The following is a 70,371-nucleotide window of genomic DNA, read 5'->3' as shown; positions in this document are numbered from 1 at the left end:
TTCCAGGAGTCTTAGCTTGGAGGGGGGGGCTCGCCTGTGTTCAGCGCTGTTGCTACTCCTCTGGGTCCCTCACAGGTTGGGGATGAGCCTGACACATCAGAGAGCCTTGTCGCCTGTGGTGCAGGAGACCCTGGAGTGGTGGCGTCCCTCCAGGGATCCCAGGCTCTGAAAGGGGTCCCTGAGCCCGGGGCCTGCTGGGAGCCTTTGTACTTCTGTGGGATCATCTCAACCTCCCAAACTTTAACCCTGCCCCGCAGGTGTAACAAGAAGTGTATCCTGAGCCGCTTGGTAAAGCGTAAGGCCTGGTCCCGGTTAGCACAGAGCTCGGTGGCTTTCCTTAGGGGCATCGAAGGCTGTCGTGGGTCTCCCTGGTTCAGCAGAATTCTCATTCGAAAGATGTCCGTCACTTTGTGGGACCTTCGGCTGTCTGATCTTTGTGAAGATGAGGACCTAGAATAAAGAAACTGGGGAAGTCTTAGGGATGTACTCGGTGTACGAGTGCAGGGGCGGGGCCTGGGTTTCTGCGCCCTGTGGTGGGTCCAGTCCGGCCCCGTAGGCAGGGCAGCCGGCTGGTCGTCCTCAGTCAAGTGAACTGCCAGGCCTTCGACCTGGTCGGGGGAGGGGAGCCTCCATTCTCTTACCCTCACTTTTGGGTGTTTCCATTTTGTATTTGCTATCCCAGCAGCGGCTGTACAACAAGTGTTTTCCTTCCTTTTTATCCCCTTTTTCTTAAATCTCGGTTTCCCTTTGAAACCCACATGGAATAGGCCTCTTTCCAGCAGTAAACAGGCATCTGGCTTTCTCGTCCAGGCGTCTTCCCCACTCAGCACGTTGAATTCCTGACGCCAGACCTTCCAGCCCAGATCCCACCCTCATCTCACGGGAGAAGGCTGTGTTTCTGTTGGTTGTAAGGTTCGGCCTCGGTGCACCGTCCCTGATGATGAAAGACCTGACTTGCCTTTTGACCTTTCGTGGGTTTCACTGAGGTGCACCTCCCAGGGGTGGGGGGTGGGGGGGCAGTCCGAGCCTGGGCCTTTGTCCAAAGGGGTGTCTTCCCAAGGAAGGCGCGAGCGGCCCTTGGTGGTCTGTTGCTTCCCACCAGAGGCGTTCTGCTTTGGGGAGAAAAGATTCTCCTTCCTTCCTCCTGGGTTCTTGGCTGGTCTTCATAGTCAAGTGGACAGAAGACAGTCGCCGGGGAAAGGAGCCCCATAAAGATATGAGCCAAGGGCAAGCCCAGCAGTGGAGGCTTCTGTGCCATCCTGAGGGGAGGCGTGGGGCGGGGCGGGGGCAGCTAGGGGTGGAGGTTTGGTCATTAGGTTCTCTCAGGCAGCGCAGGGAGAGGTCTTGTTTTCAGGCCAGGTTAGTGGGAGGATTGCTGGATCTCGGTTGCCTTCAGCTCAGAGTAAACCCACGTGCCCATGGGGCACCTGGTGGGGTGGCATGTCCTCCCTTGCACGTGTTTGTTCTAATCTGACCCTCACAGCTACTCTGGGATGCAGGTCACGTGATCCCTCTCCTCCAGAAAGGGGCCTGCTTATCCCCAGGGAGGTTCTAGAACCTTCTGCCACCTGCAAAGCCACCACTGCCATGGCTGGGCAGTCTCCAGGGTCAGCAAGAGTGGGGGAGCACAGCACGGCCCCCTCTTCCCTGCGCGGCCTTTGTTTACCTGTTCCACAGCGACTGCGTCATGTCAGGTGATGGTCGGGTGATCAGTTCAGTGGCAGGAAGTTCTGACTTAAGCGTATGGACTAACAGAAAGGAAAGGTGGAGGTTGGCTCTCACAGCAGGCTCTGCCGAGGGAGCCCAGGGCCAGCGCGGGGGACAGGGTGCTGGCCTCGGCGCGGACACCACTGCTCCCAGCTCAGCTCCGCGGAGGGCTGTGCCTGCCGCCCGGAGGAGGGCTGTGGTCAGTGAGTCCTTGCAGTAGCTGGCTCCTTCAGGAGACAGATGTCACACTTCTTACATTCTTGCTTCAGAAGAAATACTGCGGGAAGGGGATCGAAGCGACACGAGTCAGAGGTTACTGCCACCAAGTCCAGACCTCACACATCCAGACTCACTGTCTGCGAGGCCACTGGGACAGGGCGGGCACCGCAGCTGGAGGAGCCCGCAGGAGAGCCGGCCACAGGATCTCCCCTCCCCACCCTTCAAAAAGCCGGCCACAGAAGTCACTTGCTTTTTAAAAAACTTTTTTTTTTAAATAACAGGACACAGATGATTTGTATAAGCTGATGCCTGGTCTTCCCTTTGATTGCATAATTGAGATTCTGCTTATCAATTTTTCAGGAAGCCATCTAATTATACAGATTAAAATTCAAAGGGAGCAAAAAGGCTGATTATGCCTCACCCAGGGAATCGGAGGAGGGTGTGAGCTCTCGCTCAGACGGTGATGCCGTCGGTCCTCACCTCTGAGGCACTTCACAAATAGGAGCTAACCAACCCTCTCACCCTCTGCGGGGCCGCGCCTGGGCTCTGGCTCCACCACCGCGTCCGTCCGGGGCCCAAGCTCTGGGCAGGCTGAGTGCCCCCGGGGCACACCGGGGTCCTATCCTCTGTGATGTCCATCCCCCCCCTTTGCATGATTGACCTTCCATAAGCGCAGCAAAGCAAAGCAATTTAAAAGATACGTCCACAGAGTCGTCGTCCACCCAGGTCTTCCGCTGCGTTAGGGCTGCCTTCCTTCATCTCACTATCCCAGCTCGGCCGTTCCCGGCGTGAGGGCTCCCGGTTTGGGAAGAGTTTGGATATCTCTTGGATTAATGTTGCATTAATTATTTATGGGATCAGAAATTGTGCCTTTGCCTAGCTCTTTAAAGAAAACACCACATAATTATTGCCATAAATCTTTGGGGTGCTTTTTCGGTCTCGTTGCTGGGAAATTAGCCATTAACCACCGTGGGCCATAAGCCGCCTGCCTCTCCGCAGTCACACCTGCGTGCTGACCTGGGATAGAGGAGCTCCGCGTTTTGCATAACTGATGACTGAACACGACAGTCCCCACTATTGACCCTGGGCCTCGCTTTTGTCTCCTGTCGCTCCTTGGCTGGGTAGCTGGGACACCTTTTTCTCTGTGTGGTTATTGTCCAACTACGGCTGCAGCAGTGAGTTCAGAGCTGGGACACTGGGGTGCAGGTAACAGTGTGCTCTCGGCTGGTCCGTGGATGAGCAGGAAGTGAGGGTTGGAGCCTCCCAGAGCGAGAGGCCACGGACTCCCTCCTCATCCTCGGTGGCAGGTGGGTTCCCTTCGGAGGCCCCCACACCCCCAGCCCTTCTGCCTGGACGCTGCCCTTGTGGATGGCTCGGTGGCTCCCTCCACATGCAGAGAAGGCTGGGAGACGGCACTGTGCCCGCTGGTGAGGAGTGTGGGCCTTTCTGTCCCGTTCTCCTGCCGTGGCAGCCAAGGGCTTACGTTGTCCTCGGCAGCAGCTGACCCCTGACCCCTGATGGGAAGGTCCTGTGAACCACCTGGCAGACGGCCTTGAGCCTCTCATGCAGTCGCAGGTGGGTGCCAGCATCTCAGCGCCAGTGAACCTGGGACCTGCTTCCCAGGTGCTCCCGGGGCCTGTGCCGCCCCCTGCGGCTCTGCCCTTGGGGTCACAGATGCACAGGACAGGTCCAAAGGGCTGTCCCTTGGTCTTTGGCATTGAGTACAAATTACTCCGCTTCCCTGAAGTTAAAGCAAGAGACCCGATGCCATCGGCTAGCGCTGTGGGGACAGAGGGCTCTAGTCCTGAGCCTGTTGGGTGCTTCCTGCCACAGGCAGGAGATGGGCCCTGGCCCGGAGCAGCCCTTCTGCCGTGAGGGCGGCGGGCGAGCGCCAGGTGGCAGGTCCCCATAGAGAGGAGCAGCCGTCCTGACTGACCTGTCGCCCCGTGCCCCGGGTGTCCGGAGAGTAAGGCCTCTTTTCTCCTTGTTTCAGGGTTCATAGTGGCGTCATGCCCGCAGCCTCCTGCCAGTCCCCCTAAGTCTTAGAGGACCGCTTGGCCTTTTGAATCAGAGTTGCAAAGTTCGATAAAGAATGGCCCTTGTGGATAAGCACAAAGTCAAGCGCCAGCGATTGGACAGAATTTGTGAAGGTAAGAGCCAGCGTGATTGGCGGTTTTCAACCAAAGTCGCGCAGTCCTGCCCGCGATCGTGACCAGGTCACCTGTCTCACCTCTCACTTGTCGGGAACTGGTTCCCTGGTCAGACTGTGTGCACCGCACCCCCGCACTCCAGCCAAGGCCCCTCGGACCCTAGCACCTCTCACCATCAGGCACCTCTGGCCTTGGCCTTGTGGTCAGCAGGCCTGACCTTTGCATAGAGAGGTTGAGGCCTGGCTTCCGGTTGGGTGGGCCAGGAGGAAGCTGGGGAGGAGGTAGGCCTCAAGGTCCATTTTTTCCACTTACCTCAGATCATTTGCATATGAAAGACACGGTATATTAGGACCATCTTTTTTACTTCCTGAAGTTTCCGGACTTGCTCTGTTTCGAATTAAGATGTTTGCAAGGATGGATTACACATTGATCCTGAGGGAACCAGCGCTGCCCTTGTGGTGTGCGCATCCCTGCATCTCTGAGGATGTCTGGGAGTGCTTTAGTCATGAAAGGAAAACAAACATGATTAAAGTCTAATGGAAACCTGGCGACAGCACTCGGCAGTGTTGCCGAAGCAGCACCCTCTCCTAATTAGGGAGGGGCAGGGAATCGAGAGCAGCCCGTGTGCCGCCCCGGGCACCAGGCCCGCTCAGTGTGGCTCAGCTCAGCATGCTTCCTGGCGACTTCACCGCAGGGCTTGTCACAGGCGATGGTGGGAGCTGCTCCCGCGAGTGCTCCCACCCTGGTTGGCCCGCTCACTCGGACAGGCGTACGTCTCCCACCAGTTGTCCGTGTAGAACTGCCCTGAGTAGACGTGGTCCCAGCCACGGGGGTGGAGGCATCAGAGCCGGGTTCTGCCGAGTGGCGGAGCCCCGAGACCCCAGAATGTAAGAGCACGACTGGGGCTCTGCAGGGTGCGGAGGTTGGGGTTTATGCATTTTTTAAAAAATCAACATTTAAAAATGTTCAAGCTCACAGATGGATAGGCTGGTCCAGTGGACAGTGATGTCCCTTCCACTGTGTATCCCACTGGTAACTCGCTGTCGTTGCTTTCTTCCTGTAGAGACGCAGCTAGAAATACCGTGTGTGAGAGTGGGTGGGCGGGCTTTTCCAGACCCTCGGAGCGGAGCTGTGAGAGCAGCAGTTCGCTCTGAAGGCCCAGGACATGGATCTCTTTTTAGCATCCTTTCCTGCGTAGACACCGCACCACACTCACCCCAGGGAATGGGCCTCGTGCCAACACCCTCTGATACAGAGACTTCCTCCCCACCTGCTGCAGCCGCTCCGGGTGCCTGTGTGAAACCCACCAAGGAACAGCGCGCTTATCCTCCAGGCTCTTTGGTCTCCATAATCTCCCATCATTCCAGGGCCTCTGACCTTTAAAAGCATTGACATCATGCAAACCCTTGGGCCAGTTGGTTTGTACAGCATCTCATCACCGAGGTTCACCTGATTGGGGAGGGATTTTTAAATGCTGTTGACCTTCTGTGGAAAGGAGCTGCCACTTAGGTCTTGTTCCAGTTCCAGAAAGCTCCAGGGACCGGTTCCAAGGTGGGTGTCAGGGATGTCTGTGGCTGGTCCCACATCCGTGAGCCCAGTAGTTGTCTAGGGGTGCGATCAGAGCGGAGAATGGGACTGAAGGGCGCCAGCGAGGGCAACCGCTGACCATCTTCCTGACCCTCCCTCCCAAGCGTGGGTCGCCAGCCTCCTGCCCATTTCTGTAACAGGTTTTGGTCTCACCTGCATCGCGAACATGGTCCTGAGACAGTAGCAGTAACACATTCTGAAATTTCGCCACAGCCCACCCTCAGGTAGACACCCCAGAATTATCTCACTCACTGTAACTTCTAAATTGTGGTCCCAAACATTTGTTTAGTGAGGTACCAGCTGCTGCAGAATGTCTCCGTGGGCTCCTTGTCTGGATAGGCCGATGGAGCATCTGTCCCAGGTGAAGGCACCTTCACCCGTGATGCTGGGGCTCGAGGTCACGCCCAGGGCAGAGTACCACCTGCTCCTCCGGCTGGTCTGGGGCCTCCATCCAAACCAGCTGGAATAGTGGTCTTGCCCGGTGACTTGAAGGCCTGATGTAATTGCTTTAAGCAGCGCTCCTGTTTGCATGTGTATTGTTTGTTCTCTGCTTTATCGTGATGCCTAATACCAAGCCATCCTGGGCGACTTGGAGCAGGGCCTGCAGGCAGACTGCTCAGGACCAGAGGCGGCTCCTTTGGGATGTGTAACCAAGGCCTTGGTTTCCCTCTGGGGGGTTGTTTGCTGGCATGATGGACGGGCTGCGACAGTCAGAGTTTTAATCTGTCACTGCTGTGGCGGCGCAGGTCGGCCTGAGCACCAAAGGGTCTCGGGTTCGATTTCCGTCAAGGGCATGTACCTGAGCTGCAGGTTTGATCCCCATTCTGGGCACATGTGGGAAGCAACCAATTGATGTATCTCTCCCACATCAATCAATCTCAATCTCAATCTCTCTCTCTCTCTCTCTCTCTCTCTCTCTCTCCTTCCCTCCCTCTCTCCCTCTCTCCCTCTCTCCCTCTCTCCCTCTCTCCCTCTCTCCCTCCCTCCCCCCTCCCGAACTCCCCCCCTTCTCTCTCATTCTCTCCCTTCCTTCCACTCTCTCTAAAAACCAATGGGAAAAATATCTTGGGTGAGGATTTTTTTAAAAAGAAACAGTGTTGAAGCTGGCTGTCTATAGGTAGTCCACAATCATTTGTAATAAATATCTCCAAATAGTTCCAAAATGTGGATATTTAAAATGGGATTCATAAATGTTGCTATATATTATAATTATATGTTTGGATCATGCAATTATCCACATTTCCAGTAATTACGTGATTAGTGATGATTACCTTCGCTTTGTAAACATACAACAGTCAGCTAGACAATGTAGATGAACGTGCTGGAACCGAGCCCTTAGTCAGAGATGGAGATCAACAAAGGAAGGAGCGGTCAAGGTGAAGCGTCACCTGCGAGGGAGGGACTGCGGGCCTCGCCTCACCTGGTCACCTGGCCACCGTCCTTGGCTTTAAGGTCAGTTTGGAGGCGCAGGCCCTCGCTTCCTGCAGAAGAGAATCAGGTTGTTTTATTAGTTCTGTTGCTTAGCGTCTGTGAAATGCAGACTCAAGCTTCTCCCCGCTCCTGTCGATGCGCTGTTGGGCTCTGACTGCACTTGGCGGGGTTATTTAAACTCGCCGATTCCACACCGCCCGTGTCCACACCCCCACGTCCACTCTGAGGGCCCGGGAGGGGTGACGTGGTCTTGGTTTTGTGCTGCCGCTGCTGCTCTCGCCCCACCACCCAGCAGGGATCCCCTGTGCCCAGGTTGGCAGCGCCCCGTCCCTGCCTGGGAGTGTCTGGGAGCAAACCTCCCGCTGCCTGGCTGGTCCCCAGCCTCTGTGCTCTCGCTGCACCTCTGAGGGACAGTGTCCGCCTTCTGGCCTCATACATCCCCCCCAGGAGCCAGGTTCCCAGCTCCGGGCCAGGCCTCCTTCATCACAGGAGCCCCGAGGGCAGTGCAGCCGCTATAGACCTGCAGACAGCACAGCACCCCCACAATATGGAGGTCCCTGGGCAGGGGCACATCCCACAGCTCAACCTGATGACCGGTGTTTAGGGTGACTGTGTAGCTAGAACCCCAAGACTGCTGCCGGCCTCTCCCTCTCCCTTTTAGACCCTGGGAGTGAGGCGCAGAGAACTGAGACTCCTGCTTCTGGTCGGCTTCCGCTCTGCTGCGGGTCCCAGATGTGGGTGGACTGTTGCCCACAGAGCCCGGCTCTCGGGTCCCAGAGGGGACTTGGTGGCTCTGGGACCCGAGCTCCCCTACCAGGCCCAGGCAGGGACTGGCTCCGCACCAGCGGGGCTGGGAAGCCGCAGGGAGGGGGCGAAGGGAGCGCCTTCTGCGCATCCATGGCTCCCGGCTGGTGGTCTCTGCACTTCTGTCCCTCCTGCTGTGTGGCTCGCTCCGCCGGAGAGGGGTGCGTGCCAAGAGGTCCTACCGGGGACACTGCAGGGACAGAAGGAACGAACAATTTAAAGGCAGAGCTGTTTTTAAACATAAGTTCCGAGACACTTGGCAGGAACAAACCAGCCGTGTGGACTCGGCGAAAAGCGGGAAGTGGGACTCCCAGACCGTGTGGCCCTCTAACCTCAGCGCCGTCCCCTGGAGCCACCGCCTGTGGGAGGCCGAGTGGGTGGGCGCTGCACCCACGTTCCACGGGCGCGGGGAGGTGCCCGGTTTCTTCCCGCCTTCACTCTCAGCGCCGTGCCTCCTGGCCTCGTGGCCCCAGGCCTGGAGGAGGAGGACCAGGAAGTGGAGGGCTGGCCGCACGACCCCCAAAGGTGGTCTTGGCTGTCCCCTGAGAAGGAGACACCACTCAGCGTCGGGGACGGACAGTGAGCCCAGCCTTCAGGTTCAGGTTCGCCTGTTTCACCATCGGCTCATCTTTTTCTTTTTTTAGAAAAGGAGTGAGGCTCTGACCCCAGACCTGCCCTCCTGCTTTCCATTCTCTCCAGGGGTTTCGTCCTCTGGCCGCTGGCGCGCTCACGGCGGTTCCCTAGGACTGAGCTCCGGAGGGCGGGCGCAGGGTCTCCCCTCCCTGAGCTCCCGGCTCTCCTGGGACCGCAAGACCCACCGCAGGGAACTGAGGGTTGGTTGCTGGAGGTCTTGCTTCTAACCCGAGGTCGCCATTCGGGCGATTGGGGGTGGGCCGCTTTCTCTGGGGCTCGTCTGCTAGCGAGTGTGGGCCGTGTCTGTCTCAGTTTTCGGAAGTGGCTCTGTACGCGATACCGCTTTCTGTAGTGGGCGTCCTGGCAGAAGCAGAAGTGAAGTCTGTAAGACTCGTTCCTTTCAGAAGTTGGCCCGTCGTGCTGGATGTAGTCAACACGAGGTTTTCAGAAAAGCAGTTCTTCCCCAAAACCCTCAGTGCTCACAGGCCTGCTGGTGCTGAACAGCGTGGGTCCGGTCTGGGGGTTTTCACCCAACACGGGGAGACGCGTCATCACCTCGCGGAACTGGGGCCCAGGCCGAGGGAGTTTGGGCGGCTGCCAGGCGGGGACGGGTTGGGATGGGTCCGGAACCCGGGCCTCCCGAAGCTGGTCTGCTGCCCTGGCCCAGCCCCCGCTCCGGGCGGCCCAGAGCCTGTCCTGCTTGGCCTCCGAGCACTGGGGGACACTCTCCGCTGAGACCTGGACTCCGGAGGCTGGGGAGTCACCAGGAGACGTTCTCACTGGTCACATCTCGGAAGGGACCTGTCTGCCCGAGTGGGGGCATGATCGCCACCTGCTGGCGGGTGTGTTTATTACACGAAGAATGGAAACAGCAGGAGCGCTAATACTGAGGCTTAGGCAGCTGCCATCTGTTGGCTGAAGGCTGGGCCTGGCCTGACAGGAGCCCCCGGCACCCCATTTTGAGGGGTTGGAGCAGTTGTCTCTGAGCAGTTACTTTCTGATACTCAAGTAGTTAATTTTATCAGTGACAGAGTCGATGACATTTATGGGTTTTTGACATTTTTAAAAAGTGGCAGAGGTTCTCCTTTCCCAGCGAGGTAACCCCAGTCAGCTCGGAATTCTGGAAGCGAGTGCTGGCTTTGGAGCTGGGCCTGGGTCCCTGGCCCTGAGCTCTGGGCAGGTCCCAGCTCCTCCTCCGTCCCCAGGGTCTCGGGTGTGACGGAATCACAGCTGCCTGTCGTGTCCTTCGGGAACAGAACACCTACAACAGGGCCTGGTACCTGGACATCCAGCAGGTGTTGAAACCTTAGCATTAAATCCCCCCTGGGAAAGGCTTGGTATCAAAGATGCCCCGCCCCTGTGGTCATTCCGAAGAGCTGGGACTGCTCCTGTGTCCCGCCCGCAGCCGGGTGCTCGGCAGTGGAGGGTGGCAGCGGACTCCCCCCTGGGGGCCGACATGCCGCAGAGGTCCGAGCCTGGGGGAGGGAGGAGATGGGGGCTGGCTGCTCGAGGCTCTCGGGGCAGTGTTTCTCAGGCAAAGGCGTGTCCTGACCGATGCACCAGGCTCGTCTCCACGTGGACCCGCCTTGTTCGTGTTCCTTCTGGAAGGGTTACCAGGGAGGCCGCCTGTGCCTGCGGCCTTGGCTCAGGGAGGGAGAAGCCCGGAGGCTGGGCCTGCCCACCTCAGCGCCCCGACGCCCCGCGGTGCCGGGAGGATCTCTGTAACCAGATAGTGCTGTTCCCGTTCGGTTGGGGTTCTGTTACGTTCGCCTGCCTTTTGTGATGTATCTTCTAAGTGAGCACGTCCTGGGCTGTTGGTGAGACGTGTAAACATTGTCTCGAGGATGGCCGGGCCTTTCAGCCGGGCCAGCAGCGGGGTGAGGGCTGCTTCTGGGCCCGGAACCCAGCGTGTCTGTGCCCCCTGCTTCCCTCTCTTCCTGTGGCCCCGGCGGGGGAGGGTGTTGGGAGAGGGTTGGGGTCTCTGTGAGGGTGTTTTCTCAGCTACCTTGAGGCCTTGCTGGCACTTGGGGGGTCAGAAATAGGGGCCACAACGTTCAAATAACAGACTGGGGTCCCCGGGCTGCATCCCCACACAGGACTTGGGCCCATTCCTCAACCGTCGGTCGGTGGTCCCAGAGCCCTGGCTTTGGGGGAATGGTGTTGATAAACAGGACTTGTCCCACAGCTGCATGCACAGTAAACAGCACTGGGAGGCGGGCAGGGCGCTGCCCTCCAACTCTGTCTCCCCTTACCGTGCACCTCCAGTTCCTGGAAATGGGTCTGTCCCCCTCTCTCCCGTCACAGTAAATCTGCAGTGTTTCTCACATCAAAAAAGTTTTTTTGTGTTGTGCTTTTTTTGTGTGGCTCGGCCAGTGTGGCTCAGTGGTTGAACGTTGATCTATGAACCAGGAGGTCACAGTTCCTTTCTGGTCAGGGCATATGCCTGGGTTGCAGGCTCCCTTCCTCTCTGATTTCAATAACAATATTTTTTAAAAAGCGTTCTGGTTTTGCTACATAGTGGCCGAAGTCAGTCCTTGGCCTCTGCCGCAGTCTTCAATGAGACGGTCCAGGGGGCTGTGCTGTGGTTGTTTTCCCGTCCAGGGTGGGAAGGGCTCTGGAACTCATTGGATCCGTCACCAAGGAGGCACCTTGGGGCCAGACTCCGTGTTGGCGAGGCATCGGCTGCAGACTGGCCATTCTCAGGGCGCCTCATGTCCTAGAACTGCAGGAGACTGGGGCCTTTTTATCCTGCCTGCCTGCCCGTTCACATTTAATCTGTTCTTAGCCGTGCGCAATGGATTAACATTTCATTGGGGTAGATTAAGATTGGACCGACATTAAAGCCGTCTTTTCCTACTTTCCTTCTGTCACTTTTAGGGGATCGGAGGCAGGGATGGGGGCAGGCCCCTTTGGGAGGGGGGCGCTCATCCAGAAAGTACCCTGGTGAGGCCGAGGGAGGGGAGCCGGAGCCTCTGTGTGGAGTCATTCCCACTGCGGCTCCGCAGTCTGGGTGTCACATGGGACAGGAGCTTAGGGTTTATTTAGCTCCTAATCCGCTCGCTGAGCAGCAGGGCCATGTGTGCACACAGGCGGGGCTGCAGACGGAGAAGACCTGAACCCCACCCTCAGGAGGCAGGCAGTCGCCGCGCGCTGCCTGCCCTCTCGGGTTCCGAGGATTAATAATTCAGGCTGTCCTTTGCAACAGGACACCCGCCTGGGTGCTTCCGCCAGCTCGAGGGGCTCGGACACAGCCGGTCGGTTTGATGTGTGTCCCTGAAGATTTGTGCAGAGACCCCCCTGCCGGGCCGCCCTCCGCCCATGCCGGTGCCCAGCAGGCCTGTCGGGATCGGGCGGTCGCAGAGCTGGGATGCCGCCGGCTGGTGCGAGAGCCCCTGGGAGGTGGCCGAGGCCCCGGGCCGGAGCGGCTCGCTGACGGACGGGGGCAGAGAGGGGTCCTGGTATGAGGCCGCGCCCGACCTCTGCCGCGAGGCCTTCTACAGCGCGGTGGCTGGCAGGAAGAGCTCGGTGCCCGACTTCACCTTCTACGACAGCCGGCAGGCGGTGATGTCTGCGCGTGGCGCCCTGCTGCCCCGGGACTACTACGGCGACCCGCCCGGAGCCGCTCAGGGGCCTAGGGAGCCGCGCCACCACCGGGATCCCGGGGTTGGCCGCTCGCTGCCCGGCTACGGTGTGCTTGGCAGCAGGGTGACATGGGAGCACGTGCACGGCCGGGGCCCGCCCCCCCCAGGACGCGGCTCCCCTGTACCGGGACCCCGCAGGTAAAATGATGGCGCTGGGCCAGCGAGCGCAGAGCAGGGCCCCCTCGCCCACGCGCTACGCCGGGGAGCTGGCCCACAGCAGGTATGGGGCGGAGGCCGCCTACTCCGCCGGCCAGGGCTACGATGACATCGGCGAGAGGCCTGTGGACCCGGCCCCCGCCAGGCAGGCAGCCCCCACATGCCTGGTCGTGGACCCCACTGGGGCCTCTGCCTCTGAAGGGGGCCCGGGGGCGGCCCCAGGCACCCTAAATCGAGGCTACGGACAGGAGAGCATCTCCTCCACGCTGGCTTATGAGAGCGGTGAGGCCGACCTGCCCTTCCCGGGGCCTGCGGGCCGGAGGAGCGCGCAGCCCGAGTTCCTGGCGCTGCTGCGGGCCGAGGGGGTGGCAGAGGCCACGCTGGGGGCGCTGCTTCAGCAGGGCTTCGACTGCCCGGCCGTGCTGGCCACGCTGGAGGAGGCCGACATCAAGTGCGTCGCCCCCAACCTGGGCCAGGCCCGCGTCCTGAGCCGCCTGGCCAGCAACTGCCGGACCGAGATGCAGCTGCGGAGACAGGGTCCAGGGGGCCCCGCGCCCCGCACACGCTCCAGCAGCTTCAGCCACCGCAGCGAGCTCCACGGGGACCCGTCCTCCCTGGGCGCTGCTGGCCTGCAGCCCCAGCCGGTGGGTCCCCTGCAGGCGGCAGCCCCCCGTGGAGACCCAGCGCGCCGCCCCTCCAGCGCGCCCTCCCAGCACCTCCTGGAGACGGCTACCTACTCTGCTGGGGTGGGTGCCCACACCCCCCACTTCCCCTCCAACTCTGGGTACAGCTCCCCCACCCCCTGTGCCCTGACGGCACGGCTGGGCCCCACGTACCCTCCACAGGCAGGGGTGGCCTTGACGAACCCAGGCCCCAGGACAGCCTACTCCACAGCGTACACGGTGCCCATGGAACTGCTGAAGCGGGAACGGAGCCTGCACGCGGCGCCCCTGCCCAGCCCCCACAGCGGCGCCCAGCTCCTGCGGAAGCCGGGGGTCCCCGGAGAGCCATCCACCCTGTCGCCAGCCAGTCCAAGCCTCCACATGCCTCACTCGCCCTACCAGAAGGTGGCCCGGCGGACGGGGGCCCCCATCATCGTGTCTACCATGCTTGCTCCAGAACCAAGTAATGCCCCCTCCTCCCTCCCAACCCTCCCTCCTAGGGACCCGCAGGGGACAGGAGGGCAGAGGTCGACAGTGGGGCCTGGCATTTTTTGCTCTCAGGCTTAGCTCGAGAGAACGCACACACGCACGCGCACACACATGCACACACATACACACAGAGACACACGCACACACACACACACACACACGGCACCGCAGCCAGCACCCAGCCTGGCGGGTTGACCTGGGGGCCCGCGGGCCCATTGCCTTCCCACCCTGCAGTCGAGCTCAGGTTGATCTGAGGGTTTTCCTTTATGGGCTGAAACGGGGCCGTGTGTCTGGGAGAAACTCAGAAATCATTCGGAACAGACCCAGCTGCCAGCTCCTGTGGGGGGCTCTGGAGAAGGTGGGGTGCTGCCCAGCACCCCATAGACCACACCACTCACTGGCCAGGACTTGCGCCACCATGGGAAACGCACCTCGGAGGCCTGCCCTGGTCGGGCAGAAACCAAGCAAGGGGTGCAGCCCTCAGCTCCCTGTTTGAGAAGCCGAGAGGCTGGCACTGGAGGTGCCATGGGCTTCTGCTTCCGGTGGGGGCTGTGTCCCAGTTGGGAACAGGACCCCCAGTGGTTCTCTTCTCATCCAGATGTGAGCCAACAGTCATTGGGGTGTTTCCCGGGGCATTGTGGGTGAGCTTCCAGGGGGATGCCAGAGTTTTTATTTTAACCCGGATCGTTACCGACAGTTTCCGCTGTAAATCTGTTTTCCTCTCTTGCCTCCCCAACATAATTTTTAAAAATGGAATCCAGTTTAAGTGAGTTAATTTTTTCAGAATAACTAATATGAGGTGAAGACAGTGGCATGAAAATGCGCCTTAGACAGTGGTGGGTCCCAGGAGCCTTCCCGTGACCGTGACCCTGAGATGCTGCGTCAGGCTCCTCTCCCGGGAGTGGCTGCGGGCTTGTTGGCCACTGACCGCTGGGACGCCAGCTGGGGAGGCAGCCTGGCTGGAGTTTCCTGTGTCTCTCACTGCAGATTCTGGTGTTTGTCTCATGTATGGATTTTTTTTTTTAAGTCTAAACAGACAGTTTACTTGCCTTTTGTTAAAAGAATAAATCAATGTGGGGCAGGAGGAAAGTCAGATAATTTTCTGAGGCCCCGCTTCCCCCTCCGGTCACACATTCTTTCTTTGCAACCAACTGATTTGCATGGCGATGACATTTGTTGCTCCAGTAATTTCATCTGATAATGGCTGGGCTTGCAAAGCGGATCTGAAAACATATTCCTTAATTATGTGTTGCTAAGCAACGGGAGGGTTTGGTCATAATCACAGAAAGATTATCTCCTCCTTGACGTCCTGGGAAGGGTTTGCTGCAGAAGGACCCGATTCCTGTTAATTTCTCTGCCTCTGACACACGTCCCTTTGTTTGGGGGTGTTCTTCATTTGAGTTGTTTGGTGTGATGGTTAGCGCACTGTTTGCGGACCAAGGGATATTGATTGTTTCTCCCGCCTGGCAGCAGGCCAGGGGAGTCGGAAGTCGGCCAGGAAATAAATGTCTGTCAGATGGCCTGTCCTGGAGCCCTGGCCGCCAGCCTTCCCTGCCCGGCCTCCCCGGGAGCTGACCTGTGCACGAGGCATTTGCAGGTGTAGGGTCAGCAGCCGGGTGGGGGTTTGTTGGAATCTGTCGCACTCCTGGCGGGTCCCTTTGCCCCGAGAGGACGGCATTTGCACTGAAGAGCAGCACCCAGGCCTCAGGGCCAGACACTGGACCTCACGAGGCAGCCCCACCTCACTCACGCCAGCTGAGCGGACAGGAGGCCCTGAGCGGGACGGGAGGTGGTGATCTTTAAATCTAGACGTGGCTGCCTCAGCCGTTGGGGTCATGGCTGGGGTCACAGCCAGCAGGAGGAATGCTTCATCTCGGTCTCCGTCTGGCTCTCCTTTTCCTTCTCATCTGGAGGGGGAGGGGCAGGGGTGCTGCGGGGGGGGGGGACACCTGTGAGTGCAGGGGTGGGGGCTGGGGTACCACCTGGTTGTATTCTCACACTTTGGATGTTTTCACGTGTTTGTTTGCCCTGAACTTGCTTCTTTCTGGTCAGCTTTCTTGGGAGAAATAACAGGCTCCTGTTTGCTGGTCCAGGACCTGGCGGCGAGGGGGCCGTGTGAGTGACAGCTGGCAGCTCTGCTGTCCTCACATGCTGACCTGGTGACTGGCACAGCACAGAACCTTCCGGCAGCGGCTGTCACCAGCGATGCCCCTCCCCCGATCGCATGGTGTGGCCCCGGGCTGAGGGTTTGCAGGTGCCGGGCCTCCCTGTGACAAGGCGGCAGGCGCAGCATGTAAACAGCAGTGCTGCAGCCATTTTCATGTTTTTGCCCCAAAATACAGCAGAGCACAGGCTGCCACGGGCCCACTCCCTCAGCACCCCCTTCCCTCCCCGCTGCTTCTCTGGGTGCCGCTGGCTTCATGAGGTGCAGCTTGGACCCCATCCAGTCACGGGGCGATGCTGCCTGAGGACCCTGGGGGTGGGCGCCACCTCCCAGGTGTCTTCTTGGAGGGTGACATTGACTTCCAGGTTGGGGCATGCCAGCCCCTGGAACCGGAGGGACCCTCCTCGCTCTGGCAAAGCGTCCTGTCCACATTGCACTCTGGGGCCTGTTTCTGGGGCGCCCGCAGCCCAGCCTTTCCGTCCCGCCTCCGTGACATCACAGGCCTCCGCTTGCTTCTGTGGCCACTGAGCCTGTGGGCCTCAGACGTAGCTCTTTGGTTCCTTGTCCTCAGGGCCTCCCTCGGCTCCTCCTGCGCCTGGCTCCGCAGCTGAGGCCTGGCTGAGGCCGCCCCTGCCCCTCCCGGCCCCCAGGTCCTGCCCACTCCGGGAGCTCACGGGTTGCTCTCATTCTCCCCGGGAGGCCACGGCTGACTCCTGTTCCCCAGGGGGCACGCCCGTCTCCGCCCTCGAGCCCAGAAGAATTTGCACTTGGCTGCTTCCGGGCTGACCTCAGACCTCGGAGCTGATCTTGGCTTTGCCCTTTGCTCTTGGGGCTGGTTCCGTGGGGCTGGCTTTGGGATGGGGGACAGCCCGCCTTCTAAAGCAGGCAGAACGTCTTTAAAAGAGAAAAGCTACCCGTACTGACAGGAGACTCTCAGGTCCCCAAGCCCGTGAGGCAAGAATCCTAAAGCTGCCAAGGGGACCCCAGTGCAAGGGGAAGCGGGGTTCTTGCCGTTGAAGGGACTCTGCCTGGAGAGGTGAGCGCCCGGCCCGCGCGGCCGGTTCTTCCCCGGGAGCTGTGCTGCCAGGAGCCCTGGAAGGAACAGAAGGTCGTGATGGGTCTGCTGTCTTCCTGGGCCTGCGCTGTAGGACTCTCTGGGTTCTAAGAAGTTAGAGGAGAGGACAGGGAGGGGACGTCCGAGCAGCTGTTGTGCCGGGGACAGGCCGCGCCTTGGCTGCCAGCCCCGCCCGGGTCCTGAGGTGCCTTCTTGGTTTCGGGGCCACACGAGAAAGGCCCCAAACGCCTCGAACTCCGCCTGGTCCTCGAGGCCGCGTGGCAGCAGCAGGGTGGTTTGCTTCCTGGCACTGGGCCCAAGCGGCCTCCGGGAGGGGCTTCCTGTGCACTCCTCGGGGCGCCCGGCCTTGGCCCCCTGGTCCTGGGGACGCAGCCCAGGAGGGCTCCGCGCGGGTGGGCAGGCCTGGGCTCGGGTGGCGGCCGCCCCTGCTGGCTGCAGCTGCTTGCTGTGCTTTGGAAGGAAAGGGGGTGTCCTCTTTGGAAGAGTGGGGGTGCCTTAGTCTGTTAGGGGCTCTTCCCTGGCCCTGCTGAACCCAAAAGTTCACCCCCAATCCTCCCAGATTGAGCCAAAGCCCCGCTGGATGTGAGGACCCTCCAAACGCTCACTTTGGGGGTCGGGGTAGGCGAGGCTTGGTGTGGCGTTGGGGGGGTTGACTGTGGGTCCTGGGGTTCCTGTAGTCCCATCAGCCCCAGGAGCCGGGAGCACTTGGCTGGCAGTGGGCAAGCGGTGCCTGCTCCCCCCCCCCCCCACCCCCGCCCGCTCTGGCATCATTCTTTTCTAGTCTATTTCATTTCTCTCAAGCATCCCCCGTGTTGATGCTATGGCACGTTTTTATAATTTGAGAAAAACACAAAAGGAACCCCAGCAGCCAGTACTGGGGTCCCCACGAGGGGGCAGGGCTGGAGCAGAGCGCGTGCACACAGCAGCGGGTCCGACCCGAGTGCCCGGCGCTGGCGAGAGGCTCGGTTTGGAGGGACTGTCCTGTGGCCCCGCAGCGGCTCCGGGGAAGCGGACGTCCCCGGCTCCTCCCCACACGCCTGGAGGCGCCGCCGGAGCCCGGGTGCTCTCTGGGTGTGGAGTCTGCACCTGAGCCCTTCGGTGAAAGGAGGTGCACAGGGTGTGGCCCAGCCCGTGCTTCCTAGTAAGATGCCGCTCACCCATCTCCTCAGGCGGGAGTTGTGGGACCCCACACCTGGGACCAGCTGCTCCTCGGCCATGCCCCCCCCCCCCATGGGAGGCCTGGCCTTTGGGGAAGTAGCGTTTGACCAAAACCAGAGGCAGAGCCTCGCGTCCTGGGCTGCTCTGCTGTGGACGGTGCTCCTGTGGTCACTCCCGACCGTCCTCACTGGGTCTGAGTGGGTGCTGGTCAGCCGGCCCTGCGGGGAGCAAAGGGCCTCGGGGGGCTCCCTGGGACTGAGGGTGGTGAGAGGCCAGACCCTCCGCACCAGGAGCCGCTGGGAGGCCCGCCCAGCAGGGGGGGCACCGGGACGCCCGTCAGCTGGGGGCCAGTGAGTCCAAGGAACGATCAAGCAGTGGTGACCTGTTCCCGGTTTTGTGGGAAGTTGTGCTGGGAAAGGAGACGTTCCGGCCCCTTTCCTGCGGGCTCCGGGGCGGGGACAGTTCCCGGGGTCGCTCCGGGGCCAGGTAAAGGGGCGCAGGTGTTTGTCTTCCTGGAGGCCCGGAAGGCCTGCGTTTTGCTGAACTGGGTCAGTGGTTCCCACAAGTCTAGGCTTCTGCTTCCTGCCCGGCCGGCTCCTTGTTTTCTTTAAGAAGCGGATCGACCCACCAGGGCCTTCCTCCCGGGGCCACCTCCCGGCCCAGCCTCCAGCTGACGGAGCGAATGCAAAGTCATCCGGGTGGGTCTCTTAACCCAGCAGCCCGTCCCCTGGGTGCTCAGAGGCCCGGCGAGGCCAGCTCCCCGGAAGGCTCGATGGGCATGTGCGGTGCAGGGGTGTGTTCCCAGCCCAGGGAGGCCTGTCCTGGGAGCCAGGCTGCCTGCGAGTCGCTGTGGAGCCCGCGGGACGCAGGCGGTGCAGGTGCGACTCTGCGGCGGGTCGGACCAGCGTCCCTGGAGAAGGTGCGGGCAGTGCCTGGTGCCGAGGCCTCGGCAGGACGGGGCACCTGGCTCCTGTCCACCCCACAGTCCCCGCCGGGCGTCCAGCTGGCCTTGCTGTGCTGGCGGAGGGAGCAGTCAGCTTGACGAGAGGGCCACCGCGACCCTCTGACCCTCATCAGTGGGTGTCACTGGCCCTGGGGGTGTCGCTACTCCTCCATGCCCCTTGCCGCAGCGCGTGGCCACCGGAGCTCCGCCTCCCTGGCTGGGAACCGGGGGTGAGAGTGACACGAGGATTCTCGTGAGGCCGGGGCTTAGGGTGGAGCAGTGTCTGGGAATCGGTAGCCTCGCTTTTGATCACAAACCTCACTTTGGTGACTCATTGAACATGTGCCCTGGCATTTCCCCCAAATCCCCAGCGATAGAGAAAGCGGGCGCCCACCCTGCGGTCCAGCCCGAGCCGCTGCCGTGTCCCGCAGTCTCGCTCGCTGTTGTCATGTTTACAGACCTGGACACACGAGGTGTCGGATCGCCCAGGGCACTAGGTCGTCCGGTGGTCAGAGCTGAGCATGTCGGGGACCAGGCGAGCCCGTTTGCAGCCTCGCCTCCCGGTGCTCGGGGTCTTCTGGGCCCTCTGCCTCCGGCTGCTGCACCTCCGTGGGGCCGTGCTCGACGCCAGGGGGCAGGTGGAGGGACCCTCCTGGGCCTGGGGAGCACACGCCTCTCCTCAGAGAAGCGGACCCGGGCAGTGGCCCAGCGACGCTTCCTCTGTCACCTCAGTGCTGGGGTCCTCAGCAGCCCTCCCCTGGGCTCCCCGTCCTCGCGCAGGACACCTGACTCCCACCCACCCAGCTGTCCCCTCAGCGCCGAGCCCAGCCCCGCCCTCAGAGCAGCACACGCTCAGCCGTGCGTCTGTCTCCACTGCAGCCCCGTCCAGGGTTCGGGCTGGCCCAGCCTGGGTGAGGGCCCAGCCGAGTTTCACCAAAGAGGGGAACCAAGTCGGGGAGGGAGGTGATTGCTAGGCAACCTGGCGTTTGTTTCCCGGGTAACGAGATGACGCACTGATGCTGTGGATGGACAGCTCGTGGTGACAGCCCCCAGCCTCTCGGAGGCCTGCCTGGTGCCCGCCGACCTCTTCCTGGGGGGTTGCTTTTTCATTCACTTGGGTTTCTTATTATGACCATGAACTCTGCAAAGCTTGTCCCATCGACCCTCCTTCCTGTGGGAATCAAGTCCGGGGGCTCCTCACCCGGGAGGGACACCCTGGGGCACGTGCGCTCGGCTCCCCGAGGCCCAGGCTGCCTGTCCCAGGGGAGGGAACGGTCGTCTCACCATTTCCTCGGCAGACGTGGCCCCTCACTCCAGCGAGGTCCTGACCCCTCTGCCTCAGTTTCCTCGCCTGCTACAGGGGGTGGTGGTGAAGGAAACGAGAAGGTGGTTCCGCGTGAACTGATGGCTCCTCTCTTCCCTCCCGGTGGGCTGGGGTCTCAGGGCCTGTCCGAAGGCAGCACCCGGGCCTCTGGTGGGGGGCCAGCGGGGGGGCGAGGCAGCGGGGAGTCCCGTCCTGCCCAGTGCAGGCGTGCGGGGGCCCAGCGTCACTTATGCTTTGGGCATCCGGGTCCTGGGAGGCAGTTGGTGTTCACCTGCTGCTCCCGGGCGGGGACCAACCGTGACTGCTTGAGAGCCCGGCCCAGGATGGACGAGAGCCGCCCAGAGGTGCCTGTGCCCCAGCCCCTCCCCACCCCTTCCTCGGAGGCCAGGACAAAGGCCTTCTCTCTGCTCCGGATTCAGCCGCTGTCCACAGGCTGCCGCTGTGCCTGGGGCTCTGTCCAGGGCAGAGGCCACTGTGCCTGACCTGCGGGCACCTCGGGGCCCAGCTTCTTAGCGTGTGATGAGCCCGGTGGGTGCGAGGCGGGGCCACGGAGATGTGCGTGTCCTTGACCAGGTTCCTTGGCCCGAGTTCCACCAGGCGATGGTGTGAGCTCCACGTGGCTCCTGCCAGCTCAGTGTGAGGTGGTCACAGGCCCAGCAGGCCGCATCCTGCCTGCTCCAGTTGAAGCCCAGTCTCCTCGGCCTCCCAGCACCGCCCGTGGGCTCTGCAGTGACCTGTGGTCCTCGGGGCCAGGGCGGGAGGGAGCCCCAGCTTCATGCGGTCAGCCCAGGGGAAGGGTTAGGGCTACGGAGGTGGCTGTGGTGGTGGTGGGAGCCCTGCAGACCCCACAGGTTGAAGATGGGGTGGAGGCGCCGGGGCACTCACCACGTTGCCCATGGAGTGGGACGGGCCACTTCGTCTGCCCACCAAGCCCTGCCATTCCTCGCAGGTATCCGCCCCCAGATCATGAACGGCCCCCTGCACCCCCGGCCCCTGGTGGCGCTGCTGGACGGCCGCGACTGCACCGTGGAGATGCCCATCCTGAAGGACCTGGCCACCGTGGCCTTCTGTGACGCGCAGTCCACGCAGGAGATCCACGAGAAGGTGGGTCCCCGGGTCCACCCTCGGTCTCCCTGGCTGGTCCCTCTCACCGCCCACCTCCTCTCCCCCGCCCAACCCCCGTGTGGTCAGTCACCAGCAGACCCCTCGTCAGGGGAGCTGTCCCCAGACCTTGTGCTCCCCCTGCTGGGCGCTGGGGACATGGGCCTGCAGCTCTGCTCCCCCGGCAGGTGCTGAACGAAGCCGTGGGCGCCATGATGTACCACACCATCACCCTCACCCGGGAGGACCTGGAGAAGTTCAAGGCGCTGAGGGTGATCGTGCGGATAGGGAGCGGCTACGACAATGTCGACATCAAGGCGGCCGGCGAGCTGGGTGAGTGTGCAGCCAGAGGGTGGGTCAGCGCTGAACCCAGGGCAGCGGCTGCTGTGTGGGGCTCTGGCCTTTGGAGAATCCCCTGGAGGTGGGCCGCGCCCCAGCCTGGAAAGTTCCGCCTGCAGAGGGTGAGGAGGACTGGCATTTCGGGAGGAAGGTGCGTGGCCGTCGGCGGGGGGTCCTGGTGATGCCAGCGGTGCCCTCGGTCTCGGTCTCTGCTCCCTGCAGGCGCCGGGCCCAGGAGCTACATTTCAGTTTGGATGAGAAGGCTGAGCAGGGTCCTGGTTCTCTCACCCCCCAGGGTGCAGCCCATCCCTGGGCGGGGGCTGAGCTGCAGCACAACCTTCCCACTGCCCTTGAGCAGTCCCCGCAGGACAGCGGCCCATCGCCCCAGGCAGCAGCGGGGCCCTGCCTTCTCGTCCGGCCCACTCTCGGCGCTCGGTCCCTCTAAGGAGGCCACGAGGCAGGGCCTGTCAGCCTAGGTCTCGGTGACCTCTGTCCCGTGTACTCATTGGTGCCTGGCACTGAGCTGCCTGCCCCCCTGGGTGGTAGAAAGAATGGTCCACTGTCCTACCCCTTGCAGCCATGGCTGCCCTGGCACTGCCCCCACCCTCAGCTTGAGAAGAAGCCTGGCCCACAGCCCTGGGGATCCTGCCTGTGGTCCCCAGTGTGGCACTGAGAGGGCCCTGTGAGTGAGGCCTCCATGCTGCCAGGCAGCTGTGCCCTCAGAAGCTGCTTCACTGGCCTCTGGGCCCCCAGCCCTGGCCCCGCCCGTCTCCCACCTCTGATGGGGGCAGCAGGAGGGGGGCGGTGCTCACCCCTGGCCCCGCCTCCTTTCTAGGCATCGCGGTGTGCAACATCCCGTCAGCTGCCGTGGAGGAGACGGCCGACTCCACCCTCTGCCACATCCTCAACCTGTACCGGAGGAACACGTGGCTGTACCAGGCGCTGCGGGAAGGCACGCGGGTGCAGAGCGTGGAGCAGATCCGGGAGGTCGCCTCGGGAGCAGCCCGCATCCGCGGGGAGACGCTGGGCCTCATCGGCTTTGGTACGTGCAGCTGCCCTTTCCTGGGAGGTGAGGGTCCCTGTGTCCCGTGACTGGAGTTTGCTGTCCGCTGGGGGGGGGAGGGGCGTTCTCGGGGGCTGGGCAGCAGGAAGGTGCTGTGCCTGCCAGTTGCCCTGGGGGCAGAGGTGCTCAGTGGTGCTCGAACAGGGTCTGCTGGCTGAGTGGAGCCCGGGGCCGGGAGGCCTCTGAGTCAGAAGGTGGTCAGGTCACCAGCTTGGAGAGCTCTTGCCGGGGTCAGCGGTTGTCCAGGGTGACACGGCTGCTGGCCCAGGGAGGGCTTGGCTAATGGCCACACAGCTCAAGTAGGGCCCCCACGTAGCATTTGGGAGGGGCTCCATGACCTTGAGGGTTGACTTGCCCTCTGCCTGGTCCCTGGTCTGTCAGCTGGGAGGGAGTGATGCACTCGAGCAGGTGAGCGCCTTCGAGGCCTGGCTACAGAAGGCTCCCGCTGCACGCAGCCTTCCCTCGGGCTGTTTCCTGGTCACTGAGGGCCAGGCCTCGGGGGTGGCCTAGGGGACAGCTGAGTGAGGTAGGAGGAGCCTGCACACCGTTCAGCTCTGGGTCTGGTGTGACCACTCAGAGTGGACAGGCCACCTAGCCTGGAAGGCAGGTGGCTGAGCCGCAGCGCCCTCTGCTGGCGCGCCAGGTCCAGTGCTCTGCGAGTGGCTCTTAGGAGAGCTGCCTCGCTCTCAGCCTCCATGGGGCCCCGGCAGGCCCTGGCCAGCACTGGCCAGCACAGCACGCGAGTCCTTGCTGGGGGGTCACTCTTTGGCTGCGCCTTTGCCATCCAAAACGCTTTCCGTACATGGAGGCCAGTCCCGTGCTTTCAGGAGGGGCCAGCCTCGCTCACCTGGACGCTCTCTCTCTGCGCAGGTCGCACGGGGCAGGCGGTCGCCGTTCGAGCCAAGGCCTTTGGCTTCAGCGTCATCTTCTACGACCCCTACTTGCAGGACGGGATCGAGCGGTCCCTGGGCGTGCAGAGGGTCTACACCCTGCAGGACCTGCTGTATCAGAGCGACTGCGTGTCCCTGCACTGCAACCTCAACGAACACAACCACCACCTCGTCAACGACTTCACCATCAAGCAGGTGCGGGCGCCCGCGGCCCGGCTCATCACAGCCGAAGGGGAGGGCCTGGGCCATGGGCCCCGGAGCAGGGAAGTCCCCCGAGGCACAGCAGTGAGGCCCCCATGGGGTGGGGCAGCCTCCAACACGACAGACAGAGCCAGGCTTCCCGCTGGAGTCCCTCGCAGGGTCAGCAGACGTGGACACGAGGCTCCACACTCGGCCTCCTGCTGCCTCCGCCCCCGCTAACGCCCTTCCTGCCCCACAGATGAGGCAGGGGGCCTTCCTGGTGAACGCGGCCCGCGGCGGGCTGGTGGACGAGAAGGCCTTGGCGCAGGCCCTCAAGGAAGGCAGGATACGAGGAGCAGCCCTCGACGTGCATGAGTCGGAGCCTTTCAGGTGGGTCTGGCCGCCTGAACTCTGAGACCACCTGGCCCCACACTTGGGGGCACTTTCCCAGAAGACAGGCCCCGGGTAGGAAAGCAGACGCCCTTTACAGGCGCCTTCGAGGGCTGTAGTGCGTCCTCGCGGACTGGAAAGGCGCCAGAAGGTCCCCAAAGGGAATCGGCCAAGGACGAGGCAGGGAAATGGGTGGTTTGCTTGGTCTGCAGACGCGGCTCTCAGGCCGACCTCCGGGCCTTGCCCTGGGGTCACAGCGCAGCCGTGCCAGCCTCCCTGGCCCCGCCCCGCCCCAGGGGTGAGCAGGCCCGGGTGTGCGGCCAGCTCCTCAGGGCCGTGCTCTGTACCTTCCTCCAGCTTTGCTCAGGGGCCCTTGAAAGATGCGCCGAATCTCATCTGCACGCCCCACACGGCCTGGTACAGTGAACAGGCCTCACTGGAGATGCGGGAGGCCGCCGCCACGGAGATCCGCCGCGCGATCACAGGTGAGCCCGGCGGAGGGGAGGGGTCACGGGGTCTGCTGTGGGCAGACATCAGCTTTCAGGCTGGTTGAGTTTTGAGTGGGTTGTGCACGTCCCCAACGAACTCAGAGGAAACCGATCCCTCTCAGGCCACCGTAGCCGGTGCACCCCGGGCGGGGCCCTCCCCCGAGGGAGCAGGCCTCCTCTCTGTCCTGGCTGCCGAGCTCGGGGCTCCGGAGGGTCCCTCCCCTGGAGTAGATTCTCTGTCAGCACAAACCACGCGGGCTCTTCCCCCGGAGCCGCTACTGAGTCTGATACTAAATCCCGGTGGCCCTCAGGAAGCACGTAACCGTCTCGTTCCAGGTCGCATCCCCGAGAGCTTAAGGAACTGTGTGAACAAGGAACTCTTTGTTACAACGGCTCCTTGGTCAGTAATAGACCAGCAAGCAATTCACCCAGAGCTCAATGGTGCCACTTACAGGTGAGGCTGCGGGAGGGACGCGACACGGGCAGCGCACCCCACCTGGGCTGCAGGAGCTCCTCCTCCTCCCTCGGGGGAATCCCAGCCTCTGCCCCCCACTCTTCCCAGGCCTCGGGGTCTGAGCACTGCGCAGGGAGCCCCCTTTATTCCAAAGCCCCTTCACAGCCAGGTTTCCGGGGGAAGGACTGAGCTTGTTGGTGACTTCGCTTTTCTGGCCAAAGACCAGGGAGAGGGGGGTCCACAGAGACTGAAGTCAATGCAGGGACACAGGCAGGGGCTTCCCAGACTCCCCCCTCCCCCCCCCAACAGCTGGTTCCAGGTAAGTCCTCCCCATAAAGGAGGCGCTGCAGCCTTAGCCCCAGGAGGACATGGGACACACGGTCCTGGCCTGCCCTGTGCGTGGGGGTCGCAGCGGAGTAAGCAGCCATGGCCCCGTCCCTCCTTGACGCAGACCTTGGCCCCCGGGAGCACAGCTGAGCTCCAGGGCTCACAGGCTCCGGGCCAGAGTCCTCCGCCCTCGGAGTTCTCCCCGCGTCAGCACTGAAAAGCCCTGGCCAGGGAGGGAGTGGCTCCTGCAGGGAGAAAACCAGCGTAAAGGAGCTGGTGCCAGAACAATTCTAAATCCGCGTCGCCAACCTTTCGGACCTCACGGACCACGGGTTGGCGACCACTGTTCTAAATGGCCGCCTCCACGTATGACACTGGGCTCACTGTGCGCATGGACCCTGCGCCTGTTCTGGAGGCTCAATGCCCCGGTCCTCACACGGCGCTGCTGCCAGCACCGGCCGCTCTCTGCCCGTCACACGCCCGCAGCCCAGGGGCCACATCCAGTTGGCGAGCCTCCTCTCTGCTGGGGATCACATCTTGTGCAGGTTCCCGCGTGTGGGCAGAGCTGGGGGTATTCCCGGCGTCTCAGAGCAACAGAAGCAGCCCCGTGTTTTGATCAGAGAAAAGAGGCTTTGTTGTTCGTGACTTACGTCAGTGTTTTAGTTTTCACACGGGTTCCTCCTTGCTTTGGGGATAGGAAGGCAGACAGATTATAAAAGACCATTGCCTGCCCTGGACTTACCTGCCCTTCTCTGTGCGCCTTAGATACCCACCAGGCATCGTGGGCGTGGCCCCGGGGGGACTTCCTGCTGCCATGGAAGGGATCATCCCCGGAGGCATCCCCGTGACGCACAACCTGCCCACGGTGGCACACCCTTCCCAAGCGCCCTCTCCCAACCAGCCCACGAAACACGGGGACAATCGAGAGCACCCCAACGAGCAATAGCAGAGGAGGACAAAGGTCAGAGAAACCTGGGACCAAGAGACAGTGGACACAGAAGAGCTCAGAGGAGAGGAATGTGACGGCTTTGTAACTGGTTCTGGGCCTCCGCACCATTGACATCAGTGTTAAAACCACAAGAGCGAGGAGCCGAGACGTGGGAAACGGACGATGCCTTCTACTCACGGAGGGGGGCCCGGAGAGACTAGGACGTGATTAACGACCAACTTCTGTTATTGTGTGTTAAGTTCTTCATCTGTGCATCAAATCACAAAGAATAGATCTTTTTCCTTTATCAGCCCCTGGGGCACAGCAGGTCCTGGACACCTGGCTGTAGAGAATGTTGCGTCAGGAGTTCCAGACGTCAAAATAAAAACTAAGAGGCAGTCCCCGTCCTGTGACTCTCCCTCCGGTCCTCGGGGCTGGCCACCTCTTTGCTAATAGGAAGATTGCGTTACTACGAAACCGGGAGAAGCTGTTGGCCTGGGGCAGACAGCTCGCTGCCGCACGGAGGGAAGACAGTCGCTCCTGGACAGAAACCTCCCGCCCGAACTGCATACTGAGCGGGTGAGCAGTTGTGAGTTCAGTAATACCCTCTAATGATGCAAAAAAAAAAAAAAAAAAAGTATTAAGTTTCACAAGCTGTTTGTACTCAAATATATTTTCTCAGTTCAGATCCTCAGCTATTTTATTGAGTGGAAAGTCTTGAACTGAAAGGGTTCAAGAAGAATAATGTTGCATTTCCTTATGTCTCAGGAAACACTTTTTATGGTAACTTGTCAGATTGTCTATGAACAAACCCACTTTTTTAGACATTGATAAAATCTTCTTTTCTTCACGTAATATTTTATACAAGAACACTTCAGGTGTGTTATTAGATGTGACTGATTTTAACAAATCCTATTAGATTTGTATCAACTAGTTACATGTTATATTCATAGTCTTTTGTGAATCATTGCCTTTTTGTTTAAAAGATGGCCTATTTTGAGCCTTTGTATAGGTACATTCCTGTTTTTGTGACAAAAACCTTTAAAACTGTCCCAAACAGAAAAATAATGGCTATCAGAAATGTTTTGTTTTAGTGTGAGTTACCGTTACTGTATTTGTTTATTGTAAAGGTGGACATTTAGCGTTCGGTGCAGTTTTCAATAAAAATAAGAATTTCAGTTCTGAAATCCACGTGCATCTCACCAGTGCACACTTTCTCTGCTGAGATGTCCCAGGACCTTCGACCTGCCTCCTGCACAACCAGACTCAGGGGCTGACAATGGCCGCGTGTGAGCGTTTACTTGAAAAAGCAAAACCCCACAGCAGTCCCTCAGTGTCAGTCAGAGGAAACAGTGGGTGAGAACTAAGTCAAATCAAGAAACAACATTGGTCAAGTTGGAGAGTTTTGACTTTTAATTTACCCAAAAGCACAATCACCTGATGCAGGAAGGAAGGTGAATCTCAAGATTCTGTTCTCACGATATTTACAAAGTGGTTAACATCAGCCAGTCCTTCTGTTAACAGCGTAGTCACTGCCCTTGTGCTAGTGCGTCTGCAAGCGCCCCCGCTTCCAGGCCCCACACTCCTGGAGCCCCTTCCTCACCCTCCCTCCCCCTGTAAGAAGCATCCGCCTCCTGGCTGGTTTTCAGGTGCAGCCCCAGGGCCAGCCTCTGTGGTCAGTCACGTTGAAACCACCTCACGGGGACGGGGGTCCAGGAGCGGCGCAGTCCTCCGGGACCACTGGTCAGAGGCAGGCAGTGCAGGTGGCAGGGCAGAGCGAGCCCGGCCGCCTGGGGCCGGCAGAACTCCCTGCACAGATCGGGCTGGGGCACAATGAGCCCAAGTCACCCAAAAAGGCAGGTCCGTTCCACGTGCGCCTGGGTTTTCATTAGACCAGAAACCGCTCCCCGTATCCTCCCTAGAAAAGGCCACAGTCAAGGTCTGACTGTCCAGTCAACCAACAGACACGCACATACACGGGCCCGGCCACACAGACTTCGGGGAAGGGCAACACGTTCTCAGGAAAACAAATACGGCTGCTGAATAGTTCAAGAGCTGAACGTGGCATTGATCCCCCCAAATGCTGGCCTTTCCAGGCCACCTGCTGGGAGGCCACGGGGAGCCCAGGGCCCTGGAACCTACAGTCCCTTCCCACAGGGAAGAGGCTGTGCTGAGCGTGGAGGTGACAGGCTCCTCGGGAAGCAACCCCCGCAGACCAGACACGCTCCTGGGCTGGGACCCTCTGGGTGGTGCGGCTGCGGGGAGGCCATGACGACCAGATGCTTTAACCTCAGGCATCGCTTTGGCTCCTGCGGCTGGGAGGGCAGTTTGCGTACAGCAGCTGCACCAGGGTCTCTGCCCATAAAGACGTGCTCATGGGGGGCGTTTATGGAGATGCTGGCACTGAGTGTCAGCTGCTAAAAAAATTACTGACCAAAATGAAAACCAACCACAAAAAGTCAGTTTGTAATAAAGGTTACCCACTTGGAACAGCACATTCACCTTTCCTGTAACGTATCGGAATTCGTTTCTATGGAGTCACGCTGCGTGCAGCAAGGGGTCCTTTGGTCCTGGGCACAGAGGGGGAAAGAGCTGAATCACCAATCACACCAGCCAGCCCTGGGCATGCGCCTGGCTTTAGTGTTCAAGCTCGCGCACGCCCAATGCCATCCTAACCAGAACTCGGGGAAAAATTCCAATGTTTTCACAGCCTTTTCATCAAAAGGAAGGAAAACGTGTGTGGGCTGTGGTGCTGCTTTCTGAATTCTCTGCCGCATCGACCGTCTACTGGTCAGGACACTAAGTCTGTGCCTGAGAGGGTCTGAGACCCTGACCGTCTGAATGGGCGGGAGACCTGCAGTGGTCACAGAACACTTCTTATAGAAAGTCCTTACCTGAGATGATAGTTTTAACTTTAAATAAGAATGGCCACAAGTAACCAACATTCACAGACTCGGACTGCTCACTGCGAAATTCATTAAGACAATGCACTGACCGCCTTACTGCATTTTAAATCTTTATTCTGTACTGAACTGCTATTCCCAAGTAGCCCAAGCAAAGGCATGCCTTCTAACACAATGTGCTTAAAGCAGAGCTGAGGGTACAAGACACCAGGACCCGAGCCTCCACGGGGGCTGGAGCACACGCTGTCCACCGCGTCCAGTGGGCAGGCGTGAGCGCGCCTCTGCCTGCGTCCAGGAAAAGCCGCTCCCGGAGATGCTGCCTGGCGTCTGGCAGAAGCGCCCGCATGGTAAGGGCGCGCTTCCAAACAAATAAATACCGAATACTGAGAGGGGCATGTCAGCAACAACAGGAACAAACGAACAGCACACGGAGTGAGAAACCAAAACAAGGGAACAACGTCTAGATGAAGTTCATTCAATAAAAAATTCTTACTTTCCTTGTAGTTTGTTCCTTAAAGATTTGATTTTATTGGGCACAACAGGAACTAAATTATTAATAAAATAAGTTTGTTTTATTTTTATGTTTTGCCGTGGACAATTTGTACAAAAAGTTTGTCATCTCTAAGGAGCTCGACTGAGACTCGATGTAAATGGATCTTTTACGATGGAAAGAGGATGCCAGGTTCTAGTTTAAAAAAACATCTCAAAGGAACAAAGCCGTGTGCCTGTGCCTCTGGAGGTGCCCGTGCTGAACACTCCTCAGGGACATGGAGATGCTGGTACAACTGCTCCTATTACACAAGTTCTTACACAACCACATGCGTGACATTTAGAGACAGATTGACGCCTGGAAAGGAAGAGTTCTGTCTGAATGAATTGGTTTTTACAAACTGGAGTCCAAACCAAGTTCTGTCCTCGCTCGGCAGACACGCCACCGCCGCTGGGTGTGGTCAGCCCTCCAGGCAGGTCCTGCGGTCGCTCGGGCCCATGCCATGCCTCTGCCTGGAGCACCACTCCCTGGGGGTCACCACAGAGCCGATACCTTGGTCTCCCGCTCTCTGCTCTGTTCATTCGTCTTCGTCGTCTTCGTCTTCCTCTCCATCAGACAGGGATGTGCAAGGCCGGATCTGCCGGTAGCGGTCCAGCCACTTCTCCACCATGTGCGTGACCAGGGGGTGGCTGCGCCGCCGAGAGCTTTTCTGCATGGCGACCAGCACGCCCCCCTCGGTCACGCAGCAGTCCAGCCACTCGCGCAGCAGCCTCTCCTGCTGCTCCTCGTTGCCCAGCTGCAGAGCGATGGGAGGAAGGGAAGCAATGCGAGGTCAGACTCCGCGGGTTCCCAACCTAAAGGCCAAAGCAACTCCCTGTCTTCACAGGGTTTCAACCTCGCACCAGTTTTATAAAACCCAGCCTCCTGTGGCCAAACAGAAAAGACATCAACAGGGAAGTTCGCAGAAACCGCGAGGGACCTGACGTCCTAGCAAAGGCCGTCTGATAACTAATCCTGGCAAAGAGCAGGCTAAGGAGCCACGGCTTCAAACACAAGGCAAGTCACTCAGTGCGTTGCTTACAGGCTGACGCTGCAAAAACGATGCTCTATGAGTTCCTTCCTCATGTCGCTACAAGCTTTATACTTATTAGCATGGGAAGTAAAAGCAATGCTTCTGTAAGCCTGCGGGTTTGCCAGTATGCTTCCGCATGCTCTCCCCACCTCCGGTCTGTCCACACCACCTTCTCCGGGACCTGCCAGGTCTCCAGCCTGGGTCTCGTCACTGAGCAGCGGGCTCCTCCTCGGGGCAGGCTGGCCACTGGGGTCCCCGCTTCCCGAGTCCAGGCCACGCTGAGCCTCCCTCTTCCTGCCCAGCTCCTCCCGCTTCCGACTCGGGTGTCACTTCCTCGTGACGCCTTCCCTCACCACCTTCTTCAGTCAGAAACCCTGTGTCGCCCGCGTACCGCCTGGTCCCCTCACCCTGCCCGGGGCAGGGGCTCCCGTCCTCACTCCATGCTGTCCCCGCAGCACACCCTGCACAGCAGCTGACAGCGTCCAGAAAGCGACCATCACAACCACGGTCCCAATGCACCGGGCGTCCCCACGGGCAGTGGCCGGAAGGGCAGGGCTGCTTACCTCCTGAGCAGAAAGGAAGTGCACGTGGAGTAACTTCCGCTCGCTGTCCACCAGAGGCAGGAAGGTGATGGTGACGTCGTCGTCGGTGTTCAGGTTAGCACCAGCACCTCGGCTGCCATAGCCATCATTTTCCATGGCAACCAGAGCAGAGAAGTGGCCCCTGGTATAGCCCAGAGCGATTGGACTTTTCCAACAGAAACTCTGTTCCCACAACAAAGGCAAATACACACCTGGGAGGAGGAGAGAGAGTCAAACCGATTTGCAGTTGCGGCTGCAACGGCACGGCCCTCGAGTGAGCAAGGCCCTCCCCCCGCCAGTGGCTCACCTTGAAACCGAGTGTACCCCAGCGTTTCTCCCCGGAAGCTCTTGTAGAACTTCACGCCATAAACGATGATCGGGCGCCTGAGGATGTGCGCAAGCACGAAGATGTGTGTCTGCTCCAAGCTCGCTCCAGGCTGCACAGAGCAAAGCGAAGTCATTTCTCTGGCAACACTGGTCCCCACACCCTGGGAAGCGTAGGGCACGACGCGGCGCCTCCGACCTCTCTCTCGATTTCTTTGAAAACCAATCTGTCCAGCTGAAGCAGCACTGGGTCCCCCAACAGCCAGTCTGCGTAGGCAAACCACACCGTCCCCACCCCCGAGTCAACCCGGCTGCTCCGAGTCAACCCGGCTGCTCACACCGGGGGCCCTGGTTCACACCGCCTTCCGTTCAGCTCCCACGGAGTGCGGCCCCCAAGGGCCTCCGCGGGGAACGACGCGGCTACTTCCTACACACTGACCGGCAGCACCCCTCACGGTGAACGCACCCCGGGCCCACCTTCCCCTACAAAGGCTCTGACAACACGTTTCAGGAGGCACACGTCACAGAGGCAGAACAGCCACTCCCACAGCTCACTTCTCACAGTCCACTCCCCGCTGCGGAGAAATGACTGTCTGTGGCACCTTCTCTGTGGCCGCAGTCACAGAAGAGCCTCACGGGGGCGTCAGCGAGATCTCGACTTGGCCCTCAGGGCCAGAGCGCTCAGCACCAGCGTGCCCACTCCCAGCCCCACGACCCGGGGGAAGTCTCCCCTCAGACACAGGACGGGAGCGCGCCAGCAGGTGTGGAAGACGGCCTGGAGCCGCCTTTCTGAGAGGAAACAGGTGAAAGCAATCCCGAACACACACGCAGTGCTTACACACACGCACGCGCAGTGCTTACACACACCACGCGCAGTGCTTACACATACACAAGCACGCCCCACACAGTGCTTACACACACACATGAACACAGTGCTTACACACACACTCTTGCTTACACACACACGCAGTGCTTACACACACGGTGCTTACACACACACACGGTGCTTACACGCATACGCGGTGCTTACACACACACGCAGTGCTTACACACACAGTGCTTACACACACATGCACAGTGCTTACACACACACTCTGCTTACACACACACGCAGTGCTTACACACACGGTGCTTACACACACACGCAGTGCTTACACACACAGTGCTTACACACATATGCACAGTGCTTACACACACACTCTGCTTACACACACACGCAGTGCTTACACACACGGTGCTTACACACGCACGGTGCTTACACACACACACACGCGGTGCTTACACACACACACACGCGGTGCTTACACACACACACGCGCGGTGCTTACACACAGGCAGTGCTCAGTCATCCCAGTCCGACTTCACCGGACAGCCTGCACCCCGTACTGAGGAAGCTGTGACTCCCGTCTGCAGCAGGACGCCCATGGCCACAGAGTCAATGAACAGCATGTGACTCCGCAGGAGCACCCGGGGTTCGGCCACATGGCCGATGCTCACGGGCAGCGCGCCACAGCTTTTTACCTGGCTGGCGAGAGAGAGGATGAAGGCCCAGTCTTCCTGCCACTGTTCTTCCCTCAGGGAAAAATGTAACCCAAAGCTCTGAGAATACCACGATTCCCAATCTTTCCACCGTGTGTAAAACCTAGAAAAAACAAGACAGGAAAAAATATGCCTCTATAAACAGAACGTTTAATGTCCAATCATTTATTTAATGTAGTTTTTAAGCATCTCAAGTGAAAAGATTACCCCTTTTATTCATTTTACCTGGCTTGCAATATATTTTTCAAATTAAAAATGCTTCCACTCTGCTAGCAGCCATCTTTTAACACATCCTCAGACATAACCTGGCTCACTACCCACCAAATCTTCACCAAAAGTTCCAACATTAGAGGTGAGAACAGTTCATTTCAATTGTCTACTATTGGTCTACAAATTTAAAAAAAAAAAAAAAAAACACTAAAAATCATCTGAGAGGCTGAATCCAATCAGTCAGGCCTTTCTCCCTGAGTGTGGGGTATCCATGCCTGGTCACTGTGACAACGGGCTGGAAACGCCACGTGTTCCTGAGAATATCAAAGCCCCTTCCTTGATATTTCTTGCACTAAACAGAATTATTTCTCTATTATTATCTACAGAAACAATTCCTTCTTTATATTTAATACCCCCCTAAATACTTCAGCCTAATAAATTAAGAAGATTGAAAATCAAACTGGGTCATTGGTAGACTGAATTACTAAAAACAAAATTTACTGTTCTTTACATCAAGTATAAAATTAAGCAAAACAAGATATAATTATGCTCAAAATTGTGATTCACTGTCTTACAAAACAAGCCAGCAAAGACCTCTGAAGTAAAGACAGACATTTAACCTGTCACATCAACTTTCTCTCTCATCCTATATAATAAAAGCCTAATATGCTAAATGTCTGGTCATCAGTTCAACCAATCAAAGCATAATATGCTAATGATACAGGGGGTAGACGCTCCAACTGGTAGGTTAGCTTGCTGCTGGGGTCCCGCTGATTGGGACTGAGCGAGATGGGCCAGATACACCCTGGCGCCCTCCTACGGTCCCTCCCCAGCTGGCCAACCTCCCGCATCCCTCCCTGGCTCTGATCGTGCACCGGTGGGGTCCCTCGGCCTGGCCTGCACCCTCTCACAATCCAGGACCCCTAGGGGATATCAGCCAGTTTCGGCCTGATCCCGCAGGCCAGGCCAAGGGACACCACCGGTGCACACATTCATGCACCGGGCTGATAGTGAGGACCTAAAGACCCAGGTACTTTTCTTGTATGTATGTGAATTCCTGCTGCTGTTGTTTAAAGCTCCAGTGCACGCACAAAGCAGTTCAGTGCGGCAGGATCACGGTGTCTCCACTGGCGCTGCGTGGGGACTCTGAACAGGAAGTGACTGTAGCTCAGATTTTCTAAAACGACTGGAACAGATGTGACAGGGTCTAACTCCTGGTTGATTAGAAAGAATTCTCTACTCCAGGCAATCAGGGTGGGTTTTTACCAGGAGGGTAAGTTTTAATGTCAAGTGTCTTAAAAATAAAATATGGATATCCCTCTTTTAAAATACCTAAGAAATGCAAAAGTATGTTTGAATGCACCAATAACAAATACCCTGCTTTGAAAAGTTCAAGGAGAAATATCAAAAACATAGGAAGCTGCTACAAACCAAAAGATGTGCACAGTTGGAAATTAATTGGTTAGGTCCTAGAATCATTTTATAAATGAAATCGCTAAATCTGCCAGAAAGTAAATGATGATGGGGTATTCAAACTCCTCAAAGAAGACTGTAGGACAAGAAAGTGCAAGAAATATGTCCTTTAAAAAATAAGCTAGTCAAATAATCACGCCCACAAAGACATAGACTCTGAAACTACCGGCTCGTTAAGAACAGACAACCAAACTAAATCCGGGGCCGATGACCAGTGGGACAGCAACGCGAGTTTGGCTTCACATTCAGAAACCCACTCCGTGTCCGGGACTCACACCGTCACCCCGATGATGCTCCGCAGCTCCACCCAAGCCAGGCCATCCCGACCCAAGTCCCCGAGGACGACGCAGCAGAAACTGATCCTACGGATCCTGAAATGTCTATGGAAACCCAAAGGGCTCAGAACAGCAAGAAGACTGGGAAGCAGTACCTCCTGATCTTGAAACTTGCCACAAAGCTACTCATCACCAGACCGTCTGATGTTGGCTAAAGACAGACAGACGGGTCAACAGGCAGAAAACAGTTCAGAAACAACCTCTACTTTTATGGTCAGATAATTTTCAACAAAAGCGCCAGAGCAATTAAATGGGAAAACAAGAGTCTCTTCCATCAACGACCCGGGACAGACACCCACAAGCAACGCAAATGGTTTCACTGCCTCACACCTTCAATAAAAATCAGCTCAAAACAGATCATCGACAATAGACACTAAATGTAAAAGCTGGAACTGTAAAATTCTTAGACAAACATAGGAATAATGCTTTCAAATGCTACTTTTAAAATTTAAAACTATGATTCATATGCCAAGGGCTCTGATGGGGAACAGACAGCCTGCAGGACAGAGGGCATGTCAGCAGAGCTGCCAATCCTCAGCGAGAGGAAGCCTGCCTCCCAGGGGCCTGTCGGAGGATCGCCCCTGAGGAGATGCCCTCAGCTGGAGGGCGTGACAACAGAAACTTCCAAAGCGGAAAAGAACGAGAACGCAAATGGAAAATGAGAAAGAGAGAATTCCAAACGACTGTGGGCTGCAGAAGAAGTCTGTGCAACATCATGGAAATAACGGGGGGGGGGGGCAGAAGAAATATTTGAAACGCTAATGACTGAGACTTTCCCCAAACTAATGTCAGACCACAAACCCAAGCGGCTAAGAAAACACTGAGGAACATGCCAGAGAAACGTTAAGGAGGCAGCATCGTATTCAAACTGCAGGAAATTAGAGAAGAGTTCCTGAACGAAACCTCCAAGGCAGACCTGTAAACTACAGTGCCCAGAACCCACCTTCACAGGCAAAGAATTCATTACTTCCCATTCATCCTCAGAAACCTTGCAGACAAGAAGGAAATGGAATGAAATATTTTTAAAGTTTGGAGGAAAAAAAACCACCTAGAATTCGTCCCCTGTGAAATTATCCTTCAAAAGGGAAGAACTAAAGACTTTCTCAGACAAAAATTGAAAGAATTTGTTGCCATACTCCTGCCTCACAAAAAATGTCGAAAATTCTTTAGAGAGAAAATCTACATATGAATCAGAAACTCTGAGCTACAAAGAGCATCGAACAGCAAAGACGTAAGTGAAGGTACGGTGAGAACCATCCCTTCGGAAGGACACGCTTTCTGTAGCTGACACGGCCCTCGGGTTCCACGTGGTGGTGACGGCAGCGCATTCGCTTCAGCTGTGACCGGGCCGGGAACCAGCGTGCTGCTCCTGCTGTCTGATTCTAGAGACGCTTCCACTCGGCACGCGCTCCCTGCACGCTTCCTACCTGTCAGGCCACTCACGGCCCTGAAACTTCCACAGTGAAAGACAACAAAACCTCCCGTGGAGTTTCTAGTCTCATGGGCTTCATGTCACCCCTACATACTGACAACAAACTGGCAGCTAGTGAGAGCGTGCTCAGGAAGTGTGTGAAGAGACTAAGGCAATGAAGTCACCTGGAGGAGGCCGTGACCACTGCTGTGTCGGCATTCAATTAGGTAGGTGTGTGATACTGAGGTAGGGAAAATAGTACATTTTTAAATGACCCCCCCTACTTACTACCTTCGACAATGGTAAGTTTAATTTAGCCTCTTTCAGTCTCAATTTTCTCATTTATAACTAAATGACACTGTATGCGCAAAACCAAGAAAATAGCCTGAGTCAAATAACTGTAAAGACCAAACTCCTGATTCAGAAACAGGCATCGTGTCCAGCGTCTGACCCCTCATGGGTAAACTTGTTCTATCGGAGCTGGACTGCAACATAAAAAACTGGTCTTCAAACCACCTGCGCCTCAGGGAGAAAAAGCACTCACAACACAGTGGCAACTATCCTTTAAAGGTGAGTGAATACAGCCACTTAAAAACATGAGCAAAGACCGTGTTAGTGGATGAGGCTCCGACTACACCTTCCGGTGTTTCTACGTTAAAGCTCAGCAGAAAGGTCTGGAAACCACCGAGATGTTCCGGTGTCTCCGTGTCCAACCCCAGGCTTTTCTTCCTGAGCGTCCCCAGAACCCGGACCGGAGCAGCAGGGCCCCCACCCCCCGCCCCGGGCGGGCGGCAGCGCTCACCAGTGGGAACAGTCGTGCAGGCTGTCGTGCAGGGCTTTCCGAAGCACCGAGTCCTTGTCGTAGATGCCCCAGGTCGCTTGGAGCACGGAGTCCAGCAGGCAGTCTCCCGCCGTCCGGTTCCAAAGGGCGTAGAGCCGACTGTCCAGGCGCGTAGCCAACTCCAAGGACCAGTTTATGATGGGAGACTCCTCCTCCAGCTCTAATGAGGGAGCGAAACAGCACATTCATGTCACACCGACATCAGAGCGATTCGAGGGAGGAAAGAGCTTATTCTCTAGGTGTTAGTGGGTTTATGTGTGATCTACGAATAAACACCTAAATAAATTTGTCAGATGAAATATAAACCTTTTGAACAGCCCAAACAGCTGTGGCTCTAGATTAAATTATTTATTAATTAATTAAATTCTTTACAATTAATTTTCTAAAGTCAGTATGGAATAAGAAGCTGAAAACCAGTTTAACATCTTTTACATTGTTATTTGTTCACTATCACAGCTAAGAGAATGAGCCTTTTTAACAGCACAATATGACATTATTAAGGATTTTACATTTTTAATTTAAAGTAAAAATAAAACAAGTTGACCATACACTAAACTACTGCAAACCAAACTACTAGTAAACTACTACAAAACAAAGTACGAAGTTTACTGAAACGGATGAGAGGTCACCACACACGCTGCTCCATGCCTACCTTTTTGAACATCTCTATCAAGCACCTCATCAAACACCTTTTCTTGGACTGTTGGAGGCAAGTCCTCAATATCTACAAAGAAAAGGAGTCTTAGGAAGTCTTCCTATGTCTCACATCCAAGTTGCCACTTTAAATATCTGTTCATTTTATGTCAATCACAGCTCAATAAAGATGAAATAAAAGGACAAAAAATAATAAGGCTATCTGATATTCAAATAATAATAATTAACGACACGAAGTTTCATCTATTCTCTTGCCACATTCTCAATTTCTGCGCAGGCCTGTTCATTTTTCAGACTTTAGAGCCCTCTTATAAAAGTTACTAAACCAGCCCTGACACAGTGGGGCTCAGGGGTTGAGCAACCCATGAACCAAGAGGTCGCTGGTTCGATTCCCAGTCAGGGCACGCGCCCAGGTTGTAGGCTCCATCCCCAGTAGGGAGCATGCAGGAGGCAGCCGATCAATGATTTTCTCCTATTATTGATGTTTCTCTCTCTCTCTCTCCCTCTCCTTTTCTCTCTCAAAAAATCAATAAAAACGTATTCTTTTAAAAAGGCTTAGTTATTATCTCCTACCATTTGTAAATGCTCCTGTTCACATCTGAATATAAAAGCTGAAAACACTCAGAACCAAGATGGAAGATACTTTTGAAACTTTTGGTGTTTGGTGCATTTATTGAATGAAAAATGAAAAGTTGCTTTAAAGATATAGAAATCAATGCAACAAGAAAGTAAATGATCCTTTCAAAAGAATGCCAGTATCTTTGATTCAAACAACTTGGTTCTTTTTTTAAAAAAATATATTTTTATTGATTTCAGAGAGGAAAGGAGAGAGAGAGAGAGAGATAGAAATATCAATGATGAGAAAGAATCATTGATTGGCTGCCTCCTGCACGCCCCACATTGGGGACTGAGCCGGCAACCCGGGCCGTGCCCTTGGCCGGAATCGAACCTGGGACCCTTCAGTCCGCAGGCCGATGTTCTATCCACTGAGCCAAACCAGCTAGGGCAAACAACTTGATTCTTAATTTCAAAATATTAGGCATGAAAAGAAGAAGAAGAAGAAAAGCAGACTGATAACACTTTAAAATAAAACCGAAGGGAGAAACAAACGGGTGAGGCAGATTCTAAAATATCTGAGGCCCACAAAGCGGTCAGTCACAGTGGCCGTCCTCCTCCCAGATCCACTGTCAGTTCACGAGTCGCTCCTGCACTGGTCACTTCCAGCAGAAACAGGAGAGTCAAGTAACTGAAGATGCACACATAACAGCTTCCTAAGAGAAACATTCTCTAGACATAAAAAATGACTGTAATCGTGGAAAGTCTTTTCCCACTGAAATGTGGAGTCACCTGCCGGCAGCGTGAACGTGACAAGGTCGGTGAGGAAGTAGCAAGCGAAGTCCCCCTTGCGCTGGTGGAGAGAGGCCGCGATCTCCCGCCGGATCTGCTCGGTCAGCTCGGGGCACACCATGGCGGGAATGCACTTGGCTGCTTGCTGAGACACCTTCAACACAAAAGACATGTTCCTCTGCACCCACGTGCCAGCAGGAGCAGAAGACACCAGTGTTCAAAGGACTTACCAGCATCCCTAGGAACGGAGGTGGTATTTTGTTTTTTTAATTTTAAACTGCACTGGGTATGGGGATAATTTCCCTACCAGTGCAGGGGGCATCAGTACATCATTCCAGGAAAACAGCCAGTTAGCCTCTGGCTCAGTAATTCCCAAGAATTTATTCCCAAGGAAATATACAAAGATGCACATAGGAAAACATACGTAAAATGGTGTTGTTCCCAAAGGCTCATCCTAGGAGGAGAGGGAGGACAGTACACAACCTACATTAAGACTACCCATCATGCCCCCAATAAAAACATTCTTAAAAACAGGGAATTCCAGCTCATGGGGAAACGCAGAAACACTCCTCTCTCTCGCTCTGCTGAGACTGTTTCAAGTACCCTGACCTGGAATAAAGCAAACAAGCTATTTATAAAGGGTTAGTTCCTGCTGACTTCAAGTTCCCCCCCATCTCTGTAATTCTGGATTTTTACCAAAGCACCTGGCTTCCCCACGGGCGGAACAGACAAGACAGCACACGCTGGGAGCCCGGCCCTCGGGAGAGAAACAGGAGAGCTGGCGCATGAGCACCGCACAGAGCCGGCCGGGAACGGCTACTCTCCTTTTAAATGACCAACAGCAACAGATGATGGAAAGATGTCACTTCCCACGGAAGCTGGGCTCCTGGCATGCAGAGAATGCCGGGTCAAGGCTGATATCGACAGGAGGAAATGCGTGAGTCCGGGGTGGCCAGACTGCAGCCAGGACCCAGCGGGCTTCCCGAATGGAGGCTCCCAATCTTCTAATGAGCCGCCCAAAGAGTAAGCTTTACGGATCATGTCATCTCCGTAATATATGCAGAGAACTCAACTGTAACTGCTATTAAGGGAAGTAAACAGTTTCAAAAACCCTGCATCCCCCACGCAGCCACCCGCTGTGTCATTCTGAGACTCTCCATGACAATTTGGTCCCACTAACCCAGTGGTTGGCAAACCGCGGCTCGAAAGCCACATGTGGCTCTTTGGCCCCTTGAGTGTGGCTCTTCCACAAAATACCACGTGCGGGCGCACAAGTACAGTGCAAAGTTGACTTAAAACTTTAAGTAAAGTTTATTAAGTTAATTTTAGGGAACGTTGTGGAGTGAAAGAAGATGTAGTGTCGGGGATTGAGAAAGGTATGTTGAGATGGTGTGGACATACAGAGAGGATGAACGAAAGGAGATAGACGAAACAAGTATACAAGACGCGTGTGGATGGGAGAGTTGGAAGGGGTCGACCTCAGCGAATGTACCTCAATCAGACTGAGGACGTTTTTAGCAAAAGCCAGCTTAGGAGTACCCTAATTAAGTTAATAACAATGTACCTACCTATATAGTTTAAGTTTAAAAAATTTGGCTCTCAAAAGAAATTTCAATCGTACTGTTGATATTTGGCTCTGCTGACTAATGAGTTTGCCGACCACTGCACTAACCTGATGTAATGAAATCCTCACTACATCTTAACTCCAGAAACCCAGTCTGTAAGTGACACTGAATTATATAAAACCAAATATTAAATATGCTCAGAAAATAACTGCCTGTTTCACACCAGTGTTAAAATGAATCCCAAAAGTAAGTTCAAAATTCGCTTATTCCAATCTGCCAACCTTCAGTCCCTCTCCGAAAACCTGGGGAATTTTTCCAGAAACGACTGGACTGAAACAGGAAAGCTGCCAACAGCTGGAGGCTGGCTCCAGGCCTCCCCCGTCCCCTGCGCCCTGCCCTGGAGCATGAATGTCCCCGAACCCTGCCCCCACCTCTGGCCTCTCCCACCTCAGGACTCAACCATCTCCTTAGGCCGGTAGCCCTTAACTTTGGGCCTTGAACTTGGGCAAGGGCCCATGAACTTGAATAGCAATTTTAATTAAATTTAAATCCTACATTTTTACTAACCTTGTGCCTAAATTTAAAAGGCATTTTTCTTACATATCACAGATTTGATTTAGCATTGTGATAACTGTATTTCAATATACAGTTGAACCTTGAACAACACGGGTTTGAACTGCGTGGGCTCACTTACGTGTGGATTTTTTCAATGAGTGCTGTAAACGTGTACAAGGTCATACCCCTTTTTTAGCAGTGCCTGGCACATGGCAGGTCCTCAATACATACTTGTTAGTGGAATGAATAACAGATACATCCCAGTTTTTAAGTCAAGTATAACCCAATATTGTGACAAATGTCCTGTTTTAAAGCATGTACCCTTAAAAATTATATACTGTTTAAGTCTCAAGCTTAATATAACTTTTTAAAGGGGATAAAAGAATCTGAAACATTTCAGAACTGTTTAGAGAAACATTGTAAGAACTGTTAGAGAAACACTGTCACATTAAAAAAAAAAAGAACACAAGAGAGAAAACCAAAAGAACCCATCTCCGCCTGTGCGGAGTGTGCCTGCGGCGCTCACCTCGGTGAGCAGGATGGCGAGCATGTCCTGCCGCTGGAAGCGGATGGCCAGGTGCACCAGCGTGTAGCCCACGTCGAAGGCGGAAGGGCGGTTCAGCAGGCGCACCTCATCCGCAGTGAGCTGCCGGGCGATGTCCCCTCCTGACGACTTGTAGGCTTCGATAGCAGCTAAGTCGCCCTCCACAACCCCTAAAACAGCATCAAGACAGAAGGGAGTGTCATTCTATTGTTCTTCAAAAAGCATGAGCCTGCAGCATCCGCTCTAAACTCTGTTTCTCTGTGCTTCCTGGGCCGGCACAGCATAAATGCCCTCAAGAACACACGTAAAGTCAGGGTACTCCCGCCCTTCACTCTCTTCCAGAACGGGGACTCCTCGTCAGGCACGGCACTTACCTTCCCTCAGTGCTGGCTGCCCGCTCGTGGGGGTCAGAGGAGTGATCAGAATAGAGGAGTTGGGGGGAGACCAGGAATCTGGTGTGAGAGGAGCCCTCACGAGACCTGGCGCCTGCCCTGCCTGCTTCCTCGGCACTGGGCGCCGGAACCCCTGAGCTGCCTTTTCTATTATTTTTTTTAAATATATTTTATTGATTTTTTACAGAGAGGAAGGAGAGGGACAGAGAGTTAGAAACATCGATGAGAGAGAAACATCGATTCAGCTGCCTCCTGCACACTCCCTACTGGTTATGTGCCCGCAAGCAAGGTACATGCCCTTGACCGGATTCGAACCCGGGACCCTTGAGTCCGCAGGCCGACGCTCTATCCACTGAGCCAAACCGGTCAGGGCTGAGCTGCCTTTTCAAAGGTAACTCAAAACGAGGGCTGAGCCTTCCACATGCGGTGGCTTTGAAACAACGTAGAGCAATTAAACATTTTCAATGTTAAGTGCAAGCTAGCAATATTCTGACGTCAGAATCTCTCAGTCAAGTCTCTCTTACACCCATTAAGAATTATTAAAACTTCAGTAACACTTGAAGCGGATGATTCTGAACAAAAACGTGCTAAAACAAAACATTAAACAGCAAGTGGAGCCCTAGCTGGGGTGGCTCAATGGATAAAGCGTCGGCCTGCGGACTGAAGGGTCCCAGGTTCGATTCCGGTCAAGGGCATGGACCTTAGTTGCAGGCACACCCCCAGTAGGAGATGTGCAGGAGGCAGCTGAATTGATGTTTCTCTCTCATCGATGTTTCTAACTCTCTCTCCCTCTCCCTTCCTCTCTGTAAAAAAATTAATAAAATATATATTTAAAAAATAAATCAATAAATAAAAATAAACAGCAAGTGAAGAGATAAAACAAGTATCACCTTCTCCAAATCCATAAGGAACTTTCCATTCCCACTGAACCACATTATTAATCTCAACACAAATGAGCGCTGGGTGAAGGCAGTGACCCTCGTCACGAAGCCTTGACAGAAGAAATAAAGGTGCTGGCGAGCTTCGAATGCACCACAAACACCTGAAAACAAGGCGAAGCACCACGACTGCAGCCCAGGAAACTGTGCGGGTGGGTACTGGCACTGACCAAGCCTGTGCTTAGTGCATTCTACAGTGTCTGTCGCTGTGCTCTTGAATTAGGAATTGGATAAATAAGAGCTATTCCTGGGAGTATGACATGGCACACTCATTAAAAATGACCAAGCTTTAAAATGAGAATTCAATTCCCACCTCACTAAGTGCCGTGACATGCAGAGCACTACGCTAGGCAACGTGAGAAACACAAAGACAGTAAAACATGATTCCTCAACTCAAAACTGTCCTTTTTCATCACGTGTACGCCAGGAAAAGCCAGCATCGAAAGTGTTCAAACTCTGGGGCCAAAAATCCTTCTGGAAATCTACATCCTGTCCCCAGAGAAATGGCCCCTTTCCAGCCGCACACGTTTCCAGGTGCGGAATCCATGAGGCGTATTTCTGTTCCCAGCAGCGGAGACGAATGCGTTCCTCAATGTAAAGGCCAGGGACAGCTGGAACCCCACCCCCAAGACATAAAGGGCTTCCAAACACCCTGTGTGTGTGACACAGAAATGCTCCCAGCACTTCTGCAAGCAGACCAAGGACCGAAAAGTCTGACCCCCGCCCTGAGGAGGTCAGGAGGAAGGCCAGCCCGCACTGGTGTGTGCGTGTACAACGCACACGGGTACTTTTATCTCCTAAAGACAAAGATGGGGGCCCCTAAAGCTCACCAGCAATTTCTGTCTTTTGTCTGGAGAAAGGGGAGATCCTCCAAATCAGTGTTCCTATTTTTAGCTACCTCACCGCTGAGAATCTCCTCTTAGACAGTCTTGCTTAAGAGTTCATTTCCTCTCTAAAGCTTCTGAGGGATTTCTGTAAGTAGAGACTCAGTAGCACAGAGTGAGGGGGGCGGAGTACAGACCAGATACCAAATAGCATGACAAAGTGAGCAAGAGGCTTCCAAGTCCTGGTTACAACGTCACCCCGTCTGCCTCCAAATACAGGGTTTAAACCTGTGAACAGAACTTCCCAGGGGTGAGCTGTGTATCAACTGAGCTGACAGAGTGCAATTCCTAAGCCGACAAAGGCTCGCCCCCACCCCAGCTCTGCATAACCTGCAGGTGCGACTGCGCGTCCCCGGCAGAGGGCGAGGGTGAATAGAGATGCTGCCCTCCATTCTTCAGTGTGAAATTCTCCAAACTTCTCAGAACATGAAAAACACAAACTTAAGTATAGGCACAAAGTAGTATTTAAAAGGAAAGCAATTTATTATCTGATGTTTTGGGAATGTATTTTTTTTCATGAACCATAATTAAAAGCTCACCAGTTACTGGAGAGTTTTCAGCTACAAAGGTGAGTAAATTTATTACAAATAAAATGTCACAAGAGGCCAAAACCGGTTTGGCTCATTGTCAGAGCGTTGGCCTGCAGACTGAAGGGTCCCAGGTTCGATTCCGGTCAAGGGCATGTACCTTGGTTGCGGGCACATCCCCAGTAGGAGGTGTGCAGGAGGCAGCTGGTCGATGTTTCTCTCTCATCGATGTTTCTAACTCTCTATCCCTCTCCCTTGCTCCCTATAAAAAATCAATATATTTAAAAAAATATATATATATATATATATATATATATATATTATTTAAAAAAAATTTTCACAAGAGAATCACGGACCGGTCCTCATTTCTGGTATGTTCTATTACACGTCGTTCAAGGGGAGCCACTGATCAAGTTTAGGCAGTTTCTTGAAAGGTGGGTATCCCTGTACACATGGTGTTCAAAAGGGGTTGGCCCACACTTGGATAACCTAAAAACTTAGCTACCACATGTTTTCTACTTGGGGGGTAAAACAGCGTATGTGCAAAATAACTTATAAAATGCCTTTGAGTTCCTCATATAACATTGCATTTCTACCACTTGTTAATGTTAGGGAACAAAAGGGAAGTAGGAAGGTAGAGGAGTTGGTAGGTAGCGAAAGAGCAAATCCTTGTCAGCGGGAAAATCTCACCATCAGAGAGCGGGAAAGCAGGGTCGTTCTAGCAGAGGAGAGAGTCCAGATGCTTCTGGTGCGGACATCTCACCTGCCTCCAAGAGTAACTGAGCCTCCCTCTCTCACAAAAGCTTTGGCCCGGCCGTCACTTCCCCATTCACACTAAGAAGGCAAATAAGGGACAGCTAAAGCCACTCCGAGAAGATTAGCTTTTAGGGCTTTAATTCAAAACTGATGGAATGAAATACATGCCTGGCTAAGCAGTGGAGCAGGTACAGATAAAGTGTTAGGAGACTTTAAACATGAAGACCAGAGAGTAAATGAAAGATACTATATTATAGATTATCTATAATAATAAAAGCGTAACATGCTAATTAGACCGGACAAACTTCCGGCTGCAAGGAAGCCGGTGCCGGCAGCTGGGGGAAGGCCTACTCTTGCATGAATTTCGTGCATCGGGCCTCTACTAAAATATAAACTTGTTAAAGAAAACAAACACGTATATTATTGTTGTGTAGCTGGGCCAGAAATTAATATACAGAGTGGGCAAAAGTAGATTAACAGTTGTGAGTATGCAAAATGGTTTCTCCCGGTATTGCTGTTTGTTCACTGCTGTATTTTTATTACGAGCAGCTGTACACCTGCTTTGGCTCCCCTGCGTTTGGAGCCACAGCATAGCTCGCAGGGACCTCATAGCTACTATGGAACTCCTGGTCGGGAGATGGAGCTGGCTTGTAGATGTTTAGAAAACAGACTTATTTTTCCCCCATGTATGGCACAGTTTTCAAAGTTTTGCCTTATTTTATTTTATGACAAAATCATAATGGTAACTAACTTTGAAAAGAATGCCAAATGGTTTAAAAAAAAGCCAGAACTTACCTGAGCCCACACGGGCCAGCCCACCACTACCCTGGAGTTCTATGGTAGCTGTGAGAGCACAGCATGCTTTATGCTGGGGGGTCAGGGTGCACTTGGAGTCAGCTTGCACACTGTCAGGAGCCCTTAAAGAGAAAAGTTGGTTTTAAGTGGGAATGTTCAGAACGCCCTTCACCGTGGGCAGCAGAAGCTGCGGCTGTGGCTGGCTAGTGTCTGGGTGCGTCTTCCTCTAGCAGTTTAACTCACTTGCTGGTTCTGCATATTAAAAGGAAACTAGACCACCCTGAATGCCTTTTCTTTATACTCCTAACTATTTGGCTATAGTTCCATCAGGAACTTGGTTTAGTCACAGCAATCTCTTTCCTTTTTTTTTTTTTTCTTTTGGTTAATCCTCACTTGAGGATATTTTTCCATTGATTTTTAGAGAGAGTGGAAGGGAGAGGAAGAGACAGAGAGGGAGAAACATCAATGTGAGAGAGACACATGGTTTGGTTGCCTCCTGCACGCACCCGACCAGGGCTAAGATCCAGCCTGCAACCGAGGTGCATGCCCTTGACCAGAGCGTAACTCGGGACGCTTCAGTCCGCAGGCCAATGCCCTCCAATAAGCCAAACCGGCTTAACCAGGAGCTGCTTCGTAAATAAAATGAGCAATAGTTTTTTTGTTTGTTTTTTGTTTTGTTTGTTTTTTTTAATATATTTTATTGATTTTTTACAGAGAGGAAGGGAGAGGGATAGAGAGTTAGAAACATCGATGAGAGAGAAACATCGATCAGCTGCCTCCTGCACACACACACACACCCCCGGGGGGATGTACCCGAAACCAAGGTACATGCCCCCGACTGGAATTGAACCCGGGACCCTTCAGTCCCCGGCCAACGCTCTATCCACTGAGCCAAACCAGTCAGGGCAATAGTTTTAAGTGTACCTTCAAGTAGGTGCAAGCTCCGTGGCAATCCCAAAAATAGTTTGAGCAGACAAAACAAATCACCTCTAGATGTATTTTTCATACACTAACCAATGGCAACAAGTTAAAATCTTCCATTTCTATTCCCACAATAATGCTATCAAGTCATAACCCTTTCAAAAGGCCAAGAGATGAGAATCACAATTGGAAGTAAATCCTTAATTTAAACTAATCTATACTGTATCAAGATGAGCTTCTACTCAACTCATTCCATAAACTCACTCCATTATGAAAACATCCTCTGTAGAAATAAATATGAGAGTCAATGACAGGAAGTCAAAAGAGTTTCTAATTAGGCTTTTAAATGTTCTATTATTAATCATGACAAACTATGCCAAATACAGCTTATCCTCTGGAGATCTTACCTCCTTGCCTTTGATCAGGTTGTTAGCAACCCCACTGCTGTGGAAATATAAATGCCCCAAATCACGGGAAACGAGGCCTGAATGCTGGTACCTCCCTAAGAAAGCGGATGCTCGCACACACAGGAGAACGGCGCCGAGCGCAGTGGAAGGATTCGCAGGAACATGTCACAAAGTTCCTTTGGAAGGTGATCAGAGATGAGGACAAGTGGTAATGAATTAAAACAGATGATGTGAGTTCAAATTGCAAAGTTCACTTAAAATATGGCCAAGAGAGTCAACGGAGGGGACCCTCTGGCTCTTAGAAACCCAGGGCTCTCGCCAGGAAATAGGGAGCAGCAGAACCACAGTCACCCCCGAAATCAAATCCCACAAGCTCTTCTGACCTCAAGTAAAAACTTCTCCTGCTGCCCTAGCTGGTTTGGCTCAGTGGATAGAGCATCAGCCTGCAAACTTAAGGGTCCCAGGTTTGAATCCAATCAAGGGCACATCCCCAGTGGGGGGCTGCAGGAGGCAGCTGGTCAGTGGTTCTCTCTCATCATTGATGTTTCTCTCTCTCTCTCCCTCTGCCTTGCTCTCTAAAATCAATAAAAATATTTTTTAAAATTTTTTCTCCTGCTATGCTGCTAAGTTATCCTGGCTGAATTTGAAACCAAATTTTAGATTTTTAGAAAAACAGTATTTTAGGTAGGCCTGGAGAAACAGAATAGTCTAGCCCACTCCCTTTTACAAGTGAGAAAACCAGAGGGTAAGTGAACATTTAACAGCAGGTGGGTGTGGGGGGAGGGGGGAAATAAAAGGAAAACCTCTCATGAGAGAGAACTTTCTATTGTTCATATTAAATCTGTATAACTTTGTTTTAGCCAAAATACTCAGAATTAAAACAGAGAATCAAATTGGAAGAAATGCTGAAAAGCTGTTAGTCCATCCTGAGGAGGTGCCAGGTACAAGCACAACACAAGACACCCCTAGAATCTGCCGTGAAGAGCCGGTCCCACGGCCGCAGTAGAGTCGTGGCCTCACAGGATCCGAGGACGCTGAGTGGTCGACTTCCCTCCAAAGTGTCAGGTCCACACATGGAACAACCCACTGGACAGCGTGTCTAACGGGCACGTTCCCGTCTCCTGTGTTTGGGGAAAGGACACTGCTCTCCAACCCAAGCGTCCAAACAAAAAACCTGGTAAGATCTTCATGCCTCTCCTCAGCCCCAACGTCAATTCTCTTCAGTGTTGTGATCCCACCTCTTAGGCTCTCTCAAACACACCCCCTAAGTGGGTACACAAAATGTGTTGCACACGTCTGTGGGGGAGGGGAAATTTCCTGTTTTCCCTTATTTCTGATTGGTCTAATAACCAAACTGACATATGACAGATGAACAGGAGAAAACAACCAAACGTAACCGTGTGTGTGCAAGCAGGGGCTCCCGAAGAACAGGGAGCGGAGGACGGAGCTAAGGACACCGTGGGGCTGTAGTCTGGGACTGCAAAGGGAGGAAGGCAATTCACATGGAGATGGAAAAGCAAAGGTCTGGTAAGCAAATGTTTGCTGGGCCATCTTGACCAATGGGACATGGAGACCTTGATCAATGTTACACTGGAGTTCACATACGACAGTGGTTCTCCACCTTCCTGATGCCGCGACCCTTTCATACAGTTCCTCATGTTGTGGTGACCCCCGATTTCATTGTTACAAATTGAACATAGTTAAAGCATAGTGATTCATCACAAAAACAATATGCAATTATAGATGTGTTTTCCGATGGTCTTAGGCAATATATGTGAGAGAGCAGAACTTTCTATTGTTCTCAACCCCCAGCGGTTCTCAAACTGTGACCCCTTTGCGGGTCGAACAACCCTTTCACACAGACGGAGAGAGACTGGTTCTCTCACCTGTAAAACTTGGTTTCAAATTCAGCCAGGATAACTTAGCAGCATAGCAGGAGAAAACATTTTAAAATATATTTTTATTGATTTTAGAGAGCAAGGGAGAGGGGGAGAGAGAGAAACATCAATGATGAGACAGAACCACTGACCAGCTGCCTCCTGCAGCCTCCCAAGGGTCGTTCGACCCCCAAAGGGGTCACAGGTTGAGAACCGCTGATATACAATGACAGCTCCCCTGGAGTAGTAGGTCCCTCTAGCTATATTATTCGGGGCAGCTACAGAGAGGTAAAGGTTCTCTCTGGGTCTTCTGTTTCTTAAAAATAACCAGCTTAAAATAATAAATATCCCCAAAATAATGGTGGTAATCTGCTCCCCTCCCTTAAAATAGAGTATTACCCAGTCTTAAAAAGGGAGTTCTGACACATACTACAACATGGATGAAGGTTGAGACATCACACTAAATGAAATAAACTAGTCACAAAAGGACAAATACTGTACGATTCCACTTATATGAGGTCCCTAGAATAGTTAGTTTCTCAGAGTCAGAAAATAGAATGGTGGTTCCCAGGGAATGGGGGGGGGGGGGGGAGAATGGAGAATGAGTAGTGAGTGTTAATGGATAGTGTTTCCATTTTGTAAGAGGGATCTGGAGATGGATGGCGATTACAGGTGCACAACAATCTATAATAATAAAAGGGTAATATGCTAATTAGACCGAATGTCATTCCAGACAAGCCGGGCCGGAGGAAAGCCAGTGCAGGCAGCTGGGGGAAGGAAGGCCTACTCTTGCACGAATTTTGTGCATTGGGCCTCTAGTGTGAATATATTTCGTGCCACTGCACCATACACTTAAAAATGTCCAAGATGGAAAACTTTGTTACCTATACTTTACCAAAATTAAAATAAATTTAAAGAAAAAATGATAAAAAGGGTATTATTAAGAGATATTAGAAATGCTTTTCAAATACCACCTATGTAGCATTCCTTCCTCCCCCCAAAAAAGATAAAATGTTTAAATTTTATGTAACCATATCCTAATTGAGGATCATTCTGTAAAATAAATGGCCTGGACTCTGAAAATGTTAATGTCATGAAAGAGTAAATAAGGAAAACAAAACACCTGGGGTGCTGTTTACAGGAAACTGAAGAGATAAAACAACTAAATACCATGTATAACCCTCAGCTGAATGGGACTGGAGCAGTAGCTATTAGTGTAACTATTGGTGAAAATAAACATGGACTTTGAACATTAAATTTCTCTGGATAATTACATTGTATGGCTTTGTAGAGAAATGTCTGTTTTTGTAGAGAAATGACACACACAGAAGTACTTAGAGGCAAAATGCCCAGACATCTGCGGCTAGCTCTCCAAGGGTTCAGGAAAAACTCACACGGAAAGACAGACAGAGCCGGAGAAAGGGAGAGAGCAAAGTGCGAGGCAGTAACAATGGTCAAATCGAGGTCGAAGGCATGTGTCCATGAATGAGACGTGTCACTTTGCCACCGGTTTGAACTCCTCGGAATAAAAGGTTGATGGGGAAAGTGGTCGCCTCTGCATAGCAGGGCTGAAGGTGGAGAAGAGAGAAACACGTGCTTTTCTTTATAAACTCTTCTATCTATAACTGCTTGATGTTTTAGCCCTGTGCATAGTTCAGTAAATGTTTAAAATTAAAGTTATTTTATGGTCAACAGTAAAGTCCTCTGCAGTCTAAACATCTTTTTATATTTAATATTTAAATGATATATCCAGGTTTCATAATTCAGAGTGTTCATGTAATACAGTGCTTTTAAAAACGACAGCCTTTACTAAATAATGATGCATATGCAAGTGTCAGTGTCGCATAACCAGGCATCACCAGTCACTCCCCTCCTCAGCACCCGGAGACACATGACTCGCTGGCAGGCCTGTGCACTCCATCATTTCTAAAAGCCAGGAGTCCTGCCTGAGGCAGATGAGAGGCGGCCAGAAGCATGTCGCTGGCCTTCTAGTTCAGCCACTGCGTGCCTCTCCGTGACACGCGCTCCTGAAAGCGCCTTTGTCCCAGGAGTCAGTCCCCAGCTCCTCCAACAGCCAGGCTGCACTGGCCGCGGGAAAGAAAATGTGTGCGCTCCCCAGACTGGAATCTTTATATTGCTGAGAATTATCACAATTCGCTTAAAAGCCATGACATAAAATGCGCTTTTATAGCCGGAGTTCCAATATGACAAGAGGAAAGCCTTAGAAACCAAAAAGCACCTGAAGCTAACACTCCTTTCATGATGCTAACATAACTCTGTTCCCTGTAACATCAGCAGCCTTGGCTAGGACGGGTATGGAGTGCAAAGATCTGAGGTTTGGTTTGGTTTTGTTTTTCATCCTCACCCAAGGTGACGTTTTAATTGATTTTCAAGAAAGAGAACGAGAGAAACACTGATGTGACAGAGAAACATCAATAGGTTGCCTCCCATAGGCACCGACCGGAGATCAAACACAAAACTTTGGTATGTGGCCTGATTGGGAATCGAACCCACAACCTTTTTGGTGTACAGGACAATGATCAACCAACGGAGCCATCGGGCCAGGACAAGACCTGAGTTTCTATAGCGACACACACATCCCAGGTAAGAGCAGCACACAGCGAACCAAGGACACACAAGGCACTGCCAGCACGCCAGCACTCCGTTACCTTTTATGGAGGCAGTGCCACAGATGTGCTGCAGGAGTCTGTGTATATTTTGGATTCTATTAAAAGCTTTTTATAGAATATTTTAACTCAAACCATTTTTGTTTTTAAAAATGTAATTTAAAATCTAATCATTTTAAATGTCGAAGACTCAAGACCTTTTCCTCAAGCTCTGCCTTTATTCATGAAGTAAAGCCACGTGTTAAGGAAAAAAGGGCACTAAACAGCAGAGTGTCTTCCAGGAGGGCACAGTCACATTCCTCATCACACAGACCGGCCCCCTGGCCTAGAGGAAACCTAGCACTTAGCCAGCTGGGAACTGCAAATGACAGGGAGACACTTTGTAAAGCATATCACTGTCTGACCACTATGCTGTACACTTGAAACCAACACAAAATAATACTGAATGTAAACTGTAATGAAAAATAAAATGTAAAGTCCTTTTCAGAAAACTAAAAAATAACCATAACTTAAATCTATCAGAACAGTGAACAATTTCATTAGCTTCCTCTCTAAATTCCCAAAAAGATGATCTCCAAAAATTAAATATTAGAACACAGATCTGCTACTGGGCTTGCAACTCAGAAGTGGTAATTAGCACAAAGCAATTCCATAGGGCAGAAAAAATTCTAAAGATAGAAAGTTGATTGTGCAAACAGCTGTGGTATACCAACTTGAAACAGGCAAACACAAGCAAAGAAAACAAACCAAGAACTACAGAAATGCCACACTAAAAATCAAGTTCAAATATTGTGGCCTATGGGATGCCAGGAAACAGTAGCAGGTGACAGACTACCTTGGGACCTAGCGATCAGCTTCATGTAGACTATTTATCTGGCTGCCTTGGTATCAAATGTTCTTAAAAAGTTCAAGTAACAGTACTCCTTTCACCGCCGTGAAACTTACACCCACCAGTCACGTGACAGATCCTCGCGCAGTGCTGCTGAGGCTCTGTTTACTTTGACCTCCTCAACAACAACCTTCTCCTTCCTATTTCCCGCTACCAAGCTGGCCTGAGGCTGTTTTTATTTTCCAGTTTCTTATTACTTAGTGTCAGTTTTGTCATAAGTATACATTTTAGACTTAGTGTACATACTTTGGAGATTTTTTTTTTAGTACATGTGCTGCCGAAGCGAGTGCTGAAATGGTTCTTTTAAATGCGTATCAGCAAGCCATACTACAACATACCTAATGAAACCTGGAGAACATGAGGCCGGCAGACAAGTAAAGATTAATTAACCCAACAAAATATAAACACGGAATAATGCTTTTAGCATATTTCAGAGAACAGGACATGACTGCCCAATAAAAACAGGACCATAATCTTGCGTACAACAGTTGGGAGCCATGTTGTGCAGTGAACAGTCAAAACTATCTCCTGACGGGAAAGACAGACTCCACATTACCAAAACCAAGCACAGTCAATCCGTGGCCCTAAGCACCTAGCAACTCTGGAATGGGTGAGAACAGAACTTGACCACAAAGAAACTGATTTGTAAATAAAACAAGACCAGATCCACTACTGGTCATGCTGGTAGTAGTTTTTATTCCACCTTTAAAATGAGCTCAGAGCTCTTAGAATTTGAAGAGGTACAAGGATGTTTGTTCAGAAGAAGAATGGCGTGGCTCAGTGGTTGAGCCTCTACCTATGAGCCAGGAGGTCAAGGTTCGATTCCCGATCAGGGCACATGCCCGAGTTGCGGGCTCCATCCCCAGTGTGGGGCAAGCAGGGGGCAGCCCATCAGTGATTCTCTCTCATCATTGATGTTTCTATCTCTCTCTCCCTCCCTTCCTCTCTGAAATCAATAAAAATATTTTTTTAAAAAAAAAGAAGAAAAGAAAAAATATATGTAAAGAAATAAAAGGTAGCAGCAAGAAGACAGAGTAGTTGTAAGACAAGAAATAATAGCCATAAAGGCAAGGTAATACTTGTTGGTCTAACTTGTGTTTCAAGGAGAAAAAACACTTCAAAGCAGGAGTTCTTATGCTGAGATCCACTAACCTGAAGAAGCAATGCACCTGATTCCCAGAGAATTCGATGGCCCCAGAAGAGGTTAAGAATCATTGTGATGTAGTTCATTTCCATCTATAAACTTACGTGCACTGTAACACCACCTTGTAGTAAACATATGCATAGTACGCTACTGCTTACAAAAGTGTTTTTAAAAGTGTTCCAAAAGGCATGCAGCTAAACTAAAAGACAAGCATGCCTAGATACGAAAGGTCACATCACCTAAGAGCCCATTTACATGGACTACCCAGGATAGGCAAATCCACAGAAAAAGCAAGCACTGTTGGTTACCAGGAAGGAGGGGGGAAGGGGATATGAAGTAACTGCTTAACCGGTACAGGGCTTCCTTTTGGGGTGATGAAAGTATTTCAGAACCAGATAAAGGTGGTGGCTGCACAACACTGTGAATGCACTAAATGCCACTGAATTGTTCACTTTCAAAATGGTGGATTTTGCTATGTGAATATGACCTCAATTTAAAAAATTAAAAATAAATAAAACCCTTTTGCCCTAGCCAGTTTGGCTCAAGTGGATAAAGTGTCGACCTACGGACTGAAGGATCCTGGGTTGATTCCGGCCAAGGGCACATGCCTGGGTTGTAGGCTTGATCCCCAGTGTGGGGCGTGCAGGAGGCAGCCAATCCATGATTCTCTCTCATCGATGTTTCTCTCCCTCTCCCTTCCTCTCTGAAATCAATAAAAATATGTTAAAAAAAATAATTTTTTAAAAAAAAAACCCTAATTAAAAAAACTTCTTAAAATAAATAATTAAAACCCTTTTGTATTTCCTTATTTTAAAAAAAAAAGACAACCACTCTCTGTGTTGCCCCAACTCGGGGAGGGAGCAGAGAACCCCAGGATGAACTGGGACCACACAGGGAGAAGCTGAAGGTGCTTCCCTCCTGGTCCTCAGGGCAGGGATGTGGGGCTACGTCACAAGTGCCTGCTGGGTTTGGTGTTCAGAGGGCTCATCTGCAAGACATTCTTTTTGCAGGGCAAAACTAAAAAAACTCAGATTTTTTTTTTGTAAATTTCCTCTTAGGACTTGCAGGTTTCATATAGTTATGGCTTCTGTATTCTTGGGGCTATATTCAAGGGGATAAATGAGAGAAATTAATACTGGGGAAAATATATATACAGAGAAGCCATGTTTGAAGCTTAACTATTGTTCCACAAGATGTTTACCTTTAGTAGTTACTCAACATTTCCTTTACAAAACTGAGTATCAATGTAAAGCACCCCATCCAAATATTCAAAATCAAATTTCTCAAAACAAAAGAAAAAATGTGGCTCAGCTGATTGAGCATCTTCCCATATACCAAAAGGGTGCAGGTTCGATTCCTGGTCAGGGCACATACCTTGGTTGTGGGTTCAATCCCCGGTCGAGGTGCATACAGGAGGCAACCGATTGATGTTCCTCACATCAATGTTCTCACATCAATGTTTCTCTCTTCCTCTCTCACTCTCTCTCTAAATCAATAAACATATCCTCAATAAGGATTTAAAAATAAAGGAAAAAGAAAACATGGAAGAGTCAACTGCTTTTGTGAAATTATATCACAAATAATTAACTTACAACATGTCTACCCTTTAACAGCTCTGAGCCAGTAACTGGGACCAATATCCAGAACTTCCTTAGAAAAGCACTAAAACCACAAAACACGCAAATCATGATTGACCTGTGGAATCAGTTGGCCTTGTGAAATCAAGTTTCATAGAGTTTGTAAGTACTTACTGCATGACAGTCATGTAAAACTGACATCATATTTTCAAGGTCAGCATTATTATGTTTGTGCAACTTCTCGGAGTCATACATTTTTGTGATATTTTTAACATCTGACTACAGCTCCACCATCACAAGGTGCTCGCGCTGTTTACCACACGGAAGCAGCAGCTGTGTTCCTCAGCCCCAGCTCCCTTCAGTGCATCGAGCAGCCGTTTGCAACCCCAGGTATGTATTTTACTACTGATGTGTAGAACACTGTAACTTAGAAGTTTTGCTCCCTATTGATGGAGACACATACACAATGAAACGGAGGCAATTTAGGACAAAGTTTAACAAGATCATGCTGAATGAACTAAATGCTAAGTAATATTGACCCTGCTTATATCTTTCATGTCACTGTCAATATCTTTTCCCATCCCATTCAATAAAATGCAAAAACTTACCCACACAAGCATTGAGGAACAGCCAATCGGTCTTTTTCATCCTGTTCTTAATTTGCTTTAGTTTTTTGAAGTCCACTTCAAGCTCCTCCTTGCTGCCCACGGCGCCCGCCAACTCAATCCTCTGGAAATCCATCTGCAGGTCGGAGTCCCGCCTCGTGGTGGGAGGCGACCTTCTTTGGCTGTTGCTGCTGCTGCAGCTTCCCCTCCACCGAGCCCTGTCCTGCTCATTTATTATTGAAGACGCCTCTTCAGTCTCTGCCAACTCTATCGCTTCAATATTATTAGGTCTGGGATGATCGCAAACAACACACTTTTTAGCCTTGGCCCAGTTTTCATATGTGCAAATAGAGCAAGTCCAATGCTGGGTCCTTGTGTTCAGTTTATTTCTGTCATTGTATTCCTCGCAAGGATCAACAGAAAAAGCAACTGGTCTGGAGCCAGATCCTGAGGATTGAGGAGACTCTGTGGGACTCCTGGTCCTGCGCTGGGATAAGCACTGGGTACATCTGATTGCTCTCGGCCAGTTCAAATACGTGCACATGTGGCAAGACCATTTATTTGCATTCTCCATGCTGTACGAAGACTTAACCCTTGGTCTTGCACTAGAGTCTGGGCATATCAAAGGACTACTTCCTCCTTCGGTGCTGGAAGGATCCCAATCTCGACCAACATCACTGGAACCGCTTTTGAATGGATCTTCTGTGATAATAGTTCCACTAGGTCTCTGGGCGCGACACATAGTGCACTTGATTGCAGACGGCCAGTTTTCATACGTACAATATTCACAAGCCCACTTAATTCCACGTTCTGACATTGTGCACTTCTTGAAGTGAGTTATGTCAAGCAGGAAGCTATAAATAATTAGGACATGGTTATTAAAACAATAACGACATAATTCCACCTCTGAATATATGCCCCCAACATAAAAGTGTGCTTTCATTTACAAAATACAAATTTTTCCAAAGATGCATGTAAGATTTCATAGTGAACTATCCTATTTTCTTTTTTTAATTTCAGGCACTGGAGATAAATTCCCAAAGAAAAACCTTAGCTCTCTCAGGATTTAATGAAATTGTATTTCAGAATGCAAGAGAGAGGAGAAACTAAGTGTGCTGTGGGAGGGAGGGAGCCTAAAGCAGGGAAGCCACTAACAGAAACGTTTCATGTCAGCCAGTAATCGCCATCAAGTTAGAAAAGGAACCAACAGTTCGAAGACTCAAAGGGAAGGAAAGGAACACAAACCAAGGATCTTAAACACATAGCCATTCTCAAATCACGAGCAACATGGATTAGTATGCTCTCTAGGTGTAGCATCATAATGCTTGATTTACTAAAGAATTCAGAAGATCAAAGTCAATTCTCTTATTCTTGCTAAGGGAGAAAAACAGCGGAAAGTGTTAATTATCCACTGCTCTTAATAAGCACAGGTAAAAAGGAAAGATGTCGAGGAGCAATCCTTACAATTAACCAAGTAACATTGAGATAGAGAAAAAGTTGCTTGATAGCCTACATATCCTCACAACCTAGGTCTGTCTGAAACAATAAATAAAAAGCGCAGATCACCTATACGTGAGACAATGAAATCGACGGAATGTCGCCGAGATGACTACAAGCATATCACTCCAATATAATTTTGAATACTCATACTCAAAATATTCAGTATTTGAAATACACTGAAAATTCAATTCATATTCAAAACATATTCACTATTACAGTTTACTAGGATTCAACACTGGGCCTAAAACTACACTAAAATGAAGACTTCACTATTTAATGATAACTAATTTATGAATGATGCAACTTAAAAGACAAATTGAATCATAACTTTTTTTTTAATGGTTTGAATGTAGGCATTGGCCACTAAAGCCAGCCTTTCCGTTTTCTTAAATCCCTTCTCAACTAAATTAATGTCGCTCCACCTACTTTTAACCAGAAAAGTAAGAGAAACCCTAGAGAGGGTAAGGACGCTCTTCCAGACACTTTCTCGGGTGTTTCCTGAACCTGGAGGCTCCATCTTCCACTTGACAAGTGCCCCCACTCGCCACGCCCTCACGCCCTGGGCAGTATGAACCGGTAAGAGGACAAACTCTACACGAAAGGCTACCATTTAATAGCTAAAATAAAAACCACTTACTAAGACTTTAGTTTTCATGCTATGACCTCCACCTTGCACAGGATTAGTTAGAATAAACGTATGGGTTATAAGTCACACCAAAGACAAGATTCAGTCTCCCTCGGGAGATCCTGCAAAACGGGCTAAGTGGTCTGTCTGACTGTGAATAGCTCTAATCCTGTAAAGGAGACCAAAACTCAATTTCACTTGAAGCCTGCTACTTTATCCAAAATATTTTTAAAAGGCTTTATTTTAATCAATTCTCTATTTTACTCCTGCTCACTTCTTTTAATAATGAACTACTATATTTAGAATTTTAATTTAACACAGCAATAAAAGTAGCTGGTTGGGCTGGTCAAATTAGACAATGGAAAGACATTTTTCTATGAAACCTTAAATGGATGAGCACTAAATGCACATTAATATTAACTCAGTAGTGCTAGTCAATTCCCACCTGCAATGCTTATTATTACTGAAGGGGGGAAACTGCTATAAACCAAGTAAAAAACAAACACAAAACAATAATTTGCTTATATTTACTAGTAGTTTCGAAGGTTTTCTTCTTCAGCAACAGTATTGTTCCCTGGCCCCGCTAGCTTATATCTGCCTTGCTTAGAGTTTTAAATTTAGTTTGTACACACTGATTACACATGATGTGACAAGTGTTTTGAAAGTCAGAGAACTAGAATCATGTAAGTATCCCTAAAATGGACAATTGAGATTTAATGGCAATTTTCATATTAATTAGGCATTTTCTTCCTTTAGTTTCTCGGGGAAAAAATTAATTCCTTGCTCATGCTATTGGAAGTTAAAATGAACAAGTAGAAACTTACATGACAAGACAAATGACAGGGATACTCTAAGTCATTTCACTATTTCATTTACAATATTCACATTCAAAAATCTATGCATCCTTTGACTACTCCTTACTTTGATATGTCTGTAGGCTCAACTAAACAGCTTACCTTACATTATTATCTTAGCTACTCCTCAGGGCACAGAGGTGCCCGCACAGCATATTGAAAGGTCCATGTCTGACAAGGAGGTTTGGCATAAAAAATGGAAGCATCCGTGTCAGATATGCCTGGTAAATAGCCTACCTTCCAAAATACCCAGTAACTAAGCAAAACCAAAGCCAAGCTCAAGGCTTAGGATCAGGGCGTTATATTTGTATTAGACAGTAACAGATACAATGTCCACTCTACGGGAAGTTGGAACTTTGGAGAAATTCTGCTTTTGGTAACAGAAAGCTAAAATTCACTGGAGAGGATTATCTGGGAGAGCCATTTATTCCGGTGGCAATCAGTAAATGGAATGTAAGAGGAAAGATAACAACAGCTCAACTATGTGATTCTGCATTACTGAGATGAAATTAACACTACATTTTTTTCTTCCAGATGTCAACATCCCTAAAAGGACATAAAATCTTTTGTAACAGCAACCAGCTCTGTAAGTATTGCACACTGAAAAACAACACCGTTATTAAATATCTTTTAAGTTATTAAGATATAGTCAGATGTCCAAGTAAATTTAATTTTCAAGTCTGATTTTACATTAACGTAGACTTCCTGTGCTATCCAATGAATGATACTTCAATTAATTGGTACAATTAAGCAGCAATAAAATCTGCATAATCTGGACCTTATTTAAGGGGAACCAGACACAACTGCTACCCTTAAAACATATTCCTTGGTTCAAAGGCCACTGCAGCAGTTCCCATCCTGTAAAACAAAGGCCATGAATCCATCTGTGCATCAAGCTCTGCCACATGTCTCCAAGCACATCAACCCTGTCCAGTACCAATTCCTAACTGCTTTGGATCATACCCTTCCCAGTTCAAATAATGATGAAAGCACACGTATTATGGATATATGGGTTAGTGGCTGGGGGGAAGGGAGGGGCTAGTAATTGAACACCTTTTATACTGTCATGCTTAATAACAAATTAATTAAGCCATATTTGTGAAGCTCTACTTAAACACTGTAGAAGACATATCTACACTGAAGTCTATACTACAAATTCCCCCACCTACTGAAGCCTGTGAAGGAACCGTAGAAGGGAACAATCCTCAAGTACAAACTCCTTAAGAAACAGACAGAGAAGCTCAGCTGCCAGTTTCAGATGATAAAGTATCCAAAGAAAGGACTAATATCAGTCTTTAAGGTTCTAAATTAGCTTTAGTAATACAAGTCTATATTTAGTAATATAAATATCTGTTCATAGAATCATTGACGGAAGTATTAATTAATATAAACCTGTAGAGACTTACAAATGCTCAAAAAGCATCTTAGGGGAATAAAGATGAAGCTAAAAACTAAAAGGATATTCCAAACATGTTGAATTTCCATGTTCTGCTAAAATATTGCAAGGTAATTAATTGTGAATTATAATATTTATATGAAGTACTACTTAACTCTTATGCCAAAAATTCCAGTTATGTCCTCTTTTCTCCTCAGCATCTTTCTACATCACTGTCTTCCTCACAACAGTCGACTGAATAAATAACTGGTCTTGAGCGAGACCCTGAGACTGTTGATACGCTGAAGCCTCTCTCTACAATCTGACCTCATTCCAGGGCTCCAATCGCTTCCCACATCCTACAGTAAACCTCTTATCTTCCTCTGACAACAAACTCCTACCCTGACTTCCCCAGTCCCCACTGAGGACACCATCAATGCCCTTGCACCAGCATAAATGCAAAATCATCTTAAATTGTGCCTCTGTATGCCCCGCATGCTCTCTGTAGCGGTCTCTGTCCAGTTCTTTTCTTCCCCTCCCAACTGCATCACCCCTGCCTCAGCCAGGTCAGACTCCCTCCTCTAAGACCTCCTAAGCGCCTTCCCTTTCTAAATGCATCCAGGTCACATCTTCAGCATCAATCTCCCAAGAACAAGACTTCCTGAGCTCTCCCCTCCCCATGTGCCCACACAGAACACACATACCCCAGCCTCATGCACAACCCCGCCAATAATACACACTTCAAGGCAGCGGTCGCCAACCGGTGGTCCGCGGGCTGAAAGGTTGGCGACCGCTGCTCTAGCACCAGCTGAGAAACACAAGTACTACCCATCCTGTGAGGCGGGGTTCAAGGCTCATCTCTCTCATGAAGTTTTTTTCAAGTCCGAGCAATCACACTTCTAGTGACATCTGACACTGACTGTATTTCCTCTTGGAGCTAGCTGAGTTCTGAACACGGTGTGTGCCCTGTATCATGCCCTCCCCTCAGTTTCAATCAGGCTGCCAAGCTTTCAAAACTTCTGGCTCAGGGCTTCTGGTATGGAATGTGAGCCGCTGAAGAGACTACACTGAGTGGCCTGAAGAAAGGAGAGTAGAGGTTTGGGCGACTCAGGCAAAAGAAAGGAATTCTAGGGGGCGGGATCCACTCCTGTGGCAGGACCTCAGTGGACAGTGGTTGCCACTAACAACTAGATGTCAAGCCACAGCACTCGTGAGACGGTTACCTATGCAAACCCTGGGGGACAGATACATGAGATTTAATTCTGCTCATCTCTCTATATGCATATAATTTTTCATAATGAAAAGTTTTTTAAACCAGGAAGGTAACAAATGCTGTTCTAGACTAAAAACTAAGGCTTAGGTTGCTAAGGCTGGAAAAGGCGCAGGGATATTGTGAAGATGCTACTCAGAACTGTTTGAGAAGCAATGTTAAAACATTTGGAAACTTAAGAATATAGCTTCTTTCACCAACTCACAGGTACAATTCACAAAAGAGAGGAAATATGTCAAAATATGAATCAAAGTTTCTTTCACCCTAAACTTGCACAGATGAATCACACTTCAGAAAACCTAAAACAGACTTAAACTGACGTAATGAAATCTGTCTTTGCAAGGCCTCTCATAAACACAGATGCAAAAATCCTCAACAAAATATTAGTAAATCTAACCCAACAATGTATAAAAAGAATTATATACCACAACCAAGTAGAGTTTATCCCAGATATGCAAGGCTCGTTCAATGTTTAAAAATCAGTAATGTAATCCATCTGATCAGCAGGACACAACCCCCGCCCCCCAAAAAAACCCCACACATAAACACATGCAGAAAAGGCATTTGACAAAATCAAACACTCATTCATGAATTAAAAAAAAAAAATTCCTAGAGCTAACAGGTGTAGATTACAGCAAGTTTACAGGATACAAGGTTAATATACAGAAATTAATTACCTTCCTATATACCAGCAATGGAATACGAAATTAAAAACATTAACATTCGCATCCTCAAAATTTGAAACACTTAAAACTAACTCTAACAAAATATATACAAACTCCAAAACACTAATGAAAGAAATCAAAGAACTAAAGAGACATTCCATGTTCATGGACAGGAAGACAATATTGTCAAAATCTCAGTTCTTCCCAAATTGATCAAAAGATTCAATGCAATCCCAATCAAAATCCCAGCAAGTTATTTATCAACAAACTAATTCTAAAGTTTATATAGTGAAGTGTAAGACTCAGAATAGCCAACAGAGTAGTGAAGGAAAAAATAAAAGAGGACTGGCTACCCTGACATCAAGACTTAATATAAAGCTACTAGAGCAGGGGTGGGCAAACTTTTTGACTCAAGGGCCACAATGGGTTCTTAAACTGGACCAGAGGGCCGGAACAAAAGCATGGATGGAGTGCTTGTGTGAACTAATATAAATTCAAAGTAAACATCATTACATAAAAGGGTACGGTCTCTTTTTTTTTTCGTTTTATTCATTTCAAACGGGCCGGATCGGCCCCGTAGTTTGCCCACGGCTGTACTAGAGGCTCGGTGCATGAAATTCGTGCACGAGTAGGGTCCCTAGGCCTGGTTGGCAATCAGGGCCTTCAGCTGCTGGCCAGGGCCTTCTTCCCTGGATGCCAGCTGCCGGCCAGAGCTTTCCTTCATTCCGCACCGCCCCCTGATGATCAGTGGACGTCATAGCGTGTGATCAAACTCCCAGTCTCCTGGTCAAACTCCCAAGGGGACACTTTGCATATTAGCCTTTTATATATATAGAAAGTAATCGAGACTGGAATACTGATAAAAGAACAGACAAATAAGTCAATGGAATAGAACAGAGAGCCCAGAAACAGGCTCACATACATAGAGTCAACAGATCTTGGAAAGCAGTAAAGGCAATATGATGGGGAAAAGATAGTCTTTTCAAAAAGCGGTGCTGAATAACTACACATGCATTAAAAAAAAAAGACTCTAGACACAGACCTCACACCCTTCACAAAATAAAATCAAGCACAGCCTGGCCAGCATGGCTCAGTGGTTGAACATCAACCTATGAACCAGGAAGTCACGGTCAGGACACATGTTCAGGCTGTGGGCTCCATCCCGGGTGGGGAGCGTGTGGGAGACGGCCAATCAATAATTCTCTCTCATCATTGATGTTTCTATCTCTCTCTCTTCCTCTCTGAATGTGTGTGTGTGTGTGTATTAATTAAGCACATACCTAATGTAAATGCAGAACTATAAAATTCCTAGAAAATAAAAAGAAAATCTATATAACCTTGGCTATGGCAATGTCTTTTTAAATAAAGTACCAAAGGCACAACCAATGAAAGAAGTAATTGATAGGCTGGATCGGTTAAAATTAAAAACTGCTTTGCAAAACACATTGTATAAAGAATGTCAAAAAAATGCCAGAGAATAGGAAAAAATATATGCAATATGCAAAAGACAAATCTGATAAAAGACTGTTATCCTAAGTATACAAAGAACTCTTGAAACTCAACAATAAGAAAACAAACAATCCAATTAGAACATGGGTAAAAGACCTGAACAGACACCTCACCAATGAACATATACAGATGGCAAGCAGTCATGAAAAAATGCTCACTATCTTATGTCAGTAGGGAACTGCAAACTAAACAGCAATGAGACACCACTCCACACCTACTAGAATGACCAAAAGCCAGAACCCTGATGACAGCAAATGCTGACAAGGGATGTGGAACAGGTACTCTCCCTCACTGCTGGTGGGGATGCAAATGGTACAGCCGTTTAGAAAGAGAGTTTGGAAGTTTCTTACAAAACTAAGCATGCTCTTTCTTACCATAAGACCCAGCAATTGTGCATCTTGGTGTTTACCCAAAGGGGTTGAAAAATTATATCCACACAAAAGCCTGCACACAGATATTTACAGCAGCTTTATCCATAATTGCCTATACTTGCAAGCAACCAAGATGTCCTTCAGTAGGTGAATGGATAAGTAAACAGCAGTAGAGTCAAACAATTAAATACCATTCAGTACTAACAGGAAATGAGTTATCAAGCCATGAAAAGACATGGAGGAACCTTAAATGCATATTACTGAGCAAAAGAAGCCAATCTGCAATACTTCTTATATAACTCTTATTCCAACTATATGACATTCTAGAAGAGGCAAGCTATGGAGACCATAAGAAGAACGGCTGATGTTAGGATTGAGGGAAGGATGACTAGGCAGAGCACAGAGGATTTTTAGGGTAGTGAAACTCTTCCATGACATGGTAACGGTGGTTACCTGTCATTACACACCTGTCAACGCACACCACCAAGAACTCTGGTGGATGAAGATGTGCCGAGGAAGAGCCATCCCTTATAACAAACGCACCGCTCTGCTTCGGATGCTGGTAGTCGGAGCGGTTATGCGCGTGTGGGGATGAGAGATATGAGAACTCTACTTTCTGCTCAATTTTGCTATGAACCGAAGCTACACAAACTTAAGTCTATTTTTTTTAATCTGCTTCTTAACAAAGTTGTTTAGTCATTAATACAGAGGAAACATTTTTTAAAATACCATCAGTTGTCAAAGAAATGATGAGGAGTTTTTAAAAGGCAGAGGAACTTTTAGTGTGAACCTAAAACTGCTCTAAAAAATACCCAATTTCAAATATATTCACACCTAATATCGTAAATTTTTTTTTAAAAAAGGGCACTGAAATTAGCATGAAGGGTTCCCACTGGCTAAATCTGAATCAACTTGGGCATCCACATAAAAAATAACAGTAAAGGATTTTAAAGCATTGAAAATAAAACAAAACTATGTCTACACAGGTGTAGATAAACACACAAACAAACAAATAGAAAGATTTTCCTTACAGTAGAAATCCAACTAATAAATGAAAACAAGAATAACTGGATTAGAAAATCACCATTTGTCAATCTTCACAACAGATTCAGAAAATAATCATCGATGGATGTTAAAATAATGGACAGATCGCGCCGGTTTGGCTCAGTGGATAGAGCGTCTGCCTGCAGACTGAAGGATCCCAGGTTCAATTCCGGCCAAAGGCACATGTCCAGGTTGTGGGCTCAATCCCCAGTAGGGGGCGTGTAGGAGGCAGCCAATCAATGATTCTCTCTCATCATTGATGTTTCTATTTCTCCCTCTCCCTTCTTCTCGGAAATCAATAAAAACATATTTACAAAAAAAGAACTAGTGGAAAAAAGTTTGAGTATTAACAGGATATTTAAAGAGTCTCCAAGTATCCCTCCCTAAAAATAACTGGTATGTTACAAAACCTAGTAGACACCTTAACCAATCAAAGTTAACCACATCAGTAATCACATCATCTGCCACTTGGCGTGTTGTAATAAGAATACAACATCACTTCTGTGGTATTCTTGCCAAAAAAGTGCATATTCTGACTAATTATGAGAAAGCATCAGACATACTGTATTAAGAGACTTTCTACAAAATAACTAGTTCTATATTCTTTTTTTTTTCATTCTTTTTTTTTTTTCTCAATGTCTCCCCATTCACAATACAGACCAGGCAGAGCCTGAGCTGAGGTGTATATGGGGTGAGTTTACTCACTCTGCCTCCTATTTCTGTACAGTCAGTGTAAGCACACAGCCTGTGGTAAGCACCAGGAGGCCTAGTTCTATAGTCTTTAAAAACATCAATATCATGAAAAACACAGACATTACTATTCCACTTAAAGGAGCTTGATAACTGCCATACACACAAAATCTGAGGTTTTGTCTTTTTTTTTTAACATTTTATTGATTTTTTACAGAGAGGAAGGGAGAGGGAGAGAGAGTCAGAAACAAACATCAATGAGAGAGAAACATCGATCAGCTGCCTCCAGCACACTCCCTACCAGGGATGTGCCCACAACCAAGGTACTTGCCCTTGACCGGAATCGAACCTGGGACCCTTCAGTCCATAGGCTGATGCTCTATCCACTGAGCTGAACCGGTTAGGGCTGAGGTTTTATCTTTATAAAAAAAAACATTAATCGGACAACTGACAAAATCTGAATAAGATTTGTGGAAACTCATTCTTATTAAGAATTACATAAGAGTATTATACAATGTTAATTTCCTGACTTTGATCATTGTATTGTGGTTACGTAAGAGAAAGCCCTTATTCTTACAAAATACACACAAGTATTTAAGGATAAAGGAGTATCAAATCTGCAAACAACTTTCAAACAGTTCTAGGGAAAAATATATTTGTGTATATATATATGTATATGTATACAGCCACATCACACAATAAACTAACAATTTATAAGACACTTTCACAGCCTTACATAGAAGCTAGAGTAGTCCTTAGAAATATAAATCAATTCACCAAACAAGGACATGAAATCCTCTAATGGCTTCCCCAAACCATTCGGAATAAAGTTACAATTCCCCAATCTTTCTTGCGATTCTTTATACAAAAGTGGGTCTTGTTCTGTTCCTTATACAGCAAGCTCGTTCTCACCTGAAGAGTTTTGTCTCTTTTGCCTAAAATGCTCTGCACAGATGGGACAGGGCCAGCTCCAGTCACGGAGACCTGGTTCCACAGCAGGTCCTCAGAAAACGCTCCCTGACCCCTGCAGTCAGTCTCCACCACATCACCCCCTTCTACTATCTGCACAGCACTCATCCCCACCTGGCTTTTTCCCCCCTTTTCTTATTTGCTCCTTGATTGTCTCTCCACATTAGAATGTAAATACAAGTAACAGAATGTCTTTTCACAGGGTTATCTCAACATCCAGTATAGTTACTTTCTCAAACGCTTAAGACTGAACATGTCATAACTCAATGTTTTAACTTCAGTAGCCTTTGGAACAGTTTTTTGTAATGTACTTTTTGAGAATCCTAAACCTCAGATCACATAGTAGATACCCAATAATTATTAGCTTAATTTGTTGAATGAATTTCTATAAAATATATGGCCTCATATTTTCAACTTCATACTAGTACAACAAATACCCCCAACATATCCCCTTGCAAATGCGCACACACACACACACACACACACACACACACACACGGGGAGGGGGGTCTTTCCTCTTCCCGGGTGTAGAGAGGACCCACACTGAAGAGGATCACTCCTCCTTCCTCATTCCCCGACAATACTAGCTGTGGGGGACGAGGACCAGGCCTGGACAAGGAGTGAGGCAGTCACAGCCCGGGGCCAGCGGTGCCTTTTCCCCTCACCCGCCTGTCACCTACGTCTCTGTGACTTCACTCCCGTGGCTGCTCCGACAAGGGTGCTCTCCCACAGTTTCTTACATGTGCTGGCCTGGATTTCTATGTACCTTTTTATTCCTTATTCTGCTTCCTATTAGATTTTTAAGACCTCTGAGTAATGGGTATGAGCCCTAAACCCTGTATCTATACAGACGACATATATACTCAGCACTGAAAATATGTAGACCTAGTCTGACAAAGCAGTTTTGGTTATAGAGGCCATTCTGGGATATACAGATTGTATTCTTCTAAGTATTGGGGTTTCTGGGACTTTGATGATTTATAGGACAAAATAAATATTTGAAATTATGGCTGTCTCTAAAAAATTTGGGGGGTCTGTATGTTTATACCTCGTACTATATTAAAAAAAACCTCAAAATTCTTACAGACCTACATATAAGAACGAAAATTCTTAGACGAAAACACAGATGTGCGTCTTCTTGACCATGGATTCGACAATGGCTTCTTAGAGATGATACCAAATGCATAACTGACAAAAGAAAGCAGGTAAGTTGGCCTACACCAAAATTACAACCTTCTGTGCTTCAAAGGCCACCATCAAGAAAGAGAAAAAACAGCCCACAACATAGGAGAAAATATTTGCAAATCATTTACCTGACTTGCATCCAGAATATATAAAGAACTCTTACAACTCAACAATAAAAAGATAAATAACCCAACTGAAATATGGGAGCAGGATTATAATAGACACTTCTCTAAAGAAGAATGGCCAATAGGAACATGAAAAGGTGCTCAGTACCATGAAGAAAATGCAAACAAAAACGAGAAGATGCACTTCACGAGAAAGGCTACAATATAAAGACTGACAATAACATGCAGCTGGGGAGAAATGGGACCCGCATCAGTGCTAGAAAATGGTGCAACCACTTCGGAACACAGTCTGGCAGTTCCTCAAAGGGTAAACAAAGAGTAACCATATGATCCAGCAAAATGAAAGCATGTGCCCACACAAAAACTTGTACACAAATTTCATAATAGACAAAAAGTGTGAACAACCTAAATGTCCAATCAACAAATAGATAAACATTCAATGGAATATTAATTACTCAGCCATAAAAAGGAATGAAACACTGATACATGCTGTAATACCAATAATCCTTGAAAATATTATGCTAAAGCTGCCAAGCCAGACATAAGCGATCATATATTGTATGACTCCACATGTAAGAAATGTACAGAATAGGCAAATCCATAGTGACAGAAAGAGATTCATGTTGCCAGGAACTCAGGCAAAGAAAGAAAGGACTGCTGCTAATGGGTATGGTCTCTTTAAGGGGAGGAAAATGCTCTGCAGTGGTGCTGTCCACACAACTCTGTGAATGCGCTAAAAACCAATGACGTGTATACTTCAAAAGGGTGAATTTCATGGTATAGGAAATAAACCTCAATGGAGCTGTTATTTAAAAAGAAACAAATGGATGATACTGTGGGGGTCCAGAACAAGCCCCCACAAAATGTGCCTCAGTGGTATGCAGATTCTTGTGAGCTAAAGGCGATTTTAGCTTCAGGCTCAAGAGAAGCTTCTGCCCACTCCCCTGTAGCTATCCAGGGAAATCTGAATTAGAAAAATTATCAGAGATAACTAACTTCTTTTGACCATCTATAGGGCAGGGCAAACTTCTACTTACCAAAATCCAAGGTACCTTCCCTCAACCCTAGTTCAGAATGTCTTCGATACCTCCACCCCCCCTTTCTATCTCTGAACCTCCCTACATGTGGGGTTCCCACACAAATGATTAAATGTGATTTTATATCGTCAATATAAAATCCTGTTGATGTGCTTCTGCAGCTAGCCAAAAGAACCAGAGGGGGAAAGGGGGAATTTTTCCCCTTCCCCTCAATCCGCAACTGATTTCCATTAATGCCTTATCCACCCAAATATTTTTTTAATGATTTTTAAATTGATTTGGGAGAGAGAGGAAGGGGGGGGAGAGGGAGAGGGAGAGAGGGAGAGAGGGGGGGAGGGAGAGAGGGGGAGAGAGAGAGAGAAACTTCCATCGGCTGCCTCCTGCACACCGCCTACTGGGAATGGAGGCAGTAACCTGGGCATGCGCCCTGACCAGGAATCCAACTGACGACCTGTCCGTGCCCAGGACAGCGCCCGACCCCCTAAGCCACAGCAGCCAGGGCCGAATATTTTTTATTTATATGAATTTGATCCACATAAAGACCTGACTTGCCAAAGGGTGAGAAAAAAATTGTGTTGTGTTGGTTGAGGAGGGGGTGAACTATAAAAATACAGAAAATTAGTTATTTTCATTACTAAAAAGTTCAATTTCACTAGGCTGAAAAAT

General features: G+C 50.9%; 2 protein-coding genes, 2 long non-coding RNA genes and 1 other non-coding gene across 5 annotated transcripts; 3 read left to right on the top strand and 2 right to left on the bottom strand.

Moving 5' to 3' along the window:
* The first annotated feature begins 11,842 nt into the window (after positions 1–11,842).
* CTBP2 (C-terminal binding protein 2) lies at positions 11,843–27,494 on the top strand. The gene is given in 10 exon segments (XM_014446347.2): positions 11,843–12,269; positions 12,271–13,453; positions 21,093–21,247; positions 21,433–21,577; positions 22,419–22,625; positions 23,517–23,731; positions 23,976–24,106; positions 24,464–24,591; positions 24,931–25,048; positions 26,141–27,494. Coding segments are annotated over 10 exon segments (2,883 nt in total). The 5' UTR covers positions 11,843–11,849; the 3' UTR covers positions 26,322–27,494.
* A 1,812-nt stretch (positions 27,495–29,306) lies between these two features.
* Positions 29,307–57,340, bottom strand: ZRANB1 (zinc finger RANBP2-type containing 1). Its single transcript, XM_006103980.2, has 9 exons — positions 56,490–57,340; positions 42,130–42,317; positions 39,484–39,637; positions 38,135–38,206; positions 37,444–37,642; positions 33,195–33,315; positions 31,657–31,786; positions 31,332–31,561; positions 29,307–30,492 (listed from the first exon to the last, which is right to left on the bottom strand). Exons 1-9 carry the CDS (start codon positions 57,301–57,303, stop codon positions 30,274–30,276), a joined length of 2,127 nt encoding a protein of 708 aa, XP_006104042.2. The 5' UTR covers positions 57,304–57,340; the 3' UTR covers positions 29,307–30,273.
* On the top strand, positions 48,336–58,647 carry LOC111823512. The gene is made up of 3 exons (XR_002826542.1): positions 48,336–49,294; positions 55,918–56,271; positions 58,423–58,647. It is a non-coding gene; the product is annotated as an uncharacterized LOC111823512 (long non-coding RNA).
* Positions 58,648–59,995: 1,348 nt separating this feature from the next.
* Positions 59,996–61,314, top strand: LOC111823514. Its single transcript, XR_002826545.1, has 2 exons — positions 59,996–60,051; positions 61,059–61,314. It is a non-coding gene; the product is annotated as an uncharacterized LOC111823514 (long non-coding RNA).
* A 5,018-nt stretch (positions 61,315–66,332) lies between these two features.
* LOC111823517 lies at positions 66,333–66,466 on the bottom strand. The gene has a single exon (XR_002826547.1). It is a non-coding gene; the product is annotated as a small nucleolar RNA SNORA51 (small nucleolar RNA).
* Positions 66,467–70,371: the final 3,905 nt, after the last annotated feature.

Source organism: Myotis lucifugus, unplaced genomic scaffold (genome assembly GCF_000147115.1).
Source record: "Myotis lucifugus unplaced genomic scaffold, Myoluc2.0 scaffold_526, whole genome shotgun sequence".
In the NCBI taxonomy this organism is placed as follows: Eukaryota; Metazoa; Chordata; class Mammalia; order Chiroptera; family Vespertilionidae; genus Myotis; species Myotis lucifugus.
The sequence above is the reverse complement of the archived record's forward strand: the minus strand, read 5'-3'. Positions and strand labels throughout refer to the sequence as shown.

Excerpts from the sequence above, each read along its gene's own strand:
- ZRANB1 (XM_006103980.2), bottom strand. The coding sequence starts at position 57,303 with ATGTCAGAACGTGGAATTAAGTGGGCTTGTGAATATTGTACGTATGAA. Across the intron at positions 42,318-56,489 it reads GTTCCTCAATGCTTGTGTGG|GGGTTGTGGAGGGCGACTTA; the intron begins GTAAGTTTTTGC and ends ATGCTGTTTTAG. Across the intron at positions 39,638-42,129 it reads TCGCCATCCTGCTCACCGAG|GTGTCTCAGCAAGCAGCCAA; the intron begins GTGAGCGCCGCA and ends TTTGTGTTGAAG.